Genomic DNA, 71,788 nt, shown 5'->3' on the forward strand with positions numbered 1-71,788 from the left:
AAGCAAACCTTTTCTCACTGAAGGTTGTTTATTTGCCTGGGTTTTTGTTATAGTTAACAAATTCATTTTGCATCTAATTACTAAGTTTACTTTAAAAATGATGCTGAAGAAAGCAAAGCAAAACAAATCGGAAACAAACTCATTTTAAAAGCTGTCTAGTTTCATGTTGTTGCTGGAACTAGCACCAGTTAGGGTAGGGAAGGGCTTGTCTGGCTTGAGTTTCCAGGTCACACTCCCTCACTGAAGAAACCAGAGAACTCAAGCAGGAACTTGAATGAGAAACCATACAGGAGCATTGCCTGCTGGTGCACACACAGGTTCATGCTCAGCAGCACTCTTATACACAGGCCCATCTGCCTAGGGATGGTGTGCCCACAGTGGGCTGGGCCCACCTACATCAATTGACAACCATTACATTTCCCTGTAGACACACCCACAGGCCACTCTGATCCTACAATCCCTTCCCTGGGAGTCCCTTTTCACGCTGACAGGAAAAGCAAACTAGGGTAAAAAACCATCCCCAAAATCAGATTTGCCCCAGATGTTGGAACTATATGATAGACTTTAAAATAACTATTATATATAGTATTATATGTGATAGACACATTAATGTGTGTAACATGTTTATTCTATGTTAAAATACCTGAGGGAAATGTAGCACACATGAACAGATGGAAAATTCAGGCTGAGGTAGAGATATCACACCACAAATAGACATGTGTATTAAAATGTGGTGCCAGAGAAAAAGAATTTGATTACTTTTTAGATGATAAACATGATTTATGAAAGAAGATATAAAGGTAATTGCCTTTATAATTCTGTCGTGGACTTTTGGTATTGGTGGTGAATACATACATAAAATATATTCAATACTGAAAGTGTAAAATTTAATATTTCTGTTCTGAATGTCAACTCTACCTGTACAGAAGTTCATTGAGTCGGATAGACTTTGAGTCTGGTTAACTTTGGTTTGCAATGTTTTTATTTGCAATGAATTTTTCATAATAAAGTTCATTAAAAAATAGATACAAAGAATTCCTTGGCACACTAACAAGTGGATCACATCTTCCCTGAATATAAATTTGAAGGCTGGTCAACAAGCCATATAAAGTGAACGAGAGTGAGGGAACCTTCCTTCCACAGTGGAGGATTGAAGGGCTGTGGCAAGGATCAAATCTACCCACGGTTAGAGCCCAGAGGAGGAAAAAGAACAGGGCAGAAGAAATGTTGAGAGAGACTAAGACGGTTACAGTAGAATACAAGGCATTCCACTGTGGTCAACACTCCATGTGTATTGGGTCCCTCACCCAAACAAACCCAGCTGCTGCATCCCATTTTAGGGCTCCTTTTTGCCTCTGCTTCTTCGGGTTGCGCCCAGGATGAATTTGGAATCACCTAGGAGACACACTGCTGCATATCAGAGTGTTTCCGGAAGGCTTAACTGAGTTCAGAAGACCATTAACTCTGAATGTCAGTGACTCCATCCATGGGCTGGGGCCCGAGGCCAAATAAAAAGAGAAAAATGAGAGTTCCCTTCACCCCACAACCTCTCCAGCATAAGCTGTCATCGGTGTTTTTTTTTTATCTTGGCCATTCTTACAGGTGTTAGATGGAATCTCAGAGTTGTTTTGATTTGCATTTCTCTGATGACTAGGATGTTGAACATTTCTTTAAGTGTCTTTCAGTCATTTTAGATTCATTTGTTAAGAGTTCTCTGTTTAGGTCTGTACTCCATTTATTATTGGATTATTTGGGGTTTTTTGATGGCCAATTTCTTGAGTTCTTTGTATATTTTGGAGACCAGCCCTCTGTCTGATGTGGGGTTGGTGAAGATCTTTTCCCATTCTGTAGGCTGCCATTTTGTTGCTGGTGGAAGTGCAAACTGATACAGCCACTTTGGATATCAGTGTGGTGATTTCTCAGAAAATTAGGAAACAACCTTCCTCAAGACCCAGCAATACCACTTTTGGGTATATATCCAAAGGATGCTCAATCATACCACAAGGACATGTGCTCAACTATGTTTATAGCAGCATTATTTGTCATAGTCAGAACCTGGAAACAACCTAAATGCCCCTTGACCGAAGATGGATAAGGAAAATGTGGTACATTTACGCAATAAAGTACTACACAGTAGAAAAACTAATGACATCTTGAAATTTGCAGACGAATGGATGGATCTAGAAAACATCATATTGAGTGAGGTAACCCAGACCCAGAAAGACAAATATAATATGTACTCACTCATAAGTGGATTTTAGACATAAATAAAAAAAACCAGCCTATAATTCACAACTCCAGAGAACCTAGACAACAAAGAGGACCCTAAGAGAGACATACATGGATCTAATCTACATGGGAAGTAGAAAAAGACAAATTCTCCTGAGTAAATTGGGAGCATGGGGATCATGGGAGAGGGTAGAAGGGGACGGGAAAGGAAGGGAAGGAAGTGGAGAAAAATATATAGCTCAATAAAATCAATTTACAAAGGAGAGAAAAATGAGATAGAAAAGCAAACAACAGGTCTGGCCGTTCTGCTTCTGGACTTGAGATGAACAAGGTCCCACTGCCACAGCTGTGGCCACTCCTGTCCTTACATCTTCCCTTCTACAATGAGCTACACCTTCTGTCCATCACTCCAAATAAGCCCTTCCCCTCTAAATTGCTTCTTATCAGAAATTAGAAAAGTAACTAATTTGGTACCCCATAGTAGCATAGTAAGGGAGGGATGTCCACTTTGACAGGAAATTGTGAAGTGATATAGTCCAGGACATGACTCAGTAATATTCCCAGCTATATCTAAGGGCTGGATGGCCTTGTGGATTTTGCCACGCTTAGAAGCTGTGTTTAGCAAGATGTTTGCCCTGTCTCCATGGTCCTTAGCACGGTGGCAAAGGGGCTGGATCTCCAGCAAGGAGAAGTTGGAAAGGAAGTTGCTTCCATTCGGAAATGCCAGTGCTTCTGCGTAAAGACCATGTACGACTTTTCTTTTTCAAGTCAAAACCTCTTCCCTTTTGAGGATGACAAATCACAAAGTTGGCTTGCCCCAGATTGTCGCTGCCTTGTCTATCTCCTCATCGGCTCAAGGTTGACACAAGATCGGGTCTACAGATTGTTGCAGAAATGAGATAAGCGATATGAAAACCCACATTAGCTTTTCACGTCAACCACTATTTCGCTTGCTCTTTCAGTCCCAACAGATCAGTTAGTGCCTGTTGCTTGCATGATCCTGCCCCAAACAAGAACGAGACAGCAGGGAACAAAATAGGCTTTGGTCCTTCTAGGCTGGACCTCAACCAATCAGACAGCTATAAGGTGGGAACAAAAGCTACAGAAGAATTTCTAGGAACAAAAGCTCTTACTCTTAGGAGCAGGGCAGTCAGAAACAGCCAAGGGAAGGGAGGCGCCAGTTGCCTATCTAGGGGTGCTAAGCACATCCAAGGGAACAGCTTAGTTGCTATGGCAACTGGTATAAACTATAGGGAGGGAAGAAACCTCAGGGAAGTGGAGTTTTGAGCATGGTGGCTCCCAATGAGCCCTGTGAATCCTAGTGACCATGCAGGGTTCCATTCCGAGGCATCTGGGTGGCCCCAGGGGGTCTAAGACAGAATATCGATATGATCCAAATATCACTAGAATTGTCTGCCTTCTCTGAGGAGTATAGACTGGCTATGGAGACAGGGATTGGAGCTGGGTGTGCACTTGGCAGACGAGGACCATGTCCAGATGGTTGGTATAGAAGGGACAGAGAAGGTGCCGGGCTTGGGTGGGGTGGAAGCTCGGAGGACTTGCTGCTGCAACTGATGTAAAGATAAGACTTCAAGGGTGACTCCGAAATGTCTGTCTAGTCAGTCAGCTAGAGCCAGGTACCCCTCGCCTTTCAGGAACTCACCTGGGGAGGGAAGGAGAGTTTGGTTTTAGGCATTGGGGATTCTTGTTAGTGCTCAGGGTAGGTCATAGGTACACAGAGTACCAGAGAGGATCTAGACTGTACATGAAGCTGGGTGATGCCATTAGATGGTGGCATCTCCCCATTATACACAGCCACCTGAACTTTGGAATGGATAGTTAGCTACGGGTTCAAGTTGAGGCCATCTCAGAGGCATGGCGGCCTTTTTGAAACATAGAGCAGCAGTCGAGGTTGGCCATGGTGTTTTCTTAGGTACTCAAACAGAGTTGACATCCTCATCCTCTGATTTCCAACTTCTGCCCTCCTTAGCTGTGAGAGCTTCCTCCCGTGTGTGAGCCCTAGTGTGGACAAATCTTTGTGGGAATCCGACAGGTCCTCGGGATTTTCTGACAAAGCGCTGCCAGCCTGAGCCCTGAGTGATGGTGTTTAGGGCTGGAAGGTAAGAAGACCGTCTCGTGGAGCCGCTTCACCAGACTCTTCTCTCCCGTGAGAAGACACAGGGCAAACTCCCAGCTGCTCTGACACCTCTGCAGCCTTCCTGATGGAGGCCTCACAGTCAATCTATAGAACAAGCTCTCATCCCTCCCCAGCCTCAGAACCAAATCAGCCTCACCGTCTTCACTGGCAAGGCCTGGGAAGGGGAGTCTCAGATTCCAACATCAGATTTCCTGATACAGTTTACACACAGCTAAATGCATTCACTTCAGAGCTGTCTCAGTCAGCTTTAACAAGCCCATGCCAAGAGAGCCAAAACAATCAAGACAGAGAGTATCTACATCCTGGCCCCAACCTCCCCCTACCATCCTCACAGACCATGAGCATCCTGTCTCCAGGTCCTACATCTCACAGATCCTGCACCTCCTGGTCCCAACCCCCACCTACCATCTCACAGTCCCTGCATCCTCCTGTCTCCCTCCCACTCTGAGTCATAGCTGATCTATTGGCAGTCTCTGATGTCCAGAGTATCATGTGGTAATCTAAAGAGAGCATTCTCTGCACATTGATTCTTCCACATGTGGGTCTGCAGTTTCTATGCTGTGGTCTTGTATCCAGCCAGCACATGACAAGTCCCATCACAGTGATGTTGTGCTGAGTGCCCAAGATTGTCCTTAATGGGGTCCTTACCCTACGAAAATAGGCAGGTGATGTTGTTCAATGTTTTTTCTCCTGAAGAACCAGTAGGCTTTACATGTTGTCTGCCCTGGTGTACCTTCTCATTCAGAGTGGTTTCCTGGTCATTCCTCTGCCCAAGCTGGCAAACCATCACTGTTCCTGCCCTGCCCTGCCCCACCCACTCTTCCACACTCCCCCAGATCCCTAGGACTGTGACCCAGGAGCCTGTCCTGCCAACAAGGGCATAGATATGGAGACATGGAGACACCAGTCCATCCCCTGGTAGGAGGTAGGGATGAATGTCACTGCTTCTGCGTCACAGAGAACAGGCACTGGAGAGGGACCACTAGTGGTACCCAGAGGGGCTTTCCACAGGCGTCCTCTTCTACAGCTCTTTCCACCTGTGCCCGGTAGGCATGCATGCTCAGCATTAGACTGCTCCCAAGGGGCTCCAGCTGGTGGCAGGAGTCCCCTGACCAGTGTCTGCAGGGCACCTGAGGCTCACCTAACTTCCACAAGGTCCCTGGGTCCTCGAAGACAGGCAAAAGTCAGTTCTGGAGGCAGGGTGGGGGCAACTGGGTGAACAACTTTTGTCTTTCTGCTGACAGCCACTGTCTGCTCTAAGCCTTCTGCTAATTAGTGAGGTGCCACTCAGCATGTGAGGATGGCTTCTGTGTTGCAGTGCCCTCCCGTGTGCTATCTGTCCATCACGCTGAGTCCGGGGAATTCTGGGAAACTGGTGGGCGCCTTGATGTGTGAGAAAACAGGCGTAATTCAGTGGTGTCCTTTCCACACAAACCCAACATCCTGTGGGCTGACTTTGCAATCCTGGTTCATGGTAAAGGAAACCCTTCGTGGCACATGCACACCTGCACCACATGTGCACTTAGCACGGGAACACTTAGCAACACACGCGACAGTGGATCTGTGGGAAGCGAGGGCACTCTGCAGTCTCGGAGCTTGTGGTCAGACAGCATGGAGTGGCACCCCTCAGCCTGTTTCAGTTCCAGCCTGTGCCAGTGTCTCATGTGATCTTGGGCGATTTAGACGCTGTGTGACTTTTCACACTGCAACACACAGGACAATTTGCTAAGCACCTAGAAGCTTGAGGTTGGTTTTTGGATACGCTGCCGCCGTAGCTCTGACTCGGTGTGTGTGTGCTCCTGGGAATGGAACTGAAGGCCTTGCACACGCTAGTAAAACACTTCGTGATCCCTTCCAGTCAGAGACCTCTCATGAGACAGAGCCATCATGGGGAGGTGGGAGAGAACCAGGGACTCTTGTCTGTGTGTCCTGCTTAAGCACTGAGCCAGCTCCTGTGCCAGCTGGATCTGAGACACTGGTGACCATTTGTAGGACCCCTCTCCCTGTGTAAAGCCAAACCTGCTTTAAAAGACAAAACAACAACAAGCAAAACAAAATGAAAAAAAAAACCCACCCTTCTGCTGTGCTTGCCTCATGCCCAGCTTGGTTCCTGGCATACAACCCTCAGGCACACTAGGGGAAGTGAGAACAGGCTGTTTTCTTCACCACAACAGCTCCACACAACCTCACACAGTTACCACTATGCCCCCACCTTTCTAGCTTGGAGACTGAGCGTGCTCATTTCAGACCAAGCCCCAAACATTAAGACCAATCTCTGAGGCAACACACATCCGTGCTAGTCCATGGGCTGGGTCTGGCAGAAAAGGCCTGTTTATTGTCTGATCAGTAAAGAAATTTAAAGAAAACTTAAAGCACACACCTTTAATCCCAGCACTTGGCAGGCAGAGGCAGTCAGATCTCTGTGAGTTCAAAGCCAGCCTGGTCTACAGAGCAAGTTCCAGGACAGGCTCTAAAGTGACACAAAGAAACCCTGTGTCAAAAAATAAAAAGAAAAGAATTGGTGGACTCTTGCTCCCCACATCTGGTGTCCTTCCCCGTGGGTGGAAGGCCCTGGCGGCAGATGAACAGGGTCCAGCATTCCTGTGCCTTGGACGTGTGGCTTCAGGACTCTTCCTCTCATAGATTGCACGAGTCCAGCTTGGCCTGACATGAGTTCTGATTGAGCTGCAGGATAAGAGTTAGCTTTAGGACCCCAGCATGAGCACGGCGTGAACGAGAGTTTCTAACCCGCATAAGCAAATCCAAACAGCAGACTCTCTAATGAGAGCCACCATCCTGCCCAGGTAGTGCGTGTGAGAGAGTGTGCATGTATATGTGTGTTTGTATGAAAGTGTATGTGCACACATGTGTGCGTGTATGTGCACACGTGTGCATGCTGTATGAATGTGTGCATGAGTGTGTGTGCATGTATGAGTGTGTATGTGTGTACTTGTGTGTAATGTGCATGTGTGTGCCTGAGTGTGTGCACATGTATGTGTGCATGTGTGCGTGAGCATGTGTGTATGCATGTGTATATACACCACACATGCATGCATATGGAGGCCAGAGGTGGATAGCCAGTGTCTTTCTCAGTTGCTCCACCCTATTTTGTAGACAGTCTCTCATTGTCTTGGCTGGTTGGCCACTGCACTCCCAGGATTCGGCTGAGTCTGTGTTTTCTCCCCCAGTGCTGAGGTTACAGATGCAAGTCGCTGTGTCCAGCTTTTATGGGGGTTTCTGCCCAGCTTTAAATGGGTGTCAGGGACCCAAACTCAGGTACTAATGCTCACACGGGAGGCTCTTTACTGACGACATCTCCCTAGCCCTACCCCGAGGTTTAAAATGACCCTGAAGAGGCCCACCTAATAAAGATGTGCTTGTGGCAACTGAGGTCTACGCTGACCCGGGTCCCTCAGTTGCACCCAGGCTTGGAGGAGCCGCCCAGGAAGGAAGCAGGTTGCCTGGTGACTCACTAAGGTGAGTCCCTACCTTTTCTAGGAGCCCACAGAGTCTGCAGCACCTACTAAAACCTTTCCAGGCGCTGAGTCATAACCGCCCATGCATTTCCTCATCGTGTTCTGTTTGGAACCTGGGACCTTTGGGTCCAGCTCTGAGTCCCTCCCATCCCCAGTTGTCCTGTGTGTGTAATCTCCCTCATGAAACTCACCCCCGTGAGAAGCGTAGGAGATCCTCAAAGAAACGTGTGGTCCGGAGAACTCCACAGAGCCACCCTGACACAGATGTGAAGTCACACTTCTGGAAGCTTCTTTTTTTTTGGGGGGGGGAGGGTTTCGAGACAGGGTTTCTCTGTGGCTTTGGAGCCTGTCCTGGAACTAGCTCTTGTAGACAAGGCTGGCCTCCAACTCACAGAGATCCACCTGCCTCTGCCTCTGCCTCCCGAGTGCTGGGATTAAAGGCATGCACCACCACCACCCAGGTGGCATTCTTCTGGAAGCTTCTTGATTAGTCACTTCAAAAAAAAATCTGAGCTGGTACCACACGTCTATAATCTGAACACTTAGAGGATGCAGCAGGAGGATCAGGAGTTCAAGATCGTCCTCAGACACATACCAAGTTTGAGTTTGCCTTGGGCTACATTAAAAAAAAAATGAAACAAGAAAAGAAGTAAAGAAAGAAAAGAAAAAGGAGAAATGGAAGATTCAGTGGAAACTTCAGTGCGGCTTGGTACCTCTTTATCGTTCCTTCTGTTCTTTATAGGCAGATCTGCCTTTTCTTTTTCTCAGGCCTAATCCAGAAGGCTGACCTCCTGCTGGCTTGGCTATCCCTTTGGGAACCTAACACTTGCTTCTTGGATGGTGACATCAGCCCATCCAGATGTCCCTCCCGCAGGGCCCTGTGATTCCCTGCCATGCCTTGCCACAGAGAGCGTTCTCTTGGCTAGGGTTTTTACTGGGGAGGAAAGGGTTTATTCAGCTTACACTTCCATGCTGCTGTTCATCACAAAAGGAAGTCAGGACAGGAACTCAAGCAGGGCAGGAGCCTGGAGACCGGAGCTGATGCAGATGCCATGGAAGGGTGCTGCTTACTGCCTTGCTCCTCATGGCTTGCTCAGCCTGCTTTCTTATAGAACCGAGGACCACCAGTCCAGGGATGGCCTCCCACACAATGAGCTGAGCTAATCTGCTGATCGCTAATGAGAAAATGCCTTACATACAGCTGGATCTCCTGGAGGCATTTCCTCAGCTGAGGTTCCTTCCTCTCTGATGACCCTAGCTGTGTCAAGTCGACACACAAAACGAGCCAGGACAGGTGCTTGCTTCCTTTGAACTTGGAGTATTCTGTCAATGGGCTTTGATGTATGTTCCTGCTTCCCCTTAATGCTAAGCTCCCACATGACACTTGGAAACTTCTTGGTACCCAGCCCCGGCCCCAGGGAACCCTCAGAAGCTGTGAATTCCCTCTCTGTACCACTTTTTTCTCCATTTTGGCCAGCCAGTCTGCAGTTCCTCGGGCAGAACACCCGTGCCACCTGATGGGCGTTACTTGTGTGACACAGGCCAAGGCCCGCTGAGGTTCGACCCTCTAGTTCACAGTCCAGTGGTCAGCCTGCTAGCCCCTTCTGACCCAGGCATTTCTGTCATGTTTGTGGTTTGCTTCTTCCTTCTATGACCAGACCCTCCACACTTGTGCTGCCTTACAAGCCCATACCCTGGCTCGGCTGACCTCTGCCACTTTAAAAGACAGACATGACTGTAGCATGACAGCTCAGGCTGTGCCAGCCTTCTGGCTCCTGGAGTCCCCGGTGTCACCTTCATTGTTATGTTTGGGGATTTTGAAGGATGTATTTTGACATTCTATCTGGCCATATGACCTGAGGACGTTCTGACACAGCAAAGGTCCACAAAAATTTCACCTTCAAATATGCCGCTAGGAAGAGAGATGGTTCAATGGTTAAAAGCATTAACTGCTCTTTCTGAGAACCCCGGTTCTATTCCTAGCCCCCACATGGTGGCTCACAACTGTCCATAACTATACTTTCAGGGGATTAGACACCTTCTTCTGGCTTCCCAGGGCACCAGGCAAGCACATAGTACACAGACAAACATGTAGGTAATAATTTAAAAAATAAAAATAGGAAGGTGGTGAAGGTACATGGCTTTAATCCCAGCACTCAGAGGCAGGCAGATCTCTGTGAGATAGACGCCAACCTGGTCTACAGAGAGCTAGTTCCAGGTCAGTCAAAGTTGTACAAAGAAATTCTGTCTTGAAAAAACAAAATAAAGCCGGGCAGTGGTGGCGCATGCCTTTAATCCCAGCACCCGGGAGGCAGAGGCAGGCAGATCTCTGAGTTCGAGGCCAGCCTGGTCTACAAGAGCTAGTTCGAGGACAGGCTCTAGAAACTACAGGGAAACCCTGTCTAGAAAAACCAAAAAAAAAAAAAAAAAAAAGAAAGAAAGAAAGGAAAGAAAGAAAAAACAAAATAAATAAATAAATAAGATTTAAAATGGAAAATAAATAAATAAAAATAAATAGGCCAGGCATATTAACACATGTCTTTAATTCCAGCACTCAGAAGCAGAAGCAAGCAGATCTCTGAGTTTGAGACCAGCCTGGTCTACAGAGTGAGTCCCAGGCCAGCCACAGCTGCATAGTGAGACTCTTTCTCAAAAATAAATAAGTAAACAAACAAAAGACTGTACCCCAAAACACATCCTCCCTTTCCTGTTCAAAACCCCCTTCCTACTACTACAAAGCTAGTCCAGTTCAGGCAGAAAAAAAAAAAAGAGGAACAAAGAAGTCAGGGCATTTCCTTAAGTCTCCATGTTTCTTGCTGTGGTGGTATATGCTGTCCCCAGGGTGAAGCACCTACTTTAAAAAGCCATGTCTGCAAAGAATGAATGAAAACAAAAGCTTAACAGCCCCTGCCAGAGCAAGCAAGATGGCTCTGCGAGTAGGGAGCTTGCTGTGCGCAAGCTCCAGACTTGAGTTTGGTCTCTAGAAACCACTGTGGAGGAAAGAACAATTTCCAGAGTTGCCCACGTCACCAGGCAGTGGTGGTGCACATCTTTAATCCCAGCACATGGGAGGCAGAGGCAGGCAGACCTCTGTGAGTTCGAGGCCAGCCTGGTCTACAGATTGAATTCCAGGATTGCCAGGGATACACAGAGAAACTCTGTCTTGAAAACCAAAATCAAAACAAAAAAAGTTGTTCACACAAGTTCAAAGGTAAGCATATACCCATATACCATGCTTGCCTCTCCTTGTCTCCCTCCCTTCCTCCCTCCCTCCCTCCCTCCCTCTCTCTCTCTCTCTCTCTCTCTCTCTCTCTCTCTCTCTCTCTCTCTCTCTCACACACACACACACACACACACAATTAAATGTTCTGATCACTGAGATTCTCCCTTAGTTTTGCCCAAGATTGACACTGAGATGACTTTGAGCCATCCTTAGCCTTTTGTACCTGTGTCTGTTTGCACTGAGTGTCCCACAAATGACTTAAAGTGGCTAAGACAGATTCAATGAGCCCCTCTGAAAGATGCAGAAAAGAAAGTATTTGATGCAGAACGCAGAGCTCCCACATGGAAAGCTGGGGAGGGGAGACCCACTGTGCACAGCCGGCAAGATCAAGAATCTGGGGGTCTCTGTGGCCTTAATGGGCTGCAGAGAGACACATCATGGGTTAGTTCAGTGCAACTCAGTAGTAGCCAGTCTTGGTTCAAACTTTGGGAGTCTAACTCCGAATGCTTTATTTTAGGTTTATTTAAGCCCAATTTGGTGAAAACTATTCTAGTAATAATTGACTCAATTCTGCATGTACAACAAAGCATACATAAATCTCCTTGAGGACAATTCAGTCAAATGTAGATCAGACGTGACTATGCTGAAACTCTTTGTAAAGTCCATAAAGCAGCGTTCTGTAGACTGACTGAGAAAAACAAATTTATGATAAGGGTATGATGTTAAAAGCAGTTCCTGGCCACACAGATAGCGCAAGGTCTTCAGATTAGAAAATTCTTCTGCTCCAGCCTTCTGGGTGGAGACCAAGTATTGTATTTCTTCTCTTGAAGAAGTGATACTGCACGTAACATTCCAGGTTTCCCTAGTGCCTCTCTGTGAGCACAAAATCCTCTGTGCCTTCAACAGGAATTCAAGGACTATCTGAGTGTGCCTGGCACCATACATGGAAGTCTGAGGAGGAGGAGACGGTCTCACCATTTCAACTTTTCTCTGTAAAGTGTTTACTAATACTGTGAAGAATGACAGACCCTGAATGTTTATCGCGTGATCACATTCAACACAAGCCAGGGCACATCGCCTGTCAGAAGTAATGAGAGCAGCAACTCCCCCTGAAGAAGTGAAGATGCTGTGTGACATCATTAAGAACTATTCCTGCTTTATGATCTTCATGGGTATTAAGATCACAAGTCAGAATGAGACAAAAAATCAGAGAGATATGGAGTCACCTGCCCTGTGTGTGTCTGGCAGGTGCTGTCGTCTGTGAGGGATCCAATGGGACCTGATGGTCACTGGGATCAGGTTGCGGGTAGTGACAACACTCTCGGGACCTTAGCTGGGCAGTGAGTCTGACTCATGACCTTCTTCTGGCTAGAAAGTACTGGTTGCCCAAAGAGAGTTGGTTTTATATGTTCCACCTACTTGGGGTTTGTAAGAGATGATGGTGAGAAGAGACACTGGAAATATGTCTGTCGAGGAGCAGAAAGCAGACTTGTGGTAAATCATCATGTAGAAGAAAAGAAACAAGAGAACTATGTCTAGGGACTCAACAGCCTGAAGGGAGAGGCATCGCCAGGAATCACAATGTGTATGCTTCCACCTGTCAGATTCACATGGACCCAAATCTTTCACATGTAGTAAACCTTTCCAGTCTCCACGATTTGATGTCACCAGTAACAGATTGTTCTTAGCAAAAATTAATCCAGTCCCACAATGTCATTTCTTCAGACTCTAGAAGGAGAAACTGGAACCGCTTTGATCCTTCCAAATCTATGACTCTCCCTAGCAAGCAGGAAGAAATTAGACTCTCAAGTGCTGCTCATCCCAGCAAACCAAGGCAAACTTTTTATTTTAAATCCTTCTTGTATGGTGTGGGACAATTCTATATTCTGTCAATTATGTTTTAAATAAATGCTGATTGGCCAGTAACCAGGCAGAAAGTATAGGCAGGACAACCAGACAAGAAGTAGAGGCAGGTCAATGAGGACAGGAGAATTCTGGGAAGAAGGAAGCCCATTCCTCCCCAGGCCTGTCCAGGCACCGAAGAAGCAAGATGTGACTTGCCCCGCTGAATAAGGTACTGAGCCACATGGCTAAGACAGATAAGAATAATAGGCTAATAATAGGCTAATAATAGGCTATATAAGTTGTAAGAGTTAATAAGAAGCCTGAGCTAATGGACCAATCAGTTTATAACTTTGTAGACCTCTGTGTGATTTCTTTGGGACTTAACGACTGTGGGAACTGGGCAGGACAGAAAACATCAGTCAACAATTGGCGCAGGCTTTCATGTTACACTTGTGTGCATTTTAAATGTATGTATTCGAACAATGAAAAGGTATGCTGCCCCTGGATGAAAGTGTTCACGTCTCCCGAGTTTTGTTTTGATGTAAATGTTACCTGGAAGCAGCTCCTGGAAATGTAGAGGAAGAACCTTACTGGGCAGGGATGCAGAGATACAGGAGTACAGGGATGCAGAGATGCAGGGGTACAGGGATGCAGAGATGCAGGGGTACAGGGATGCAGAGATGCAGGGGTACAGAGATTCAGGAATACAGGGGTGCAGTATGGAGGGATGTAGAGGCGCAGGATACAGGGGTGCAGAGATTCAGGCTTGTAGGGGTGCAGAGATTTAGGGAGGCAGAGATTCATGGATGCAGGGATGCTGGGGTGCAGGGATGCAGGGATGATGCAGGCAGTCATGGAAGGGATTGGGGGAAGTCTAACTCTATATGGGAGTGCTACCCAGTAGACTCACTGGCTAGTCCAGGAAAGCTCAGCCTTGTTTTAGAACTGCAAAAAGAAAGAGTGGGGATTTATGCCAGTGCCCATTGGGCACCCAGAGGGGATGCTCTGTAGAGTGTGATCTCCAGCATCATCATAGCACATGGGAACAGGATCCTGTGCCATAGTCCTAGGAACCGGAGACAGGATGGCTGAGGCTGGAAGGCCAACTGCCTGGATGAGCATCTCAATGGCTTGTGGGGAATGAGGGACCATCTTCAGCATCTGCTGGAGAATCCATCCTCCTACATAGAAATGACAGCAGCTGTCATCAGGGCAGACCTGAGGACAGTCTGTGCATGGGGATGGCACCATTTTGCCTGGATTGTGTGACAGCAGGGAGGCCTTGGGAGACTGTGCGCAAGAGCTACATGTACCAGCAGGAGTAGCACAGGGCTGCTCAAGCCACCTTTCACCTTCTCTGCCCTGAATTATCCCTGCAGCAAAGGACAGCAGCCCCTGTCAGTTCTTCCATCGGGGGGCAGTACCTGAATAGCTAGCATACACACACATAGGCTGCTGGCTCCAAGCCAGGAAGGGCCGGGTGTCACCACAGTTCTGTAGCTGCCGACGAGTTTCTGTTCCTCTGGCCCTCAGTCAGCCTCTTAGGGAGGAGGTAGGTCAGGGGATTTTGCCTGTTGGGAAGCTAAACCTTGATTCAAATGCCCTATGAGACTGTCTGTACAAATGCTGCCATTGTAAAGTTTGTGTCCCCAGACTTGGGTATTGAGGTCCTCACCTCCAAGACTTAGGAAGTAATTCACAGGAGGCGATCAGAACAGTGGAACCCCGTGAATCGAAGGGGACCCAGAGAGCTCCTCCTAACCTCATGCTGTAGAAGGACATGGCCACATGGCACCATCTTTTTGTTTGTTTGGTTTTTGTTTGTATGTAAGTGACATGAGAGTGTTTTACCTCCATGTATGTCTCTGCACTGTGTGCTTACCTGCTGCCTGTGGAGGCCAGGAGAGGACACCTGTTCCCTTGAAAATGGAGTTACAGGTGGCTGTGAGCCACTACATGGGTGCTGGGACTCGAACCCGGGTCCTCTGGAAGAGCAGCCAGTGTTCTTAACCACTGAACTGCCTATACAGCCTCCACCTCCTCTTTGCTTTTCTTCCTTTAACATTTATTTATAGGGGAGGAGGGACACCCATGCCAGGGCATATTGTGGCAATCAGAAAAATTATAGGAACCATTTCTTTCCTTCTACCATTCGGGCTCTGAGTGTCAAATCTGATTGTCAGGTTTGTCAAGCAACTGCAGACACCAAGTCACGCTGGATCAGGGCCAGTACTGATGATTTAACTCAATTCCATCTCTAAAAAGACACTATTTGTCAGGTGTCAGCCCAGCTAATAAGGCTGAAGTTATCTCCCCAGTGCTGTGCCATGGTACCTCGCCTGGTTTCCACTCATGTTCGCAGAGCTGTTTGTGGAGAAGCCAGTCTCCTTCTTCACAGCAAAGAGCCGTTCCCGCAGCCCACAGTCAACCTGCTTTGCCTGTGTGTGGGCAGGGTGGGGTGCCTGCACGAGTCCGGCAGATGGAAGTCGACCTTTCCAACTAATGAAACCCCGGCCTCTCCCAGCCCTCTCTGCGGCCTCGCTGAAGCAACAGCTTCAGTCTGGTGTGGGATGAGACCAATGAATCCAGGCTGGGCTTGCTCTTTTCAGTGAGCTGGGATTTTCATTCTGTGAGCTAGGGTCAAGGTGGTGGAAATTCGGATGAAAGCACCGTGGATAAACAAGCAGAGACAACAGCCTGAAGTCCTAAAATCCTTCGAGTCTGAACACGGATCTAACTGCTCTGGGTCTGGGTAGCTGTCTGGAATTTCCCAAGCCACTGTACCGCATGGGGCTCGGGTTGGACAAACTGGGCGGAAATATTAACCAACCTCCATGATGAGATGTCTGTGTCATTGAGCCAAAGACTGTCTCATCCTGTGTCTTTCAGTGAGCCACTGGACTTGGTGGGACTGATGTGAGGGGCTGGCCATCCCTGGAGCAGGTGTCTCAGTCAGTCTTACCGACTGCTCTGGGGGTGCTTCCTAAATGGGGGCTAGTGAGTGTTAGGTTATACCCTGCACCCGTAGCCCACTCTTCTCTACGCTCCCCGAGGTCACCTTGCTCTGAGGTCACTTCCCTGGCAGGTGGAGCATGTCACCTTAGCTGATTCTGTCCCTGTGGACCTCGGATGCTCTGATGTGGACCACCATAGCTGCTTCCCGCTCCTGCCAGCGTGGCGCTACACCTGTGACGAGCAAAGCCTTTCCACTGGTGTCCGTGACCCCCGGAGCTTCTGGGACACTGTGGGCTGGGGCTTAGCTAGGGACAAGCACGCTGGAAATAAGAGCCACATCGTGGGCGGTTTACTGATTCTTCCAAGCCAGCCTGGACGGGCTGCTTTGAATGAATGAGGAAGTGGTGTCGGGTGTGGCAACCCTGAGACCCCATGATGATGTGGTAGCGAGGTGCTTTTAATCAGACTCACAGTTGCTGGTCGTCAGTGGAGGGGCTGTAAATAGCAGCAAGAGCTTGACCCCAACATCTGCAGACCGGGGCTGTGATGTCCCGACTGTGTCCTTTGAGACACAGCACATGGGACCCTGAAGTCCGAAGGGACCTGGTGTCCAGGGTAGCTTGCCATCGAGCTACAGAGCCAAGTCATGCGTGTAGAACCTAGAGGACTCCAGAGAGTTGTGCCTGTGCTCAGGCCACTCAAAGCCGACATTTTACCAGGTTCTCTCTGTAAGCCGGTGAGAGGAAGGCCACTAAATATGTTGTGTCAAAACCAGAGGGGGATAAGCTCAGCCTTCTTTGTGATACCAAATTAGTTCCAGAGGTGGGGTTTGGAATCATCTAGAACCGAGGCCCATCTCACGTTGCGTCATCTGTTCCCTCCTCTGAGCCATGGGGATCTTTGCAAGGCAGACATGACTTCTGTTCCACAGTAAAGACACTAGTTCTGACCAGTGTGATCCCTGGGAGGGGGTCACACTGCCTGGGAGTCACACCTTGGCCAGTTCAGTTCATATTCACGTACTCAGCTGACGATAGAAACCTAAGCAAGCTGAAATAATGAGAAGAACTGAATGCTTTCTCCAGCTGTGTGTGAATGTGGAGCGTGCTTCAAATGCAGTGTGAGCCCACCAGTCCCTTTCTAGGGAAGGGGAGTTCAGGCACCAGTGTCGAGGTGGGAGGGGTCCCAAGCCCTGTGCCTACTGCTTGCCTTGCTTCTGGCTCAGCTTTCTAATATTACTCTTAGCCAGGCTTCTCTTTCATTGTTAGATACCACATCCTGAAAACCACTTCTTTCTTCCTCCTCAGAGTCCCCTCTCACATACGGTTAATGTGTGTAACAGGCTCCATTAGCTAGCTACATCACAGTAAAGCCTGTCAGACTGCACACACTTGATTTCACAGTGTTTGCCGTCCCGTGACGAGCATGTAAATCCTTCAAGATCAAGGATTTCAGCCTGTTTGGTTTCCTGCTTTCTCTGTTCTTCCCAGAATGCAGTTTCCTCACAGAACCGGACTCAATGAGTGTTTGCTGATGAAATAGATTTATGTGAGTCAGTGTAAAGGGCCTCAGCACTCTGAGTCTTATGAACCGAATCCATGGCTCCAAACGATCCAACACCTTTGGAGCTGGTTTGTTCACACCTGGCAAGTGAGGGTTATAATATCCATTTTGCGAAAATCATTTGTCAGAAATAAATGAAAAGTACCCTTGCCTGGTGCCACACAAACATGGCCTTTAACAGTGTTTAAGACTCACGAAGACAGGAGAGGTATGAGTGCCCGAGCCCTGGGTTGTCACCCACCTCACCTACCAGAAATCACGGGTGTTTTCCACCAAGGGCCAAAGAAAGACTGTCCTGGGGAATGTGTAGCCTCGCAGACACTTGCTGAGGTTTTTAGACTTCCTTCCTTCAAAAGCAAAAATGTGGGTAGCTGACTGTAGTCCCTTGGGTGGACAGGACCCCTTTTCAGAGAACTTCACCTACCTGATATGTAATTTCCAAGAATCAAGAAGCATTCCACAGACTAATAATTCTGAAACAAAAAAAAATTTGCATCACACAGTGAAATCATTGACCTAGTTACATAAGGTGTCTTCCTGCCTCCACCTTTACTACCTTCATATGGTCTGCAGCGTGTTAAAGACAGACATTTGTGGTGAGGCAGCTCACCACCCACCCCATGAAGGTGAAGAACGAGCCACACGCTGCCTGGAGGAGCCGAGCCCTGAGCCCCGAGCAGGACAGCAAGGACAGACCCCGTTCTAGCCACCTGCGGCTTGAAGTCATCACTTTCAGTCCCCTGAGATCAGGACCTCCACACCTGGGAGAGGAAGCAAAGATCTCAAAACTCTGAAATTTAAGAGAAAAACTGCAGCTGCTGTTCTGTGGGTCAGAACATTGTCGGTAAGTTCTGCTTCATCCTGGACTTTGGGAAACGCTGTGTTTCTGATGTCATTGTGGATGTCAGGCATGGAGGGCAAAAACATACTACAGCGGTCACATTACTGAGTCCTGTGTTAATGGGATGCTTATGGACTTGGGTTCTTTTGGTTCTGTAGAGACGCAGGACAGATGCTCACTTTGGCAGTCTTTCAAGGACTGTGAATATTCTTAGGGGCTTAGTATCTATCACTTAATGTCACTCCAACCATGTGTAGGCTTGGGGAGGAGTCGTGCCCTAGGGTGCAGTAGGGAAGGAGTCTGAGTTCCAATTTGTCAAGTGTCAAGGTCTCTTCTCTTTCTATCTCCTAAGATGAAGATGATATTTTCTTGTCTGGGTGATTTTGAAACATGGTCTCATATGTCCCATGTTGGCCTTGATCTTGCTATGTAGTTGAGGATAGCCTTGGCAAAGAATCGTGGAAACGTTTGCAAAGGGCTCAGTTTGCAAGACCACCTCTGGAGAAGCATTCATCTGTAATGATATAACAAGGGAGAAAAAACACAGATTCCACAAACCCAAACTAGCTCCAGGGGTCTTTGTCACCTAGGGCTTCACTGGGCAGCAGCATCAGCTGCAGGGTGGTCCTACCTAAGGTGGGGGAGGCTCAGCGAAGAAAACGAACCCAGAAGGCAGGGAAGAGTTAAAGCAGAGGGACGAGCCAGTATGGAGAGAGGGGCCGCTGCCTCATGCTGACAGCTAAGAATGAAGAAGGACACAGCTGGTGAGCCTGGAGTCCACCAAGCAGAGTAGACAGACCCGTGGAGGACCACCCACCCTTGCCTCCGCTCAGGAGAATACGGGATGCTGCAATTGCTCGGAAGACAGTCTTCCGATAACATCAACTTCCAAGTGAAAGTGTCAACAGTGGGTTTCGCAGCGCTGTGTGTGGGTTAGTGAGTATCATTTAAAGATGCCGTTGTGTTGTGAACATGATAGCATTGGAGGGCTGTGCTTTCCCTGGCTGTCTTCCACTAAGTGCCTTAGGCCTCCTGAGCGCTGACTTACCTGGAGATCTCCTCTCTAATAATATCTTCTCAGTCAGTCCCCAAAAGAGGAAATGAGCAGAAAAAAGAGACCATGGCCAAAATAGATACCACAGCCCTTGTTCTCAGCCGGGGTGCTTCTCCCAGGGGAGGCTCTCAGGTGTGCCTTCAAATATACTGACTCTTATTTTAGGCACAGTTCTGATAAGAAGGACTGTGTGTTTCCCAGCCTGGAACTTCTAGAAACAGAGAGTTATTAGGAATACCAACCCAGTACGACATAGCATGATAGACCTTGAGTTACGGGCAAAGGCTGGTGGAAGTTACCAACAGTCACACCAACTCCGTACAGTTCACACGCGACCACCGAGTCAAATTCCTGGGCCCATGAGTGTGAAGGGTCTTCATTTGCCACAGAGGGGGATGCACCCCTGTGTTCAGCAGGAAGCCAAGGAAGGCCAGACAAGGTTAGAAGGCGTGATCTTAGCAGAACACGACCAGGAACTGCTTCAGGGGTCATGTTACAGCATGGGTTTCTCCTGTGGCGTCTCACCGAAAACGTGGGAGATGCTCAAGATGGGTAGGCTTCCTTGAAAACAATTAGGAATTGATGTCTCCAGCAGGAGAAACGGACAGTTACAGACACCGACAGTCACCACTGCAGCTGCCACATGTAACAGAGCAAGCTCCCCGTCAGTGGTTCAGAGCTCGGTAGAGACAATGGTAAGAAGCTGAATTCAGAACCTTGAATTCAGAACCTAACGGAGGGCTGGGCAGAGGCTCTGGACTGGAGCCCCACACACCTCTCATCCTGGCACTCGGGAGGTGGAAAAGGGTCAGAAAGTCATCCTCATTCACACAATGAGTGGGAGGTCAGCCTAGGCCCATGAGACCCTGCCTCAAAGAAAACAAACTGCAAAGACTAGACTTCACAGCAGGAATGACTAGACTTCACAGCAGGAAAAAGACTAAACTTCGTAGCAGTAATGGCTGCCGGCCAACCTCACAGTTCCTTCTACTTGTTACAATGTTTCTATTTGGCAAGGAGTAAAAAGACTACAAAAAGGTGACAAAGCAGAGAGGGGAGACCAAGGAAGGAAAAAAGGCAGGTGGAAGAAGAGGCTTTTATCTTAAAAACCAGAGATGTGCGTGGGTGGGGAGGAGAGCCCGCCAGGACCACAGGAGGCCTGGGCCTACTCAGCACACCAAACAGCCACTCTGCTAAGAGCATCTCCCCATAGCCCCTGGAACAAGAGAACCTAGGATTCCCAGAGGGTGGCCTCCATGGCCACTTCTGACCTCCTTCCAGCCCCTTTTTCCCATGGAGCTCAGGGACAGAGGACTCACGTTTGCTATCCTTCCCACCTGAGGTCCTAGGCCAGGAGCTCTGGCTGTAGGAGTTAGCAGACACCTGGATGTTTTTGTCACTTTGTGCTTTAAGCGTGGCCTGCCACTGGGTCACAGGGCTAGAAGGAGCAGGGATGGAGGAGCCGGCACGGAAGGTCCCTGCCCCTCTCCAGGCCTGTTAGCACCAAGGAAATGCATTCAGAGGCCCATCTGGGTAGCCTTCACTGGTAGAAAATTCTCAGCGAACGGGGTCTTTAATGTTTGGTAGCAGCCATGGCTGCTGCTGTTACATGTTTGCCCTCGCACACAGACATGAGCAAGGCCCATCTCTGTAAGTCAGGGTGGCCTTTCCCAGCAAGCAGCGTGGAGTTGAAGGGCCTAAATCTGGGTTAGTGAGTCCCGCAGAAAAGCAGTGCAGGCCCCAGGCCTTTCACCCACCTCAACTTTCCTCAGTGGGGCAGACGGGCGGCCAAGGACTGTGTCAAGCCGTAGGTGTTGGTGACCGCACAACTAGGCCGCTCACTGAAGCTTACCTCACTCCCTGTGTGGCTGACTCGTCTCATCCAGGGACACACAGGAAGTGGAGATGTAGACATGAAGCTGCCCCTAAGTTCCTAGACCGACCCTTCCATTGTAACCCTAAGGTTACAATGCCAGCCATCTTCCAGGTGTGGGTTGTCAGTCTCTATCTTTATTTTTTCTGGGAGGCCAGTTCCCAGAAAGAGCAGAGCCAGGAGAGCCAAGCGGCCAAGAAAAGTTGAACCATTCTTTTTGGTTTAGGGTTGATGCCTGTTGCATGAGAGAGGTCCATCATGGGTTAGTAAGTCCTTTGTCCTGTGGACCCTATGTGTCCATTCTCCATGGTCACTTCACCTCCTTCCCCCACAGCCTCTGTATCGGCATCTCCCACTGATCCCCAGCCCGCCATAGTCTCTGCATTTTTACAGCCTCTGTGCCCATCCCCAAGGACCAATGATCTCTGCATCTTTATCTCCCACAGTCTCTGAACGTCTAACCTCTGTAGTCTCTGCCGTCCCCATCCCCATGTTCTCTGAAGTCTCTGTCCTCCACAGTTTCCGTGTCCCTGTCCCCCAAGGTCTCATGAGCTCTGCTCCCCACGCCCCATGGTTTTTGCATCTTCGTCTGACTCTCTGGGACAGTCTCTACACCTCTGCTCTCTGCAGCTGTGGCTGAAGCAGGAGAGGAATCGGGAGACCATGTGAAGAGTGAGAGCTGACTTTGCTGCTGCCCCTGATGAGTGACTGGAACAAATCTCTTGTGCTTTCCGCCTCCGCCTCCAACTGCGACTCCGTCTCCCGCTTGAGGCTCTGCCAATCCTCAGATCTCTCCTCAGCTGTTGTAGGCACCTTCAGCATTTGCTCCCTCTTCCTCGCACCCACTCATAACGAGAGGTGCTTCTCAGGCTGCTGAGTCTGAGCTATTAGACACACAGTCTGCTTCTCTGAGTTTCCACGCGCAGATGTCTCTTTACCACTTTCTTCTCCCACCTTCCCCACTCGCCCTGCATTGGTTTTTTAGTGACTTGAACTTCTGGATACTAATGAGGCTTCTCTCCCTCACTTCGATTGGCACTTTAACTGTAGTTGGCACCTCTCTGGGCCTCATTGTCCCTGCATCTCTCTCTGAAGCCCCCAGCTCCCTGTAGTCCCCATGGGACTCAGTCATAACTGCAGACTGAGTCTGGGCACCCTAGTCCCTCTGATTCGGGCCCCTAGTCCCTCTGATTCTTTACGGCCTCTTACCCGTGTAGAGACAGACTTAAAACACCAGCAGTGTGTGGCTTTGTGAGCCTCATCTGTCAGGAGTGCTCTTCCGCCCAGGAACCTTACAGGACTCTCAAGTCCTCCCACTGCTTGCCAGAAAGTGGGAGCTCAAACCGGATGGCTGAGGCATCAACTCACCCAGCTGTCTCTGGATTTTGTTCTAAAGGGAAACTTCCATGTTGACTGTGTCATGTTCAGACTGGAAAGTGTTAATACAAACCCCACGCTGTCGCTGTCGGGGCAGGGGACTTACTTTCTGTGTGCCCCACAGTGTCCAGAGGCACACCATGCCATTTCACATTCGTGGGTGGAGTTTGGCATGGGGCCTTCCCAGATAAAAACAAATGCACTTGAGTGTTCTCAGGGTGATGTGTAACTTGGGTTTTGCTTTGAGATGTGGAAGGAATGTTAGGGCAGAGAGCACACAAGCACTGTAGAGTTTGGAAGAGCAGAGCCCTGTAACAACTACAAAGGCCAGGCAGCAGTGGCCACCTGAGTGGAAGCCATCTGGACTGGGAGCCCTGGAAGGCAGAGGGAGGGTATTCTGTGGTTCACTTTACTCCCTTGAGTGGAGAAGGGAGGTCAGAGCAGGCCCTGAGGACCTCTCCCCCCAGCCTCTGGGAAGTTCAGATCTGGATCCCTGTTTTCAGGGAAGGAAGATGGGTCCGCGCCTTCTGGGGCGGTTGTCCCACAGTGCTGTGGCCCAGCATGCTGGCTTTCTGTTTAATATTCTTTTCTTGTCCTTGACAAGGTTAAACCTGTTTTATTGATTTTTATTTCTTCCAAGTGAGTCATTTCTGGGACTAGTTCTCTGCAAGAGATCTGCTTTCTAGCTGGGTGTGCTAACACACACCCCTTTAATCCCAGCACTCAGGAGGCAGAGGCAGGGGGAATCCTGTAAGTTTGAGGCCAGTCTGGTCTATATAGTGAATTCCCAGGACAGTCAGGACTCCAGAGTGAGACCCTGTCTCCTTTTCATGACAAACAAGGTCATGAAAGGAGTGGGTAGCCCTGAGTGGAAAGGCCAGGCCAGCAGCATGTATCCCTAAGCATCCTAAGAGCCCAGCGTCTTCCTCTGGGTGAGGTCAGTGGACCCCCAGTGGGTGGCCATACCAGCTTCTACACAGAAAGAAGCAGAAGCTGAGGAACCCTGGAGGAGGGAGGAGAATGAGGGCCAGAAGGGGGCGTTTTCAGCTTTCCTTCCTGTCTGGGGTGATAGTTCTAGACATGGGAGGATACTGCCGCAGCACAGGCCTCCCACAGGCAAGAGGCCCAAGCCACTTGGAACAAAGGGAAATCCCAAATTCTGCCATAGAACAGGGTAGTGGGACGTGGGAAGATGGTGTCTGTCCAAAAAACAGGGACAGCTGCAGCCACAAGATCTGCAGACACTTCACCTCCCATGCAGGCCCAGAGGCAGGCAACCCGAGTCATGGCGTCTCTGGTGGGAAGTTGAACAGTGCTGGCAGTGGCTAGGACTCTGGAGGAACAAAGATCCTATTGTGACAGCCGGTTCCCTGGAAGAACCGAGCAAGGCAGGTTCCAGTTTTCCTGTCACACTCGAGCTTGGAGAGTTCAGGGTTCCGTGGATCAGAAAGGAATAAAACGCAGCGTATCCTGACTGGGCCGGTCAGGCCACAGGTTGCGAGACCACGTGGTCCACAGGTCTAGGAAGTGAGAGTGGGGATTAGTCAGCCCTGATGGGAGTCGACCGCTGTGTCTCCGCTGCGCTGCGTGGCATTCAGCATTTCCTGGGACTTGCCTCCTGGCCGCTGAAGTGTGAACGGCTTCACAATACTGTGAATTCTCTAGCACTAAGACCACTGGAGACTTGAAGACACATCTCTTTACCGCTATGGAGCCAGAGAGATGGCTCAGGGGTCAGGAACGCTTGTTCTCCCAGAGGACCAGCGCCTCGACTCCCAGCCTCCACAGGGCAGCTCACAAACATCCACGCCTCAGTTCCAGGGACTATGATGCCCTCTTCTGACCTCTTTGAGCACAGGCACCATGTACGTGTGGTATACAGACATCCATGCAAGCAAAACTCTCACACATGTAAAATTGTTGTTGTTGTTGTTGTTTTAAAGAGGCTGACTCAGAGGTAAGCTGCGTCCTGGAACTCCACCCTGGCATTGACCATAATGCATAATCACTGCATCCTTGAAGCTCCCAGCACAGCCTCCTCTCACCAGCAATTGCCGCTGCATGTATAACCTTGGAGAGGGTCCTTAGAAGTTTCCTCAACCTTGTGAATTTTGTTACTTTTGGACTCTTTTGAGCCTCCCTCTCTCCAGGAGGGAGGCACTAGCTACACAACAAACACTTGTACCTAAAAGTGAGATTTTAAAGCTAGTCCTCATCTGGCTAAGGAAGGACAGGGTATTCATGGTAACCCTCACCAGCCATCTCATGGAGATAAGGAATACTCCTTTAGGGAATCCCTGCTTTCAATCTCATTTCTCAGGAATGGAAGCTAGCATCGCTGAATCCCACTTCATCTGTGTGTCCTGTGTGCCCCCTCCACTGCATCACCCAAGCCTACTTCCCTCCATCTCTGTCCTGTGTATCCTCTCTCACCGAAGCCCATTTCCCTCCATCTCTGTCCAGTGTGCCTCCTCTCACTGCCCTCCCACTCTCTCCAGTGCTTGAGGTAGGGACGACCATGGAGCTGACTGTAGTCTGGGGCAGCATCCTTCCTGAGCCTGCAGGACTTCTGGGGGAAGAGCAGGGCAGAGTCAAAGCCCCTGACCCTACAGCCACTCTGTTGCAAATGCTCGCACGGCCTCCAGGGGGCTCCAGCACCCTCCCTCCCAGGAGACTTTGAGACGGAGCCCAACACTTCACATAGAAAACAGCACAGAGGCTCTCTTCCTTGAGAAACCACAAAGCCAAGTTCTTTCCACTTTGCACTGGTTTGACTCCAGTTCAGCTTAGGGGCTTAGGGTGATGGTGGTGGATGGTGGTGGTGGTGATGATGATGATGATGATTCGTAATTCTTTTACAACATACAGGCTGTACATGGTTAACCATTTGCATCCAGGCAGATAGGCGTTGCTTTTAAATAGGAAGTGACTTAGTGACTTTCTTGTGGCAACCCTAGCATCTCGCTACCCGTTTCTTAATGGTCACTTCTGGTCACATCTGTTGACAGAATGGTCCTCACACTCCTAGGGCTGGAGCTTGGACAACCACTGAGGCAGGGGTAGCTGGCCAGTCCACAGTGGATCTCAGCATTTCCTGGGGTAAGCATGTATCCCTTCCCAATTTTTTTCAGACATGTCTTAGTTTCTCGGACATTCTCACGCATGGTAGGGATGTCTGGCATCCTATGGGATGTGGCATGCCAGCCAAGCTTCCACACAGTAAGTCCGCACAATTTTGTTTCGTGCCAGTCCTTGTGGTTTTAGCAGAGAAGAGCATGTTTTCCCGAAGATAGTTCTTTCTGCAGGGCCCATCAAGGGTTTCATTCTCACCGCCTCACACCAGAGCTTTGGAGACGGGTGGTCACTGCTTCTTTCTTTGGGAAATATCTGAGAGACACCAGTCTAGAAAGGAAGTGTGTGTGTGTGTGTGTGTGTGTGTGCCTGTGTTTGTGTGTGTCTGTGTGTGTGTACATGCCTGTATCTGTCTTTCTGTGTGTATGTGTCTGTATGTGTATGTCTGTGTCTCTGTGTGTGTGTGTATCTGTGTGTATGTGTGTGTGCATTCCTGTGTCTGTGTGTGTATGTCTGTGTCTCTGTATATGTGTACATGTGTGTGTGCCTGTGTCTATGTGTGTGTGTTTGTGTGTGTCCCTGTCTGTGTGTCTGTGTCTTTGTGTGTGTCTGTGTATGTGTGTGTGTCTGTGTGTATATGTCTGTGTATGTGTGTGTGTCTGTGTATGTGTGTGTGTGTCTGTGTATGTATGTGTCTGTGTATGTGTGTGTGTCTGTGTATGTATGTTTGTGTATGTGTGTCTGTGTATGTATGTGCCTGTGTATGTATGTGCCTGTGTATGTGTTTGTGTCTGGGTATGTGTGTGTGTCTGTGTGTATGTGTGTATGTGATGTGTATGGATGTGTGTGTGACTGTGTATGTATGTGTGTGTCTATGTCTATGTGTCTGTGTATGTGGTTGTGTGTGTTAGTAGGAACTGAACCTAGGAGTTGTGCATGCCTGACAAACACTCCACCACTGAGCTTTATTCCAAGATACATTTTTACTTTTTACTTTGAGACAGGTCTCACTAGGGTGTGCAGCCTGACTTCAAATTCACAATGTGACCCAGGCATTGAACTTGCTACTCTTCTGCCTCACCTTCCTCAGTGCCGAGGATCACGGCCCTAGGTCACCAGGTCCAGCCTGCTGCTTTTGCAGTGCTGGGAGTGAGGCACAGACCTCATGAATGCTAGGGAACTGTTCGAGCCTGGCTACACCAAGTCCAGCAACGCAACGCTTTCCTGAATATTTTTTAAAGATTTCTTTATTTATTATGTATACAGTGTTCTGACTGCATGCCAAAAGAGGGCATCATATCTCATTACAGATGGTTGTGAGCCACCATGTGGTTGCTGGGAATTGAACTCGGGACCTCTGGCAGAACAGCCGGTGCTCTCAACCTCTGAGCCCTCTTAAGATTTATTATATACTTTTCATCATGCATACATATGTGTGTCTGGGAAGGGATATAAACACATCAGTGTGAGTGTCCAAGGAGACTAAAGGTGTCGGATCCCACAGAAGTCAGAGTTATAAGCAAACAGTCAGGAGCTGGCAAACGTGTGTGTTGGGAACAGACTCCAGTCCTGTGCAAGAGCGGAGCTTGCTCCTGATAACAGAGTCATCCCTCTGAACCCCAAAACTGCAGTTCTTTGTTTAACTCAGTACACAGAGGGATTCTGAGAAGCCAAGTGCTAAGGTAAGACAGAGGCAGTAAGAGATTTAGTCAATGCAAGACTGTGGGTGGGACATTCTGGAGAACAGCACCCTAAATATAAAAAAGGCACAACGCCTGCATTCCAGCTACCCTTGAAGTGGTTAAAGATTTGATTCCTGCAAATAAATAAAGGAAATACTAGCTGTGCATATAACACCAGCCTGTATTCCCAGAATTTAGTAGCTAAATGCAAAGGATTATGGGTAAAGCTCCACCGTGTGTCAAATAGTGAGACCTTGTCTCTAAAAACAATAACAACAAAAATACAGCACAGAAGTGAGCTGCCAAAAAAGAAAACAGATCACTGGAAAATACCTTCTGGGTTCTTCCTAACCACCAGCTCAAAAGCAGAAGGAAACAGAGTTGCCTTTCAGCTGCACTGAGGTTGACCGAGCAGAGAAGCCAGCATGCCTGTGATTCCAGTGAACTTAAAACACACACACACACACACACACACACACACACACCAGCAGTGTAGCAAGGAGACGCCCAATGGAAGGAGCTTTAACTAAGCCAATGTTGTTGAAGGTCTGTGGAAATGGCATAGCAAAGTGACCCAGCTGTTGGACGGCAGGCGATGGGGAAGTTATAGCACAGCTCATGGTCTCGGATAGGCTGTGGTCTGTCGGCTAGGACCCCGGCATGCTGTCTACCGGGAGGAGCTTTGTAAGGTGACAGCAGTAACAGATGGAAAGCAGTGATCTCAATGCCCAGCATGTGTCTGGAACTTGATTTACATCCTGCACACAGCTGTACACACACACACACACACACACACACACACACACACATACACCTTGTCTATGTATACTCCTCTGTACCCATCTGCACAGGCACTCACTCATACACACCTAGGCCAGTGTGTACTGTGCATGCTTATACGTGTATATACACACATATATTCACACATGAACACACCCATACATACCATCAGAAATGCTCACACATAGACAACACATGCAGGCCTATAGACATGTGCAATAGATTTGTGCATGCATACACAACTATTCATGCTTACATACCTACAAACATGACACCAATGCATCTATGTATATGTGCATACACACACATACATATATAGACATGCACACACATACACATCTGGGCACATGTATAAAATCTCTCTCCTTCTGGGCTGTCTCTCTCTCTCTCTTTCTCTCTCTCTGTCCTCTCTCTCAGCTGCCTTCTTTCTCCTTCCCCTCCCTCTGGGTGCCTCTCCCTCTTTCCCTCCCTCTCTGGGCTGCCTGTCTCTACCCCATCTCAAAGCCAGTTGCAGCCATCCCCCCCGGTTTATCCTTTCACTCTCTGGTACTAGCTAAGGCACTAACTGCCATGATAGTGAGATGTGTGTCACCTTCAGAATCTGCTTTCCTTGCACAGTGTACACAGCAAGAACGGCTCTAGGAAACCACACTACACAGTACACAAAAGATTTGTTTTCCACTGTGTTGAAAGTATTACTAGTATTAAATTTTCCCTAAGTAGTGGTTTCTTTTTCTACGTGATTGAAAGAATTGCCTCTGACATGTTAGAAGTCAGAGGGAGAAACGAGCTGGCCCAGGACATGAGCTCACACTCCATCTTGGTGACCAGCACTGCTCCGTTCATTGAAAGGGGGAAGTGGCAGTGTGCCTGTGTGTGTGGTTTCAGACCTTAAATGTGAAAGCCATGGAAGAGTTTAGCTTTTCATTTGGATGCTGGGAGAAGAAAGAGGGAGAGAAGAGAGAGCAGAAATGAGGGAGGGAGAGCAGAGGGGGGGAGACAGCGTCTCTGCCGTGACTAAGAGCTGGTTTCTGATCTAAAGCCAGTGAGGGGAGTGGGCACAGCTTGAGTAGCGATGTGTTTTCCCAGGTCCGAGAGACAGGATCTGCTTGGATGTGATGTCACTGGGGTCAGCACGCTACTGAAAGGTAGTCACTGTGACTTGTGACACCACCCCTTCCAAATCAGGCAGTGCAGCACTACAGAGACCGCAAGCCACTGTATCCAGCCTGGCGCTGCTCGGGGACAGGCTCCTGGGAGCCCCTTCGTGCCTGCTTTTTTTGGGGACAGCATTTTCCGAAGCCCTCTTCAGAGAACACGGGCTGAAAAAGTCCCATAAGCAGTAGGTTTGACCGTGGCGAAGGGAAAGGGACACAGATCCGTGTTGTTGCCCTCAGCACCCCAAGGATCACTCAGAATCTATCCCAGATATCCACCTACCCCCCTTCTTCTGTGATATGTGAGACTATGGGGTGACTGGAGATTCCTCCGATGGAGCTACCATCTGATGACGTTAAGCCAGGAGCCACTAGGGTGCACCAAGAGTTGAGAACACGACCTTCTTGTGTTAATGGGGTTTCCTGTGCGATTCCTTCAAAACTGAAGCTTTGCGGGTTGGAAGGGAGAAAGCACGCATCCAGTGGACCTCCAGGCCTCACCTGACAGCAGGTTTCCCAGAAACCCACAGCCAGCAGTGGCCTAGGAAGCAGTCCTTTCCCAGAGCAGGGCACCGTTGACTAGGTGCGCACGCTCATCTCAAGATCCCCATTATCCCTGCTCTGCACCAGAGAGTAGATCCTATGTAGCTCTCTCCTGTCTCCAAGAGACCTCGTTCAGATCCCAGAAACTCCAGGCACACAGGCTAACTGCAGTCTAGGCTAATGGGTGTACTCTGCTGATAGGATTCCTGGGTCCCCCATCTCATGCTCACCCATCCCTACAGTCTAGGGCTCCCCGTCCGAGAGGTCCAGCCCATCCTGGGTTCAACCCATTCACTCAAACTGGCAGTGGTCACCACATTCCAAGGGTGCCTGGGCTGTCGTTGAACTATCTGACATTCTTCCTAGCATTCATGCCATCTCTACTTCCAAGCAGAGTCCTACTTTAGGGCAGAGTCAAAGACCCTCTTTCAAGTCACAATCTCCCATGCCATGATGGATGCCCTTCCTAGCTGCCCCTCTGCTTCTGAAGCCAAACACAACTTCACTATGCTTGCCAATCACCAAGGACCCCCTCCCAGCTCCTAATCAGTGTGTAAATCTGGCCAGGGCCAGGTGCAGAGACTGGTGCTGACCTCATTCTGAGCCTGATGGTTTCAGTGGTTTTGGCCTAAAATTTAAACAAATGTTCGTTTTGCTGAGCTCTGTACGAGTCTGCTATCACTGCCACCAAGTTGACAGGCTAAGTTCATACAGCTAAGCTTCCTGGTTTTCAGTTCTGCAGCCAGGGACTTGGCACCAGCCTCAGCTGCAGGGCAGGTGGGCATAGTGCCATGGTCTCTTCTGGGCCTCTAAAGGAGGATCTGCTGTGGGCAGACCTCAGTTCCCGTGCCACGACCCAGATTCCTATTTCTACAACAGCTGTCAGAGAGGGCCCTTGCCAGCCTCCTCAAGAAACCCGCTTGGCTTGTGGCTCCTCAACCAGTTTCGATATGAGCAGCAAAGGATGCTTCCCTCCCAAGCCTCCATCTCTTCCCAGGTGGCTGCACCTCCAGACCTACTTATGTCTGCACAGCCCCTTTGGCCTGGTGAACTGACGTGCTCACAGGTTCCAACAATTAAGGAGTAGACATCTTTGGAGTGGCGAGCACCGTGTTGGTGGTGTGACAGACCGCTGGCTCTGAACAGCTGGTTTTAAGTCTGAAGGCTGAGTGACTGAAGTGGAGGGGAGACAGCGGGCAGCAGGTGTGCCTGTGCCTTGTGGGAGCGGCTCAGCAGGCTTGGTGAACTTCCTAGCAAAGAAATGCTTATGCTATGTTCTTGCAGAACTTGGAGTTTTCGTCTGAGCTGTCGACTATTTAAAGGCAGGCGTGGGGGCAGGGCTGGAGACGGCTCAGTTGTCAAGAGCACTTTCTGATCTTGCCGAGGACCTGGGCCATCCACATTACTGTCTTCTTCGATTCTTGGCATTTTCAAAGGCGGAGTGTTGCTTCCTCTCTGTTCTTTGACTTCATGTAAACAATGAGAAATGCTCAATGGGCCCTGTGTCAGTCAATGTCTGTCTCGGTGTGCCTGGGAACAGGTTCCACGTGGACTGTCAACACACCCAAAGAGTGCTAGTTCAAACCCTTGGCAGCCCAGCCACTGCCCAGCTGGAGGCCCATCCATCTCTCTGTGCCGGCACCCAGTACCCAGTTCCTTCTCTGGATTACTTTCAGATTTCAGATTTAATCACAGATTTGCAATGTCTGTCACACTTCCCTTATCTGTTGTCTGGTGACTGCGAGGGCTTAGGATCGGCCTGATGGCTAGATGTCAGCAAACACATGGTTACTCACTCACTGATTCGATGCCAGGTGCCTGAGATTCCATCATGATATTCTTTTTGTGGAGGGGGGTATTTTGAGACAGGGTTTCTCTGTGTAACAGCACTGGCTGTCCTGGAACTCACTCTGTAGACCACAGAGATCTGCCTGCCTCTGTGTCCCTAGTGTGGGGACTAAAGGCGTGCACCACCGTCTGTCCTTCATGATATTCTTGGATGCGTACTGACTCCATACCTCAGTGGTGACATTCACTTTTTCTGTTCTCCAGATAAATTGTGAAACCTTTACCCTGTTCTTTTTCATGTGTATGTATGTGGAAGATGCACATATGTGTGTTCACCTGTGTGGGCACCTGTGTGTAGGCCCAAGGTTGATGTCATAAATCTTCAGGGGCTCTTCCATCTTCCTCTTTGAGGCAGGGTCTGTCAATCATACCTGGAGCATGCTTAGTCTCACTAGCCAGCTTGCTCTGCGGATCCCATCTCCACTTTTGGAGTATGACATTGCAGGCAAGTTGCCACGCCTGTCACTTACATGGGTTCTGGGATCCAGACTCTGTTCTCTTGCTTCGCGGCCAGCCCTTCTAAGCCTCCCCTCCATTTGGAAGGTTCTGAAGCAGCTCTGCTTTCCTGGAATCACGGAGTAGGCAGCCTACCAACAACGTTCTCTGAGTAGTTGTGAAATGTCCGGAGCGGACAGGAAGAAACGGAGGCCGAGAAACGGCTTTCTCTCACATTCTGAAGGTGTAACGCACTTCACCGAGACACACTCGGTGATGAGGAAGAGCTTCGGGTGCTAAACACTTCGATGTTGTCCTGGCATGCACTGCAGTGCTGTACTGCCTCAGTGGCCTGGAAGGGGAACCGTCCAACCGAAGGCGGACGGAGGCTGTCAGAGTGACAGTCTACTAAGGCAGCTGAGAGCAGGCAAGGTGGTGTCCTCATATCCTTCCCCTCACAGGACCCCTGAAGGTTTCCTCCAAAGGATAATTTGGGGCAGATTTTCATAGATTCTCTTAATATCAGTTTGTTCTTTAGAATGTCTCTGGACATGCTTGTCTGAGAACTGCGGACCTGGGAACACTTAAACGTCAAAGATGACCATATTGCACACTGGGAATCAGTGGACATACATGGGTCTTGTGTGTGATTTAGTCGAGCAATAGTAAGACCCAGAGAGTGGGCATATGTGAGGGAGAATGCTGGGAGCCTGAAACCAAGACTGACGGTGGCTTGCTGGGGTGGCTTGACTGTTCCTTATCGGCCCACAGAAAAGTAGACTGCAGGCCCTATTCCCCCAGCAGCTCTCCTCCTGGTAGACTAACAGTCTATTTTGCTCTAAATTCTTTAAAGGACAGACAGAAACATTTAATTAGGAATTCACCAACAGGTGCTGGGTATAGTGGCGCATGCTTTTAATCCCAGCACTCGGGAGGCAGAGGCAGACAGATCTCTGAGTTCAAGGCCAGCCTGGTCTCCAGAGAGAATTCCAGGACAGCCAGGGCTACACAGAGAAATCCTATCTAACCCCACCACCGAAATTCACCAATGGGGACTGGAGAGATGGTTCAGTGGTTAAGAGGACTGGCTGATCTTCCAGAGGTTCTGGGTTCAATTCTCGGCACCCACAAGGCAGCTCACAACTGTCTGAATTACAGTTCCAGGGGATCTCTGACACCTTCACACAGACATACACACAGGCTGAACACAATGTAGATAAAATAAAAATAAATAAATCATTTCTTTAAAACCCTCCCCAAAAGAAACATAAAAAAAAAAAGAATTCGGCAACATCTTTATCATCAAACACAAATTCTAACAGAAAATGTATAGGTTGCATCTCCAGAGCGTTAACTCCGCTCAGATTGAGTGATGAGGTAGATTGTGTTCAGGACTCTATGTGCTGTGGCTGCCCAGATGCCAATCTGTGACCAGTGCGATTTCCTAGCAACAACGTGCACCATTCTTGTGGTGACAGCAGTGGTTTGGCGAGCTGATGTATTTCCAGGTACTGCGTCTGGCGTTCAAGTAAACGTGACATCTCACGGACAGCTCTGACTGCCAACCTCAGCAGTGCTGAGGTCATCGTTAGCTGAGTTTCTCACTGTTGGGCCCAGCATGCTCACAACATTCGCCCCTAGACGGGTACAATGAACAAATGTTGGGTCCTTGGGAAATGCTTCACGATCCCAATCAGTAAATGTAGTTTAAGATGCTATCTCTTGACTATGATAGGCATCTGAACAATTGTCCGCCCCTGCTAGCAGGGCCCTCCAACCTGGCTTGAGGACATTCCAGATTCTCCCGTCCGTGAGGAATTCCCACGGCTGGACAGCTTCAGCAGGAGTGGGCCTGGGTTTCTGCACACCTTGTCTGGATAACATTGTTTGGGGCTGGTGTGCTTGCCGCAAACCCTCCTGACCCTCGGGCTCACGCGAGTTCTATGTCGTAGGTCAGTGTCTAGCCTCGAGAGATGTTTTAAAACTTTCACAGAACTGACTTTACTCGAATGCAGAAAGCATGGCTTATCAAAGTGTAGGTAAATATTTTGCTTGTGTGGGAAGTCTAACTGGGCATTGATGTGCGGTACAGTTGGCTGACTCATAGGCTTTAATTACAGCATTTTCCCCGCCAGTGCAATGTGCCTGGGGAGAAAATACCATGTCCCATCTCTACCCAAGCCACTTTAGTTAAGGAGCCATACTCCCCTGCCTTGGTCTTCCCAACAGATATACCACTCTTTGCCAGGTGGTGGTGGCGCACACCTTTAATCCCAGCACTTGGGAGGCAGAAGCAGGTGGATCTCTGTGAGTTCGAGGCCAGCCTGGTCTACAAGAACTAATTCCAGGACAGGCTCCAAAGCTACAGAGAAACCCTGTCTCAACAAACCCAAAGCTTTACACATCCTTCTATGTCCCACCCCCCCAAGTCTGTTCCAGTACCACCCTTCAGGGTCACCTCAGTCCTGCTGGCCCATGCACTCTCTGTAACTGGTCTTTGCCCCCTATCACTGTGTGAGGGCAAGGATATTTACATACAAGAACACGCAACAATTTTAAAACTAGCTTTAGTAGGGCACAATTACACATAGTTATCTAAGCAGACAGCTCATTCTTTCTTGAATTCATTGCAGAATCAGAATCAGTTAGCCAGTCTCTCGATTTAGAAAACCTTCCGGAGTTCTGACTGAATAGAGACCCACTCAGCCTTATCTCTCTCCTAAATCTACACACTATTGCTTTTCTCTCAGCTACTGAGATGTTCAGCATATAAACCTTGTTCATAAATATTTTGTGGTTTCTTTTTTATAATCTCTCCTTCTCTCTCTTCCTCCCTCTTTCCATCCTCCCATCTCTCCTCCCCTCTCTCCCTCTCCCTCCTTTTCTCTTACTTTATCTTTTGCTACTTGTTTTGTTTGTCGTTGATTTTTGTTGTCTTTCAAAATAGTTTTGCTATGTATCCGAGATTGGCTTTGAACCCGCCATCCTCCTGCCTCAGCCTCCTGAGTGTTGAGGTTGCAGGCCATGCACCACCACTCTGGGCTCCCAGCTTTCTGTTTCTAAGTCTTCTTGTTAGGGTAGAATCATAATGGTGTTATCCATATGGACTGTGTCTATTCATGATGTTGATCCCGGTAAGCTTCTGCCACATGCACACAGCTGCCTTCAGGGGCCAGGAGAGGGCTTCACCTCCCTGGAACTGCTACAACTAACTATAAGCCACTTGACGTGGGTGGTGCTGGGAATCAAACCCAGGTCCTCAGAACAGCAGTGTGTGTTCCTAACCACTGAACTATCTCTTCAGCCCTCAAATCAATCACAAGTTTCTTCTTACCCACATCAAGATATTTATAGATTTTCATTCTGTGAGATTTTCTTGAATAGTCTTAACTGGATTTTTTTGGGTGAAGGTTCTCACACAATTCAAAACCTGTGGGTTTTTTTTTTTTTTCTGATATGGCTTTTCTGAAGCCAAAGATTAGAAATCAGAAAGTCACGGTCTATAGCTAACCAAGTCTGGCCTGGCCCATTCATTTCTGCACTCTTTATGACTGCGTCCAAGCCAGCAGCACGGACCTGCAACACTGCGACAAAGCCGCTGGGCCTGCAGAGCCTGCCTTGCTCACCGTGCTCACTCTCCGGAGGGCTCTGCAGAAAGCATCGGAAATCCTGTTCAGTGGGTGTTTTCACATCACGTAACAGGCAGCGCAGTATGTTCCGATGGGGCAGAATGTTCCAGAACACAGCGTAACTGAAGCCAGTTTTGCCTCCTCTCCTCCGTAGCTTTGCCTCAGCTCTCCGAAAGCCTGTGCTAGCGAGTGTGTGGCCGAAAACGCCCTTCCACTTTCTATACCACACCAGGTCTGGATTTCCCACCGACACCCAGGACCGCCATGCATGAAGTGAGGAGCTGCTTTATGTCGGCCGGGAGTGGGAGCGCCAATTAACACGGGCGCTTGAAAACATGCCTTGGCTGATTCTGTTTCCATTGTTTTCCAGGAGACAATGAACTCCACAGAGGGCTACGAGGAGTACTCTGACTCGATCTTATCTGTGTCTCCGGACGACTTGCCCTTATCGGTGTCTCCAGATGACGCGCCATGCTCCCTGAAGGAGGTCAGAGAGTTCACCAGGGTATTTGTGCCGATCGCCTACTCTTTAATATGTGTCTTTGGCCTCCTGGGCAACATTATGGTGGTTATGACCTTTGCCTTCTACAAGAAGGCCAGGTCCATGACTGACGTTTACCTGTTGAACATGGCCATCACAGACATACTGTTTGTCCTTACTCTGCCGTTCTGGGCAGTTACTCATGCCACCGGCACTTGGGTTTTCAGCAATTCCCTGTGTAAACTGATGAAAGGCATCTACGCGGTCAACTTTAACTGCGGGATGCTGCTCCTGGCCTGTATCAGCCTGGACCGGTACATTGCCATCGTCCAGGCAACCAAATCTTTCCGGGTACGGTCCAGAACGCTGGCACACAGTAAGATCATCTGTTTGGTGGTGTGGGCCATATCAGTCTTCATCTCAAGCCCCACATTTATCTTCAACAAGAAATACCCGTTCCAGGGTGGAATAGAGGTCTGTGAGCCCCAGTACAAGTCTGTCTCAGAGCCCATCACCTGGAAGCTGCTGGGCCTGGGGCTTGAGCTGCTCTTCGGCTTCTTCATTCCTCTGCTGTTCATGGTATTCTGCTATCTGTTCATCATCAAAACCTTGGTGCAGGCCCAGAATTCTAAAAGGCACAGAGCCATCCGCGTCGTCATCGCTGTGGTCCTTGTGTTCCTAGCTTGCCAGATCCCTCACAATGTGGTCCTGCTCATAACCGCAATAAACACGGGCAAAATGGACCGGCCCTGCAGCGGTGAGATACACCTCGCCTACGCCAGGAACGTGGCTGAGGTCCTGGCTTTCCTCCACTGCTGCCTCAACCCCGTGTTGTACGCATTCATTGGACAGAAATTCAGAAACTACTTCGTGAAGATCATGAAGGATGTGTGGTGTGCCAGGAGAAAGAACAAGGTGCCGGGCTTCCTTTGTGCGCGGGTGTACTCAGAAAGCTATGCTTCCCGGCAGACCAGTGAGGTCATGGACAACGACAATGCCTCTTCCTTTACCATGTAACGTGGGGGATGAAGCCAACACTCCAAACGCCTTTGTGAAACCTGCTATTGTGTGTGTGTGTGTGTGTGTGTGTGTGTGTGTGTGTGCCATGTAACGTGGGGGATGAAGCCAACACTCCAAACGCCTTTGTGAAACCTGCTATTACGTGTGTGTGTGTGTGAGAGAGAGAGAGAGAGAGAGAGAGAGAGAGAGAGAGAGAGAGAGAGAGAGAGAGAGAGAGAGAGAGAGATGCCCAAATAACTATGGAAATTAAGCAAAGTCTTCCAGCGGGCAGGTGGGCACCAATAACCAAGCTCTCCCCAGTGTGGTTGATAAGAAACTTTGGTGGCTCTTGCATTCTGGGATTGGCGGTCCACAAAAGAGGCTTTGGGGGTGCTGGATTAGAGTAAAGTATTATGAACGTAAACGTATTCAGAAATGTTCGCGAAGGGGTCGCAGACCCAGTGACGGCCCAAAACAAGGACACAGCTTGGGAAAGCAACGGAAGCCCTCCTGGCACTCGCGTGATGCTAAGGGGATGTTTAACATCTCTGGTGGCAAATCGCAAAGATCTTGTACCCAGTTCCTTCTTCTCCTCTCAGCCAGGCTGTGGGACAGCAACCTGGGAGGCAGGAACCAAGTAGGAAGTGGGATCCATGGTCTTGGTGCCAGCCTGTGAGCTTGCTTCTGCTTCAGGAAGTGGTTTCCTATGGCTCCCCTCCCCTCTGAGGTGGAGTCTGAGCGGGCAAGCTGGGGTTGTGTTCCAGGCAGGGTGAAGGGCTTGGCAGCTTCTAGCATAGTTCAACATTCATCCCATGGCGGGTAAACTTGGCTGGTTTGTAGTTGAAAGTGCTTTCCTTCCAGTTCTGAAATGGAGCTGGAGATTGTGGTCACCCCGGGCTTCAGGTTAGCCCCTGGACAGTCTCCAGGACCAAGTGGATTTGTTGTTGATTTAAATCAGGACTTGAACCTGGGGTCTCACACAAGGCTCTGCAAGTGAGCTGCCACTGTGCTATAGTCTAAGACCTTTCTGACTTGGAAATCCTCCTGCTTCAGCTCTACAAAGATCCGGGATTACAGGCCGGTGCCACTGTGCCTGGAGCCGAGACTGATCTTTAGGCAGCTTTACCTAAAGTCATGGTTAGCAGTAGTAAGTCTCTCCTGCCTCATCAGAAGCTCATGGGACTCTAGTCCTTGAAGTGCCGCGGAGGCAGATGGCGAACCTGATCTGGGGATGCAGAGACACAAAGCTCGTGCCAAAAGTTGCTGACGCGAGTGTCGGAGTCCTGACGTGCTCAGTTCTGACACATGGTTTGGAAGGTGAATGGTTAGTGAGTTGTAGCAATGCCCAACGTGTGTGTGTGTGTGTGTGTGTGTGTGTGTGTGGCCAGAGGATTACTTCAGGTGTGTGTATTCCTCAGGCGCTGACTTCTTTCTTGTTTAAGACAGTCTCTCAGCACCTCAGAACTCAGTAAGTAGGTTTGACTGGCTGGTCAGAGGAGCCCCGGATTCACCCGCCTCTGCCCCCCAGCATCCACCACCACAGCTCTTTGTTTTCTTTCTTTCAAAGGTTCTGGGCATTGAACTGGTCTTTGCACCTGCAAGGCAACTGCTTTTACTGTCTGAAACCTGTCTCCAGGCCAGTGTTTGGAACAGAACTCCTTAGTTTATTCTCACTGTTCCACACATTAAACTATAATCTTATCCACAGCCTTTGTTTGCTTTGTTCTAAGAACCACTGAAAAAGAAAGCAGGGGTGGGGAGGAGAAGCAGACTGTGCACCTGCTTTCATCCAGCCCTGGTTTAATTTCTGTGGCTCTGATAAAATACTCATCCTGACCGGAAGCAGCTTTAGGAAGAACGGGTGTCTATTTCAGTTTGTAGTTCCAGGACACAGACCACTGCTGTGGGCAAGTCAAGGAAGGAAAACCACAGCCACAGTCAAGAGCAGAGAAAGGATGAATGAATGGATCTCTGTGGACTTAGTGCTCTAATGACCAGCTAGCCTCCTTACTGTTCTAAAATACAGTGCAGGGCCCCATCCATGAAATGCTACCACCCACATTCTGGAAGGGTCGTCACACCCAACTAACAAGACAACCCCTACACACCACATACACACATACACACATACACACATACACACACACATACATACACATACACACACATACACAACACACACATACACACACATATACACATACATACACACACATACACACATACACAACACACATACACACATACACAACACACACATACACACACATACACACACATACACACATACATATACACATACACACACATATACATACACACATATACACACATACACACACATACACACATACACACACATACATATACAAATACACATACACACACATACACACACATACACACATACACACACATACACATACACACACACATATACACACACATACACACACACACACACACACACACACACACACACCAATGTCATCTAGATAATGCCGTACCAACACTCCTTCCGGATGACTCTAGGTGGGATCAAGATTGCAGTTCAAATTAACGGGCACACACAGTGTCCCGGGAGCAATTTTAGTATTTTCTCAATGGAAAATGCTTTGTTCCAAGGTTGAAATAATTTTGAAATCATTTTGATGTCTTTAGGTATGAATTATTTCATTTCTCATTATATAACTAGAAAAGAAAGTGGCTCGCCCTTAGGTGACAGATCCCATCGTCCTATAAATGAGTAGAGACCCTTAAATCCCAGGTCCCCCAGGCATGGATCCCCATCAGCTGCCCACAGCCTTCAGCCTGGATTTTTGACTTCGAGTCTAAGTTTTGATGAAGAGACCGAAACCCAGAATGCATTGCTGAGGACATGGACACCTGTTGGCACGCAGAGGAAGAAACAACAGCCCGCAAGGTGCAGAGCGTGCCGAGGTGGCCAGCCTGCAGGGGAGGGACGGAGAGCAGAGGAGGCTGCTGGGTACTGGGGCAGCTAGGGAACCAACGCACAAACCAGGCCCCGGCCCTGCTCCTTCTACAGCCACCTCCTCACCGTTACCCTTTTACCTGCCTGACCCCTTCATGGCCAGACACCAGGACCTAAGACAGTGGCACTCGCCTGTGGTCCCAGCAACTTGTGAGCCTGAGGCAGGGGGATTATCTGAGTTCAGTAGTTCAAAGTCAGCCTGAGCAGCATAGTAAGACTATCTCAAAATATAACATCAAAATAATAATAAAATAATAATAATAATAATAATAATAATAATAATAATGCCTACTCATTGTTCTGCACAGATCCCATCCTTCAGCCTTAAGGGGCTATGATAGGGTCAATGATGCATTGCTGAGTGTCCCCATGAAGGCTGCCTAGAGCTGCTGCCACGCCGAGCCACACCTCCTAGGGATTGGTGCTGTGCTGTGGGGAACCTCTGCTTCCCAAACCAGCATCCTGACTGTCTTCACATGTTGCAGGGCTGGGTATCAAACCCCAGGCCATGTGTGCATGGGGCCCAGCCTCTGACTCCATGGGAGAGACTGCCCGCTCTGAGGAGCTGCTGAGGTTCTTTAGCGTCCACGACGTCAGTCTCTGACTAAATCTCAAACTTGTTACTCACGAGCCGTCAAAGAGGCTCTCTGTAAAATCACACCGAGAGTTTCAGCCTTGCCTGTGGCGTGAGAATTTCTGTGCTGGGAGTCCCTGGAGTCTCAAGTGTCTCACTTCCAGTTTCTTATTCTGCTCACAAACAGCCATTCCCACAGGCTTGCTGCCCCTTAGCTCCGTCCACCTGCTGCTGAGGAGGCCCCTCCTCCATGTCCTGACAACACTTAATGTCTTCATGCCACAGGGACCAGGGTAGCTAACTCACAGCAGATCCTTAGAGTTTTACTGCAGATCAAGGACCAATGCCACCTCTCCCCTGGACTGCCAGCTCTCACCCTGTGCCAAGAGCTGCAAGCGGGCAACATGTACTCTTTGTTCTGGCACCTGTGTATTTCAGTGAGTGACAGGCAAGGCAGCTATGGGACAGGACACACTGCCTGACAGAGTTGGCAGAGAGTGGAGGAGGGGCCACCTTAGCAACAGATGGAGGAAGCTAAGGGGCAGCAAGCCTGTGGGAATGGCTGCTTGTGAGAATGAGAAACTCTGGACTCCAAGCACAGACAGGGGCCTGGTTAGCCTTTAGGCTGGGACAGAGAACATCAGAGACTTTGGACAAGGGCTTAAGTCCTGCCCCTCCTGTTAACTCAAGGTCCCTCTAGCTTAGCTCCCTAGCTCAAACCACACAACTCTTGCAGTCCCCTCAAATTCTCTCTTTCGTCTTTGGCAGTAGACTTGCCTCCCTCCGCACTGCCCAAACACAAGTCAGTCTGGAGTCACGTCCAGTCCTTACCGTGGCTCCCTGACTTCTAGCGTGTAGGTATAGAGCAACCCTCTGCAACGAAACATATTCTGTAACAGCAAGCAAACCTCTTAGTTCCCCAGTGCCTTTAGGACCCAGTTGCACCGTCTGTCATATGATCCAGAGACTCTCCTGATGTCCCAGCACTGAGGGGATTTGAAGGCTCTTCCCCTTCAGGACCTCCTTCGTGCTTCAGTGTCTGTTCCTCCTGATGCTGTCCGACTGCACAGTCTCCTTGCCTATAGCAATGAGCCTAAAACCCCCTTAATAAAGTTCCTGAAAGGCAATTCATTTCCGTTTCCTTTTCTATGATCTTGCTCTGTTGCTCAAAACACCTGGTTCCTAACACCTGGTTTGCAGAATGACTCAGACATATGTCACAGTCGTACCAACAGCAAATGAGATGGTGGAGAGATGCCTCCACCGGACTGCGGGGCAGTGCTTCCAAGAGGATGATGGGAAATGCTGCCGAGGCCCACTGGGACCTGAACCCAGGACAACGAATAATTTGGAGACTTGAGCTGCTCGGTGAGGTCTTCACACAGCTGCGTCACCATGAACCACAGGTGAAGCAGCCAGAGACTGTCGGGCAGAGCATGTGTCTTAGCACCTCCCATGTGTCCCCACTCTGCCTTCAGACAGGGCCACCTTGCAACCAGAGGCCGGAGAATGCGTTCTCTCTTCTGTTTTAGCACAACAGGATTGCTAATTCAGGGCCACGCCTGATCTCCTCTGCTTCCACAGTCCATGAAGAAAACCAAAGCCACGCCAGCAGCTGTTCTGTATATCCAAGTAGTGAGCTGCCGTAGGCATGCTCTTCTGAATGAGTGAACATTATTATATAATATAATTTATATATATATTATATAATATATTTTTAATATATATATAAATTATATATAAAATATATATTATAATTTATATAATATATATAGTATATATTATATAAAATTGTTACATTTTACATACATGCTGTGTATTATATATGATCGTTCGTTACTATGTAGAGAGAGAGAGAGCAAGAAAAATAAAAGAATAAACATCCAATTGAGAGAAGCAATAAACAGAAAAACATCATCAAATTGGGTGCTAATAACACCCAACAGAATTGACTGGAGTACAGAAACTAAGAGAGAAAACAAAGGTGACATCATCCAGTCAGAAACTCAGAGGCAGTCCGCAGAAATCACCTGAGGCAGAGGCAGCTGGCTGTGGCTCCCACGTGAGGGCCTTCTCTTGATGGCTGAGCACCCTGTCTCTTATTTCCTCTGCAGGTGCTTTGCACCACGGCAAACCTTCCTGGAAATGGTCCAGCTATTCTCAGAGACTCAGTGTTTTCAATGCCCTTGCTGCTTGCTGATTTTCCCTCTCCTGGACAGCCTGGACAGGACTTAGAGGATCCAAGAGTTCATTTTCAATCAGTTTTAATAGCGTGTGACAGTTTACCAATGTAATTTACGTTACAGTAGCAAGTCTGACCCTGTGGCAAGGCAACCAACCGGTGGTCTCTGAGTGAGTGTTCTCAGTCCTAGGAACACAAATGTTCATATTTCCTTCAGAAAGGTTTACTCACGGGTGTATAAAGTTCAGTCCCAAACAAGACAGGTCCAAGAGTATGCCCATATGCCTGCGCTCTTTACCTTCATGACACCCAGGATGTCCTGCCTTCTGGAATGCAGAGATCCAATAGGCTCTACAACGGTACGTTACTGCTATTACCTCCACGGTGTACGGTCTCCCCCACCCCCCTCATTACTTCATTATTTCAGTAGGAGGAACCTGGGGTTGGAAGCTTCCTGGCCATGGGGATGGTAATTGTCTCTCTACCTGCTGCAGCCTGCAGGTGGAGAGACAAGGAACAGGATGTCCCAGAACCATGTTCTTCTATCACTGGTCTGTGCCTATACAAGTTCTAAGTGGGGCCTTGATGTTCCCGGAGGATGAAGTTCCCTTGGACTTTGTCTGGAATCTCTTTCTGGAATTTGACCATACCTCACAGCAAATTCTGTGTGTTTGCAATTTTATAATCGGCCACGAGAGGGCGGTAAGCCCACATCCACAGAAGCGGCGCTTGTCTGCTCAGACTAGTTTCCTTAAGGGCAGGCACCTCACCAGACAGTAAAGCCAGAGGACGCTGATGGCCGGGTTTGTTTCTGGTTCCTTCTACAGCCTGGACTGGCGACTGCTGGCCCTGAGTTCTGAGCAGAACACGGAGTCTGTGTTCTGATGGTCTGTACTGGGAGACGCTGAGAATCCTAAATCCGCCCTAGACCCGCCCAGGTGAAGGTGTTAATCAGAGTGTGGCAGGCCTTCATAGGGACCCAGGTGTGAACATGGGTTGTTCTTCACGTAGGGAGTTTAGATAAACGCCTGCTTGGCGCTCGCTTTGGCAGCACACAAACTAAAATTGGAACGATACAGAGAAGATTAACTTGGCCCTTCCACAAGGGTGAAACACAAATTTGTGAAGCGTTCCATGTTTTTCCAGTGACTGCTTATGCTGGAGAGGATGTGGGGTAAAGGGAACACTCCTCCATTGCTGGTGGGAGTGCAAACTTGTACAGCTGCTTTGGAAATCAGTGTGGCAATTTCTCAGAAAATTAGGAAACAACCTTCCTCAAGACCGAGCAATACCACTTTTGGGTATATACCCAAAGGATGCTCAATCATACCACAAGGGTATGTGCTCAGCTATGTTTATAGCAGCACTGTTTGCCATAGCCAGAACCTGGAAACAACCTAGGTGTCCCTCAATGTAAGAATGGATAAGGAAAATGTGGTACATTTACACAATGGAGTGCTACACCACAGAAAAAATAATGGCATCTTGATGTTTGTAGGCAGATGAATGGATCTAGGAAACGTCATATTGAGTGAGGTAACCCAGACCCAGAAAGACAAATATCACACATGCTCACTCATAAGTGGGTTTTAGACATAAAGCAAAGAAAAACCAGCCTACAAATTCACAATCCCAGAGAACCTAGACAACAAAGAGGACCCTAAGAGAGACATACAAGGATCTAATCTACATGGGAAGTATAAAAAGACAAGATCTCCTGAGTAAATTGGGAGCATGGGGACCACGAGAGAGGGTAGGGAGAAGGAAGGGAGGGGAGTGAAGAAAAATATATAACTCAATAAAAAAAATTAAAAATTAAAATAAAATGCCTGCTTAATAAATACTTGAGGGTTAGGAGGAGAGTTGTTTCATTTTGTTTTGTTTCTTTTTTTCTAAAATTTTATTCATCTTACATACCAACCACTGTTCCTTCCCCTCTTCCTGCTCTGCTCCACCTCACCTTGTTTTGTTTCTTGTTTTTTGTTCAGATAGGGTCTCTTTAGCCAGGTAGCACAAGCTAGCCTTGAACTTCTAATCTTCCTGTCTCAGCCTCCCGAAAACTGGATTAGAGGCATTTCCCAAGCCCTGTAATAAATGCTTTTACCTTTTAAAAAAGAAGCATTTTTTTTGAAAATGTGTGTGTGTTGATATTATTTAACAAATAAAGCTTGCCTGGAGATCAGAGTGTAGAGCTAAGTCACTAGACAGCCACAGAGGCCTGACAGTCGTGGCACACACCTGCATTCCCACCACTCAGGAGGCAGAGGCAGGAGGATCTCTGTGAGTTCAAGGTTGCCCTGGGCTATACAAGACTGATTCCATCTAAAAGAGAAACAGAACCAGGCAGTGGTGGCTCACACCTGTAATCCCAGCACTAGGGAGGTGGAGACAGGAAGGGATATGGATGGACAGAGAGAGGAATATAAGGCGGGATGAGACGTGAGCTCACTGCATTCAGTCTGAGGCTCTGTAGAGACAGGATTCAGTCTGAGGAGTTTGAAAGAACTGTTTCTCTGATCTTTCAGCTTTTACCCACTAATATCTGACTCCAGGTTTTTATTATTAAGATTAATTAGAAATCCCATTATGTATGTGTGTGTGCAAATGAGCCCACAAGCATGTGCATGCCAGAGCACACATACAAAGTCAGTTGCTTCTCCCTCTTCTGCTGTGGGATTCCCCTCTGTATGCTGTGAACATGTTTTATTACCATTGACTAATAAAGAAACTACTTTGACCTGTGGTAGGGCAGAATAAATCAGGTGGGAAATCCGAACAGAGAAATAGAGAGAGAGAGTAGGTGGAGTCAGGGAGACTTCAGGTAGCTGCCAAAGGAGACAGTCATCAGAACCTTACCAGTAAGCCACAGCATTGTGGCAATACACAAATTAACAGAAATGGGTTAATTTAAGATATAAGAACTAGCTAGGAAAACACCTGAGTCATTGGCCAAACAGTGTTGTAATTAATATAGTTTCTGTGTGATTATTTGGGTCTGGGTGGTAGGGAAATGAATGAGTATTCTCCTTTTTAAAAATAAAAAAATAAATTTATTTATTATGGATACAGTGTTCTGCCTGCGTGTATGCCTGCAGGCCAGAAGAGGGCATCAGATCTCGTTACAGGTGGTTATGAGTCACCATGTGGTTGCTGGGAATTGAACTCAGGACCCCTGGAAGAACAGTCAGAGGTCTTAACCATTGAGTCATCTCTTCAGTCCTGTTTTATGTTTGTTTGTTTGGTTTTGGTATTTTTTGAGACAGAGTTTTTCTCTGTAGCCCTGGCTATCCTGGAACTCACTCTATAGACCTGGCTGGCCTCAAACTCAGGGACCTGCCTGCCTCTGCCTCCTGAGTGCTGAGATTATATGCGTGCACCACCACCTCCCAGCTTTTTGTTACTCTTAAAGTCCTGTCTTAGACTGGACTCAGAAGTGGAAGATCTCAACGAAGATAGCCTATGACACTTAGCTATCTGTTCCTGACATTTTCTTTGGTTTCCCTTATTCTCTTGGCCAAAGTTTAGTGTATTATACACTCTCTTTGTGCATGCTTCTGCAGAACAATGCTGGCAGTGGTGTTAGTGTGTTATACATCTTCTTAGTGCATGCTTCTTCAGAATAATGTGTTGCAGTGATGGTGCAGGACTAATAAAATGCTGAATCTTGGGCATTTTTGGTCCTGAGCTTCATGTCCTCTTGGCTTAAGGGCTTTCTGACAACATATTGGCAGAAATCTCTTGCTTAGAGAGACTGAAAAGTTTTTGGATTCTGATAGCCTTTTTTAATATTTAATATTTATTTATTTATTATGTATACAATATTCTGTCTGTGTTGTACAGCTGCAGGCCAGAATAGGGCACCAGACCCCATTACAGATGGTTGTGAGCCACCATCTGGTTGCTGGGAATTGAACTCAGGACCTTTGGAAGAGCAGGCAATGCTCTTAACCTCTGAGCCATCTCTCCAGCCCTCTGCTAGCCTTTTTGGACCTCAACAGCCAAGGCACAGTTGGTGTGAGATGCCCCTCTGAAATGCTGTGAATATGTTTTATTGCCATTGGTTAATCAAGAAGCTGATTTGGCCAATAGCCAAGCAGACTATAGCTAGGTGGGAAAGCCAAGCAAAACTATAAGGAGAAGAAGAGCAGAGTCAGGGAGATGCCAGCAGTCGCTGGAGAATCAAGATGTGAGGTAACAAGCATGAGCCTCATGATAAAATATAGAATAATAGAAATGGGTTAGATTAAGTTGTAAGAGCTAGTTAATAATAAGCCTGAGCTAATAAACAAAGCAGTTTATAATTGATATTAAGCCTCAGAGTGGTTATTTGGGAACTGGTGGGTGGGAGAGAAACCTCCAGTTACACACAGTAATATCTGTCAGTCCAGGGACAGTAATATCAGTGACAGATGTTCCCTAAAAGGCTCTACCAAATCCTCTGGTTCAGGTTTACAGATGAGGGGATGGCTTCAGCAAGTTCCAGAAGAGGAATGGTGGAAGGGTACAGGTAGTTTGTAAAACTTCCAGAGAGCAAGAGATCGGGCCTGGGGGCCATGTGGCTGTGAAGAACCAAGGCCACTTGAGGCTCAGCCTTTAGGACTCTGCATTTTGTGAACCATGCAGGCCCATCAGCAGAGCTTCTGTGGTCATGTCTGCTATAACCCTCTGACAGCCATCATCTCTATCCAATGCAAGCAGACAGCATCCCCAAGTGTGGCTGCTGTCCCCTATTGATTTTAACAAAATCTCAACCATTTGTTTTTTCAATAAAGACTTGAGAGCCAGATGCTGGGACCAAAGCCTGTTAGCTCGGAGAGCAGAGAGAGCACCTAGCTGACCTTCTTCCTCAGCTGCTGTCCCACAACTTCCTTCTCCCACACAGTCTCAAACAAGCTTCTTGCTGCTCAATGTCCCTCCATTCTACTTCCTGTGAGCCTCTCTATCTGTCCTCCTGACTCCCTCTTACTCTATGTTTTTTTTTCTTGATCATCCTATGTTCACTTCCTGCCAACTGGCTGCTCGTTCTGCCTCTTGACCTATGGTTGACTTTATTTAATTCTGTTTACAATATTCAAGCAGAAAGCTCTTGGATTGAAGGTGTGAGCTAGGGCTGAGCCACACCACAGCTAGAAAACTCTTGGATTAAAGGTATAAAAGACTACTGGTCGAGGTGGCGCGGGCCTTTAATCCCAGCACTCGTAAGGCAGAGGCAGGCGGGTCTCTGTGAGTTCAAGGCCAGCCTGGTCTACAAAGCAACTTCCAGGACAGCTATGGAACCCTGTCTCAAAAAACAAACAAACAAACAAAAAAAGTGTACGACCTGTTGGTCACAGCCACTAAGTCTGTCTTGTAGCCTCTGGACATCCTCATAATTTCCCCTCCCTCCTCTCCCACTTACCACCACAGCCCTAATGACAGAAGCAAGACAGGGCTCCCTAGCACAGCACAGTCCCTCCACACAAAGTTCCAAGTGCGCATCATTCCCAGCAGGAACGACATGCTCAGCAGCCTCTCCGAATGGTGCTGGTGAGTTCCAGCTTCTAATGTAGTCTAATGTGCGGTGCTGGTGAGTTCCAGCTTCTAATGTAGTCACATGAAGACTGTGCCCGGGGAAAGCTGGTGATGGTCAGTGCATGCTGGACGACTGGGGGGGGGGTGAGGTGGGAGGAAGACTGATGAGCAAACCCAGGAGGAAAGTCTAGATAGCTACTGGTGATGTGATCGTGTCCCTATGGAAGTCCTGACCCCCAGGACCTAAGAGTGTGACTGTATTTGGAGATGGGGCCTTCACAGAGGCCATCAAGCCAAGATGAGGTCATATGGAGGTGGCCCTAATCAAGCATAACCAGTGTCCTTATTTAAAGGGGAGGCTTGGGGGCACTTGCTGGCAGTAAGGATGGACTTGGATCCCAGCACACATGTACCAAGCTGGGTATTAGGTGCACATTTGCACCCCCAGCTCTGCAGGGGAGCAGAAAGGAGAATTACAGGGGCTTGCTATCCACGCCTCGCTGAGCATAACAAGAAACCCACACCTATGTTCAGGGAGAGCCCCTGCCTCCTGGGAGTAAGCAGAGTGAGAGGAGGCTGCTCTGGGCCCTCGTCTGGCTTCCACTCATGTGCATAGGCACCCAGACCTGCACATGCACACATATGCATAAATGTTTAAATCATTTCAGAGGAGGTTTGGACACAGCGCTGCTCTACAAAGGGAGATGCTGTGTGGACTGCAAAGACGGACACCACCTGGAATCTAAAGAAAGGGGGTCTCCGAGGAACCGGCCCTGCTGCTGTGAATGTCCCCTCACAGTTTCATGTTTTGTTCCCTGTGGTAGTCCCGGAAGCCTTTAGGAGGTGGGGCCTGCCTGGCTAAAGTTGGTCAGGAAAGGCAGGTCTTTGAAAGTGACACCTCGCCCTGGATCTGGGCGGGGTCCCTGTCAGCTGTGATCACCCTGCTCCACGCTCTTGTCTCTATGATGAGCCTCTACTTCACCTTCCCCGCCAAGATGGACTCAACCATGAGCTGAGAGGCATCGTTCTCCTTTGTTCCCTTTAGGTATTATGAACAGGTTGACAGAAAAGTAACTATACTTCCACTGACACCTCAGTCACAGACACGCAACCCCCACGACTGTGACAACTGTGTCTGTCTAAGCCATTCACTGGGAGGAGTTGGTTGTAGCAGCCCTAGGAAGCTCGAACATAGATAGTTCTTATGCCCCAAGTAGGACCTACTGGTTTTCCCACACGATCTAGTGCGCCATGTTCCTTTTCCCAGATATCACTTGTTTGTATTAGGTTTCTGTTACTGAGAGAAAGTAACAAATTGCTGTGTTAAAGACAGTAGAGGTCTATGACGGTCCCGCCGCTCTGTGGCAGCATAGCCCTGACAGTGAGTTCCTGTGACACGGACAGTTCACAGTTAGAACGTGAGGGAAAGAAAGGCTGAGTCTCGTCACCCTATTTCAAGGCGTGCCTCCAACAACCCCTCTACCCCACCCTATCTCCTAAAGCTTCTAGTTCCCCCACAGCTCCAAGATAAGAACTAAAGGCCTTTAGAACTTCAGCCCGTGGGGAATTCCAGATCCAAAGGACAGCAGAAACTTTCCTTGTGATTTCCCATTTTCTAGCCGTGCTCGCCCATGCCCTGGGCAGTTACCTGTGCCCTGTGCTGTGGATGCCACTGATAATAACTTACTATGAGGCCAGGCAGTTCAGGGAGGGACCTCTCCCTATCCCCACCATGGAGAGCCCAGGGTGTAGCTCAGCACCTTCAGGTGCTCACTGTGCAGAGCTGGCCTGTATCAGACTCGTTAGTCAGAGAGCACCCTCCTCTCCCGAGGCCTTGGGCAGGCAAGGTTCCCAAGCCCAGGCTGTTTCTCACATCAGGTAACTGCGCTTGAGGACCTGGCCAGCCAGATAACAAGATACCCATGCCCAAGTCGTGACCAGGTTTTTAGAGTCTACTGGGACCTGGGGGAAAACCCAGAAGCTAATTTTCAAAAAGAGAACAGGAAGAGAGTAGGGGCTGTGAAATCTGTGAAATCTGCCTGGTATACAATAGAGACCTGTATGAAAATGTTATCTTTTTAGTGCACTCCCAGCACTGGGAGAGAGAGGCAGGTGGATCTCAGTGAGCTCGAGGCCAGCCTGGTCTACAGAGCAAGTTCCAGAGGAACTCTGTCTTGAAAGACCAAAAACATGAGAGAGAGAGAGAGAGAGAGAGAGAGAGAGAGAGAGAGAGAGAGAGAGAGAGAGAGAGAGAGAGAGAGAGGGAGGGAGGGAGGGAGGGAGAGAGAGAGAGAGAGAGAGGCGATTTACTTTTGTAATAGCATCCTGTACAATAGACATACACCATAAATCTTATTTTATTTTATTTTTTTAAAGAAAACAGTTACTTGCTGAAGGAAACATGGTGTTTTCTGTAGCCTCAGGGGTTGAGTGTGGCCTCTAGGACCGGACCCATGGGGATGCTTGTAGCACCGTTGTCCTGTGGGTGCCAGGGTCCCTGCCGGCTCATTCTGTGCTTGCTTGCCCTGCACCCCTGAACCCCCCTCCTGATACTGGGATGCCTGGTCCTGTGGTCCAGGGGTCTGCCATCTATTTAGCTGACCTTCCCGTCTCTGAGTGCAGCATCCCTTAGGGTTTGAGCCTCACCTTCTCAATTGTCCCGTCTACCTCCCAGGAATCTATTCAGTTACCCCCTCCTGGCATGCAGCAGAGCCTGGGACAGAGAGAGGCACCACTTCAGTTTCTGCATTTCTGTGGGAGTGGGCACTGGGGAATCCTCATCTGTTGCCGGGCACCGCCAACTGACACCAGTCTTTATTGTTTGATGATACCTGTGGGCAAAGAACTAAAGATGAATGAGATAGATAAGAAAAATCAGATGAGGACCTAAGTCATCCACAGGTCTGATCTGAAGTTAGTGTGCTGAAGCAAACTCCCTTACTGTCTTCAGCTCCTGTCTCATGCCCCAGAGTCCCTGGGAAATCTAATACCATGTTGAGAGAGATGTGTGTGCTAGGGCAGGTATCTCAGGCTAAAGCCTTAAGGTTTGAGGATGAAATCTTGCCTTAGGTGCTTTGGGGAGGTGGGCTGTGGCATGCAGTCACATGGCTTTCTCAAAGCTTTGGGGACCAGGGGACAAGGGAAAGGCATGGGCAGTCCTGGGACACAGCTATCTCCACTCCTTTCTCTGCTGCTGGAATGTTGGAATGTGGGGGCTGTCTGTTGGCTTCCCCTTGGACAGATGATGAGCACACAACAAATATTGGCTTTCAGATAAGCTGCTCCGGTCATCAGGGCTGGTTGCTGTGGTCCAGCCACATGGCGGTGTCTCTGAGGTTAAGTAAGCAAATCTAACCCAGTTGGACTTGGATCTGCTTTCTGAGTGAGAAGAACAGGCTAAGACTGCCACGTTCTCGTGTGGGTCACCAGTGCGGACGGTGCTGCAATAGTCCAGCCTTAACTTCCAGGCACCGGGTCAGCTGGCCAAGCCAGTCACCCTCCTGCATCAGAGAGTTCCTCTGGCAAATGTCAACTGCCTTGATTTTGTCACCTTCAGAAAATAGTTCCACTGAGGCTGGCTCTGTTGCTTCCTGCCACAGGCTTGAACTACGGCAAATCTCTGCAAAAGGAAGAAGACAAAGTCTTTGTGATAAAGAGGTAGTCCTGGAAAAGCCCAGGTGTGGCGGTGCAGTAACAGTCCCTGCACTTGGGAAGAGGGGTCAGAAGGGTGGGAGCTGGGGCCAGCTGTGCTGTATAACACCGGTTTCAAACAGAACAAAATCTGAGAACACAAACTTAGGGAGCACTGTAGAGAGACCAGCACACAGGTTGGTGCATGGCAGGGCAGGGCAGGGGCTGAAGCCTCGGTCTAAGGAGACAGCAGGGCAGGGGATGAGTCAAGCCTCCATGCCTTTGGAGTATGGACGGTTCCCTTGTGTCTGCTTGGGGCATCATGCAGATGCAAAGATCTCAAGCACACCTAAGCTACAGCACTTAATTAGATGTGAAGTGGATAAAGGAAACTCAGGCTAGACACACCCAGGGCATATGCTGGGTCTCAGTCATGGAGAGAAACCTTGCAATGACAGCCTAACACATGGAGAGGTGGCACAGGCCACTCAAGGACATTTCAGTGTGTCAGCTGCAAGGGGACAGACAGCTTCCACCCCAAAAGAGACACTCTGGACTTGCCTGAAACAGGACCATGAGGACACACACTAAAGGGTCAGGGTCTCTGAGGCCAGTGCTGACTGCCGACTGTGCTGGGAGCCATGGGGAAATGTGGCCATTGTGCTAGCTAATGAGTGCTGTGGGGCATTCCCTGGAGAAGACTGTTAAGCCAACAGAAAGTCCTTTATTAGCATAGTTTAGAACTGAGAGAGGAACCAAGAGGGACACTGCTTAGACACAGGACACACCAAGCTCTATTGGCACAGGGATTTCATCAGACGTAGAAATTATTACAAAGTCATGTTTGGTTTGGGGGGGTGCTTGCTTGGGGCCCAGTTTTACTAACAGTGTGGGGGATGGACCCCAGGGCGCTCTCCTCTCTCTCTCTCTCTCTCTCTCTCTCTCTCTCTCTCTCTCACACACACACACACACACACACACACACACACACACATGTGCATGCGCGTGTGGCAATATGTGCACATTTTGACGGTGCACCCCGGTTTAGGGTTTAGGAGTCAACATGTTCATTTTCTACATTCTTTCTATTACAAATCAATGAGACTGACTTGTGCTGCATCACCAGGGCCTGCAGGGGTGGGTACTGAGCCCAAAGAACAGCTCACACCTAGACCAAACCAGCACCTGTATATTTAGAAAGTGACCTCACTGTCAGGAGTTGGGAAACTGCCTCTTTTACATTACCTCAGGACTCAGAGCTGAGAGCTGGGGCTGAGATGGGTGATAGGGATTTGTTTATACTTTGGGTCAGAACCGGATACAGAAGCTCTCTGCCCGCACGTTGCCACAGCAGTGTAGTGACCTACGCTAGAGATGACGCAGAAGCTATGTGTAGATGAACTGGGGTCCTAGCTACCAGCCTAGGAGAGGTTTCTTCCGGTAGATAACTCTTTCTCCTGGGCCAGGGCTCTAGGGTGGCCATTTTCATGCCTAGCACGGTAGTCCTGAAAGATCTGAATTCCTAGTTCTCAGACACAGTGTAACAACACTGCTAGGAGACAGCCGACCTCCACCATCCCTGGGTCCACACAACACTTGAATAAGAGCCGAGCTGGAGAGTGAAGGATCTCAGCTCAGACGCAGAACTCCTCGGCCTCACCCCTTCCCCCATTGACTGATAGGACAGAAAACGCACAGGGTATGGTTGCTCAGGTCTGTGACCCCAGCACTCAGAGCCTGAAGCACGATTGCGGGTCTCTAGCTGGCTGATCAAGAACCAGTCTCAAGAATCAAAACCTGAAAATAAAAAGATGAAGGGGAAGGGAAATGGCGGTACACATGGTTGAAGGGTGGGGACACAAAGCAACATGATGCAGAAATTAGCAAGACCATTATGAATATGCTGTGTAGACAAAGGAAAATCCACACCCACGGGGCTGCAGGCAAGCCATCAGAGATGTCCCTGCTTCATTCGGGACAGGGTTTTGCTGTAATGACTGAGCTGAGCTGGAACTCCTCTGTAACTTGACACTGACCTCAAACTTGGCATCTTTCACTGTCCGCACCCCATGTGCTGCAGTAACAGGCCTGTGGCTGTGCCTGGCAGGTTGTTTTTATTTTTATTTTTTCAGTTCAACATTCTTTCTGTGCTGTGGGACAATGGTTTGTACCATGTCAATTGTATTTTAATAAAATGCTGATTGGCCAGTAGTCAGGTAGGAAGTAGAGGAGGGGCGACAAGAATTCTGGGAAGACGGAAGTTTCACTCTGCAGTTGTCACCCAGACACAGAGCAAGCAAGATGTGACTGCCTCGCCAGTAAAGGTACCAAACCACGTGGCTAACACTGACAAGAATTATGGGCTAATATAAGTTATAAGAGTTAATAAGAAGCCTGAGCTAATGGGCCAATTAGTTTATAATTAATGTAGACCTCTGTGTGTTTATTTGGGACTAAACAGCTATGGGACCTGGTGAGACAGAGACCTCAAGTCAACATTTCTGTGTGTGCTAGAGATCAAAGCCAGAGCTTGCACACGAGCTTTATGATTTGAATGGAAAATGTTCAAATGTCTCCCACAGGATCATGAGCTCAAAGCTTTATCTCCAGGGCTGGTGATGGGGATGTGTTGTGCCATTTATAAAATGACCAGGAGGCAGGGCCTGGGCACCACAGATGAGTCTTTGCTTGGAAGCCTTTGACTTACAGCCTGGTCCTGGTTCCAGTTCCTCTCTCTGCATCCCAGTCCACAGCCATGTGGGGAGCTCCTGCTCCAGGCCTCCCCGGCTATGCACGCACTGTGCCGTCTATGCTGAGATGGAATGAAATCTCCCAAGATCGCGAGCCAAAACACGTGCAACGTGTTATCACAGCAACGGCAGAAGTCATCCACTAGGCTCCAAGCTACAGCTCAGCACCATGAACACTTTATTTCCTGCCACATTGGCTGGTCCAAAGCTCGCTGTAAAGACCAGACTGACCTCAGTTTTACAGAGTTCTGATTCTGCCTTCCCAGTGCTGGGATGCACCGTGACACCTGTTTTCAGGGCCCAGAACAAAGTGCTAAGGAGTGTTTGAGTGATGGACATGCCAGCGATCTGATCACTAAACATCGGATACATATACGGAGATGTTGAAGATGGCATGTAACTTACTGAAACAGTATATATTTAGTATGCACAAGGTCCTGGGCTCAATTCCAACTACAAAAAAAAAAAAAAAAACCCAAAAGGTTTCAACTCATTAAAATGTTCAATTATATACTGATTAAAAATAAAAATATCAAAACATTATTTCAGTTTTATCAAATTGGCCGTGAAATCACAAATTCCGCCATGAAAAATCAAGATCGGCCAAGTCAGTTAATATAGAATATGGGAAAGGAAAAGAATTGTCTTAAACATCCATTTCCTTAACTGATGAAAGAAGCAACGGCTCTGCAAGAAACAGGAAGCTGCTTGTGCTGGAGCGGTGGTGGGTTAGGCGGTGTTTGTGATGGTGGTGGAGGTGATGGGTGTTGGTGGAAGGTGGTGTTGGTGGCGTTGGTGGTGGGTGTTGGTGGGAGGTGGTAGTGGTGGCAGTGGCAGACACATAGCTGCTTGCATTTCAGAAAAAGGCATTAGGGATTGGGAAGGAGCTGTGCTCTCAGCATCCCTACTGAAATGCAGTAGGTGCTGAAGCTCTGAGCATAGGACTCAGATGCCCCTGCACTGGGGACAGAGCCTCAGACGCACCGCAGGTCTAAGTCACCTGCTGCCTGTAGGTGCTGGCCTGAGGGGCTGCTGCACAAGGAAGGCTTCTAGCCTTAGACACGTGTCCCACGCCACAGACGCTGAGCCTTAGACACGTGTCCCATGCCACAGACGCTGAGCCTTAGACACGTGTCCCACGCCACAGATGCTGAGCCTTAGACACGTGTCCCACATCACAGATGCTGAGCCTTAGATACATGTCCTATGCCACAGATGCTGAGCCTTAGACACGTGTCCCACGCCACAGATGCTGAGACTTAGATACGTGTTCCATGCCAGCAGCCCTCCCGGCTTTTAGCCTTAAACATGTATCCCACGTCACAGATGCTAAGCCTTAGACATGTGTCCCACGCCACAGATGCTGAGGCTCCCAGTGGGCAGGAAGCTGGCTGTAGACCATCCTGTGGCTGTCCTTCAGGGTGTCCACGGGCTCGGGAGGTGGGCTGCCTTCTGACTCTTCACACTCGCCCTGCAGAGTGAACTCAAAGTAGCCAGTTCCACACATTGTCCAAACATGCATGAGAATTAGAATTGGCCTTCTAAACTTCCAGGAAATCATCAGCCCAGTGTGCCTGCTGTCACAGCCCAAATCCTCCTTCAGGCAGATGCAGGTCAACATCTTAGTCAGTGTTCCTTCAAATTCTCTGCAGGGCAGGAGCTAGGCGCTGTGGGGTCCACACCAGCTCTCCAATTTGGCTCTCTGTAGAGGGCCAGCGTAGGCAGACTTTTCTGTCCCACCAGCCAGTTCCCCCAATTCCCAAATAACCACACAGAGACTTAATTATAAATGCTCTCCTGATCACTTATGCTTGTTTCTAGATAGCTCTTACAACTTAAATTAACCCATATTTCTACCCTCTGCCACACAGTGGCACCTTCTTTCAGCAAGGCCTGATCTTTTTCGTCTCCTGGTGTCTCCTCAGACTCCTGTGCCTCTGCCCCTTTTCCTCCCAGCATTCTCTCTGCCATGAAAATCCTGCCTAGCTATCAGCTAGTCAGCTCTTTATTAGCCAGTGAGAGTAATACATATTTAGTGTATAGAAACATTGTTCCACAGCAGGCTTTTCCCACAGCTCACTCAGAAGCCCTGCTCACGAGCAAAAGAAAACCAGAGAAGATAAGGCTGAGCAGCTCTCGGTCCAAGAGCCCTCACAGAGAAGACTCTGCACTGGTCCTCACAGAAGTTCAGTTTCACTGAAGAAGCCATGACTTTTGCTCTCGGCCATCTTTGAGATGTCATGATGGGGAGAAACAATATATACCTGGTGCTGGGGGGCACCCAGAGCTATTTAAATGTTATTGGTGATGGAAGCCTAACTGGGGTGTCTCAGTGGTAGCATGCTCGCTAGACATGAACAAAATCCTACGTTAATCCTCAGCTTTGTGTCATCTGGGCGTGGCAGTAAATACCTGTAGTGCAAATGAAGACAGAAGCTCCAGGTTGTCCTGGTTACAGTGAGCTGGATGTCAGCCCGAGACCCTGTCTCAAAAATACTACTACTAATCAAGAACCCTTGTTTCATAGTTTGTATATTCCTGCTCTCCCCACACCACGAGTTTGCTATACTGTGTGTCCACATACGGTCACAGGTTAAAGTCATCTCCTGGTCTTTAATGGTAATTGGTGCTATAGCATGGATCAGGAATGTCCCAGAGGTCCATATGCTGACAGCTTGAACCCCAACTTTCTGTGTATGTGTGTGGAGGGGGGGAGTAGACTCTTTAGGGGTGAGACCCAGTTAGAAGAAAATTATGTCAGTGCCCATGTTTTGAAAATCTCTTCCCTGGTGAAAGCCCTGAGACAATCCAAAGGATAATCCCTCTGAAATTCAACCTGGTGAATCAAGGAGTTTGTTGGGCTTATTTACAAAGCATGGGTGAAGGGTGGCTTACAGCAGTGTGGGAGACCTCAAAGCAATGGCAGGGATGATGGCTTTCCCACAGTGGCAGAGACGAAGCTCCTCCTTCAATCACCTTTCTCCAGCCTGTATAGTCTAGCATCTCTGAGACCTGGAGAGCAAGTCCAGTGAAGGCAGGACTGCACACAAATGGCCGCAAGGAAGGAAGGAGCAGATGGGATCTCGGGTGAGGGTCCAATGACCCTCTTGACCCCACCCTCCTCTGAGGAAGTGTCCACAGTCAGCAGGCCCACTGGTGATGTTGCCTTGCAAGCAGGCACAGCTGGTCAGATAAAAACGGTGGCTGTTTTGTTCGGAGGATAGTACCCCACAACACCCACCTCTTCCTTCGGTTCTTATATTCTTTCTGACCCCCCTCCCCTGATGTTCCCTGAGCTTCGGAAGGGTACACAGATGCTGGACTAGTCTCCTGTATTTCCAACAGGGTATGTACCCTTGGCCCTCTCCATGATCCCTCAGTGATCTCTGGTGGTTCTAGAGGTAGTCTAATTATAAAAAGGAGTAGGGGCAGGGGTGGAAAACATCCAAATGGAACTGGCTGTAGTAACTTGTAGCCATAAATACAAGTGTTTGGAACCTGGCAGATCACACTCCTGTGATAAAAGAAGACTCTCCGCCATTTCCCCCATGAATCCTCTGTCTGTTAGAATTTCTGTTGCTGTGATGAAACACCGTGACCTGTGATATAAACACACTGGGGGGAAAGGGTTTACTTGGCTTACACTTACACACCACTGCTCAGCATTGAAGGAAGTCAGGGCAGGAACCTGGAGGCAGGAGCTGACTCAGAAGCCATGGAAGGTTGCTGCTTACTGGCTTGTTCCTCAAGGCTTGCTTAGCCTGCCTTCTTATAGAACCCAGGGCCACAGGCCAGGGGAAGGTGGCACCACCCACAATCAGTTGGGCCTTCCCCCACCAATCACAAATTAAGAAAATGTCCTACAGGCTTGCCTACAGCCCAGGCTAGAGAGGGAACATCAGTTGAGAAAGTATCTCCGTAAGACTGGTTTCAACCCAGTTCTCTACCCAGAGAACCCAGGCAGCGGTGACCTTGAATTTCTGATTATACTGCTTCCACCTTCCTAATTCACCACCCCGTCTGGTTTATCTTCAGTGCAGGAGACGGAACCCAGTCAAGGTTTCCAACGGGTACCAGATAAGAACGCGTAGCCCCAGCCCACTTTAGAGAAGACGAAAAGGTCGTCTTCAGAATGCTTTTGGTAAACAAACACTGACACATGTATGAACCTGGGTGACAGGCTGGCTGGAAAGGGAGGTCTACTCGGTGTGGCTGGGAGCGGTCCTACCACCTGAGGTAATGAGATTGTCGGGCGAGATTTGAAGGCAGTTGTGTTCTTTGTGCGACCCGGTTTAAACCACAGAAGATTCGAGCGCCTTTCCTGTCGTTAGGAAGGGTGGGAGAGTCGGGAGCAAACGTCCCTAGGCCTTTCCTTTTGCTTCAGCCTAATTGGCTCTGCACTCCGGCGCTCGCCACGACTAGGGCGTGGCCCTGAGCCCCAAGCCTGGCTTAGGTGGGTGTCCCAGCCAACGCTCCTCCAGTGTGTACACGGAGGGGACTTACGTAACCTTCCCTTTTGCACACGTGGGCAGCCACCCAGCTGGAGACCGAGGCTCCGTGCTATTTTTAACTGCCTTCCTCCTCTGCTCTCGGTGACTCCAGCCCGAGCCGGTCGCCGCCGCCTTGCAGGATCTCGGCTGTCGCCGGCTGGGCAGAGGGACAGGAGCAGGAGGACAGGGACCCGACCTACCCGCCATGCCCCCAAAGCCCACGCAGAGCGGCTCAGGCAGGCGGGCAGAGAGATGTCATTCACGGTCCCTAGCAACCGGCAGCCGGCCCCCGCCGCCGGGCCCTTTTACGACCGCAGCCTCAGGCGCGCGCCGCCCTTGGGGGCAGGCAGGAGGTGTGTGGGCCGCGCCAGCCAATCCGGGACGCGCGCTCCAGCGTAGCGCGTCCTGATTGGCGGAGCGCCGGGCGGCCGTAAGGCGTCCCCGGGTGTCGTGAGGCGGGCGCAGGGTGAGAACGCCGAGGGCCGCGCCGGGTCGACGCCAGTGTCATCCGTGTGGATAGCGGCTTCACCGCCGACCGCAGGGCCATGGCTGGGACGCTGGTGCGCAAAGCGGCCGACTATGTGCGGAGCAAGGACTTCCGGGACTATCTCATGAGGTGAGCCTCGGGGTAGGGTAGGCCGTGGGGGAGCTGCCCGCCACGGGACAACCCTGCGGCGCGCTGCCGAGGTGGGCGAGCCGCGCGCGGGCGGACCGTGCGCCCACCCGTGACCAGGGGGACGACTGCAGGTGACCGAGGGGGCGCCGCTCCCACCCGTGACCAGGGGACAGGTGACTGAGGGGATGCTGCTCCCACCCGTGACCGAGGGAAAGGAAGGGACTCTGCTCCCAGCCATGACCAAGGGGACGCCGCTCCCACCCGTGACCAAGGGAAAGGGACACTGCTCTTTCCCTTGACCAAGGGACGACTGCAGGTGACCGGGGGGACGCTGCTCCCACCCGTGACCAGGGGGACGACTGCAGGTGACCGAGAGGACGCCGCTCCCACCCGTGACCAGGGGGACGACTGCAGGTGACCGGGGGACGCCGCTCCCACCCGTGACCAGGGGGACGACTGCAGGTGACCGAGAGGACGCCGCTCCGGGGCAGGGCGACCTAGGGTCTGGCAGGTGCCGGACAGCAGACTGACGTAGGGTGACTGCAGGGACGCCGCTCCCGCTCGTGACCGGGCGGGCGAACGCCGCCCCTGGGCAGGCAGTCGAGGTGCCCTTGCGTGCGTTGACGTGGGGACACTGGGTGCCACCACCCCCTTCCTCGTGTCCCCATCGTCACGGGCCTGGGACTTGGCGGGAGTGGTGCTGGAATGTTCCCGGACGCACCGAGCTGGGTGATGGGAGCTAGAATTCGCCGTATCCAGGTCGTTTTTCCTTCCGACCAGTGTGTGTGAACTGCAGCCAAGCAGCCTGAGAGCCGCGGGCTTTTCCTGGTGTGTCAGGTGGGGGTCGGGGGGATTGACATTGAGCGATTGAAGAGGGCACTTTCTACAATTCATTTTCACGTAAAATCTTCCGCTGCCTGCTTCTATTTATAACTATTTCATAAGATTTAGAAACAGTTTAAAATATTTCCAAGCATAATTTTATTTTCTCGTGATTTTTAAACCTCCATAAGTGGAAGGCTGCTTTTTAACTTTTAGCTCTTTCTTCCCTAGGAAAATACTTTTCTTTCTAGAACTTAACCCTGGTGATATATAGTCTCAGTTATTTCTTCTAGACGCCACCCTCTCAACGACTTTGCTTGACTTTAGGAAGGGAGAATACATTATAAATAGAGAATTCTGACTCTGTGCTGTGTGGAGATGCGGCTCTAGTCCTTTGTGTTCTGTGAATGACTTCATTGCGGCCATCGCCAACTGTAGCTCCGGCGAGTTTGCAGCCTGCCGACGGTTCACATTGTTGGACTGAAACCCTTCTAGAATTCGAAAAACTTTTTTTCTTCTTTCTTTCTTTCTTTCTTTCTTTCTTTCTTTCTTTCTTTCTTTCTTTCTTTCTTTCTTTCTTTCTTTCTTTCTTTCTTTCCTTCCTTCCTTCCTTCCTTCCTTCCTTTCTTTTTCTTTTTCTTTTTCTTTTTTTTTTTTTTGAGACAGGTCTCATTTAATGCAGGCTGGCCTCCCAGCTCACTATATAGCTCGGGATGATCTTGAATTTGTGATCTTTTCGCCTCCCTCTCCTGCGTGCTGGGGTGACAGGCATGTGTCAGCACACCTAGTTGACGTGGTGCTGGGCTCCTTGTACCCTGCTAGGCCAGCCTGTCCTGGCACCTCCTCACTTTGTGAAGTTGAGTGCATGTGCATTAGTGGCTGCAATGCAGGACAAACATGATTTTATTTATGAGACAAATTTCTATGGTAGCCCTTGCCAGCCTGGAACTCACAGAGATCCTCCTGCCCCCGCCTCCTGGGTCCTGGGATGAAAGGTGTGGGCCCCACCACCCAGCCTGTGTGTGCCCACCACCCGGCCTATAAGAACAGCTATACTCCAAACTGCTGAGTCACCTCCCCACCCCTTTTTATTTTTATTTTTAGTTCTGTTTTTTGTTTGTTTTTGAGACAGGGTTTCTACATATCTCTGACTGTCCCGGAATTCACTATGTAGACTGGGCCGAGATTTATTTGCTTCTTCCTCCTGAGTGCTGGGATTAAAGGTGTGTGCCACCACCATACCTGGCTTCAAAGTCTTCTTCTTAAGCAACTATTTCCTTATGTACCTTACTGACAATAAAACAGCCCTTTTTTCTCTTTCAGTCTTCTTAGAATTTTTTGGTTAAATTAGAATGAGTGAGGTAAGACTTGTAGTTTAAGGACTATGTGTACAGATTTGTTTTAGAGGTTTATTTTTAAGTTTATATATTAGAGCAGAGGTGACTGTATGCATGTGTATACGCGTGCAAACACACACACACACACACACACACACACACACAGAGCCACTCACAGGCTCACAACTCTGAGGTTAATAAGCTCTTGGCAGTGAATATTCTCAAGTTAATAAGATGTGCTATTCTAAGTTGTCTTTAACTTCTGAGTTCCATAGAAAGCTTTATATTATCAGCTGGGCGGTGGTGGCACACGCCTTTAATCCCAGCACTTAGGAGGCAGAGGCAGGTAGATCTCTGAGTTCGAGGCCAGCCTGGTCTACAAGAGCTGGTTCCAGGACAGGCACCAAAGCTACAGAGAAACCATGTCTCGGGGAAAGGGGGGAGGCAACTTGAGGTCCTCTGAACACCCAGCTTGTGAAGCCAAAACAGAAGGAAGAATGGGGCATAGAAATGGCTGTGGAAGAGATCAGGGTTTGGGTTCTTTAAGGGGAGGAGGGGACTAGGGGCTGAGGCAAACTTTTGTTGTGTGCCCATGGCTAGCCTAGAACTCTGTAGCCCTGGCAGATCGTGAACTCACAGAGACCTGCCTGCCTCTGCCTCCCAAGTGCTGGAAGTAAAGGTGTGTGCCACCATACCCAGCCTGATGCCTTCTGCCCATGCCACCCTTCTCTCTGCAATACTGTTTGTCACCTTCGGCCTTTGGACTCTCAGCACTTTCTTGTTCTATTATTGACCTTCAGAATTAATGACAATGAAAATGTTGGCCTAGCCATAGTGAGTCTCTAGATAGCTGGAAAGTCCAGTTTATCCAGTTTACAGAGTTCTTTGCCATTAACACAGGTTCTAATTGTTAAATTACAACTAAAATATTTTAAAAATTGAAATATAGATGAGCATGTTTAGCAAAATACAGAATTATAATCCAAACAACCTTAAAATCTCATCTCGTGGTCAGGATATAAAATAAATGAATATAAATAATATAAAATAAAATAAATGAATAAATAATATAAAATAAATAAACTTTATTTAAAAAAATTATCCCATTTAAATAGTGTTATAAATAAGACTTTTTAGGCTGCTGGTTGGATCCTCTTCATATGATAAAAGTATTTAAGTTATAAATGAGTTTACAGTTAACTTTGTTCCCTAAAATAGCCATATATACTGGGAAGAATGGAACAGAACGTAAAGATGATATAATTGTCTATATAGACAATCCCAAAAAACCAAGAATCTTATGGCACTGACAAGTGATAATAGCAAGGTAATATAATAACTAGGGTACAATGTTAATATCTAAAGGTCTGTTGCTTTCCTATATACTTTCAACTAATAAATGCAACTTGAAATTAAAATGTACTGTCATTTACATCATCACACTCAAATGCTGAAGCCTCATTGGTGTTGGGTGCTGGGATTGGATCCAGGGCCTGTGCGTGTTAAACAGTCTACCACTAAGCCATATTCCTAGCCCTAAATTAAATAGATGCAGATAAAAAAAATCTAGCAAAATTATACATGAGAGCGGTCTAAGAAAACAGCTGTGAAAGATGACCGGAGAGCCAAGTAACGGAGCGGAGCTACTCCAGTCCACAGAGGGGAGGCTAGGTGTCCAAGATTCCGTGCTTCCCAGCTCTATTGACAGAATCAGTGCACTGCCAGTCACAGTACCAGCAAGCGGGTTCTGGACTTCCCATAGAGTTTGGTGCCCAGCAACACCAAGAGATGATAACAGTAAATTAGCAGATAAATAGCTAATATGAAGAGGCAGAAGCCCCGGTGTAACCAATACGTACTGAGGAAGAACAGTGGGGAGGCTGACACTGCCCAGTTTTACAGTTTGGTATGAAACTGCAGTCATCAAACCTGTGCTACTAACACAGGGCTAAACAAACAGATCAGTGGCACAGCCTAGACAGACCATAAGTAAATACACATAGTACAGCCAACTGAACTTTGGCCAAGGAGCAAAGGCAAAATTATGTAGCAAAGACAGTCTTCAACAAATGATGCCAACAACTGGCCATCTACATTTTAAAAAAATTAGACACATCCTATGTCTTTAACAAAATGTTTTCTCAATTTACATTTATAGATCTAAACATAGAGTGCAAACTATAGACTATGGGAGAAAAATTAAATTATCTGGGGTTGGCAATGACTTTTTAGATACAATACCAAAGGCATGATCCATCAAAGAAAGAATGGGTGAACTAACCATTAAGACTAAAATTTTCAGCTGAGCATGGTGGTTCATGCCTGTGAATGCCGTACGCAGGATGTGGAGGCATGAGGATTGTGAATTCCAAACCAGCCTGGGCTACACAAGGAGACCCTATCTCAGAAAACAATGTTAAAATGTCTGCTGTGTGAAACAGAAAATAGACCTAAAGGCATTTGAACACTGTTACCTGAAATATACCAAGTTCCTAAGATAACTAAACTGCAGCTGGCTGAGCGTCATAACAGAGCCAATGAAGACACCTACAGCAAGTCAGCCTGTGGAAGTTGTTCCCAGAAACTTGTCACCCAAACATGCATCTCTGACAGTTCCGGAGCTGCTTTGGAGCTATGGGAACTCTTCACTGTTGGTGGGAATACAAATGGACCCACTCTGGAGTACAGTTTAACCTTTCTTATAAAACTTGGCCTGCTTCTGCTATATATCAGAAATCATGCCCTGATAGAAACAGAGAACTTGAAAATTTATTTTCACACAAGGTCCTACATATGGCTATTTATAACAGCTCTATGTATAATTGTCCAAACTTGGCATCAAACAAGTTGTCTTTCAGTGAATGAGTGGTTAATGGAATATCCAGACAGTAGAATATTATTCAGGGCCAAAAGGAAATCAGTTACGAAATCATAAAAAGTTATAAAGGAAACTTAAGTTCACATCACTAAATGAAATAAGTCAACTTGAAAATAACATATAGTTCAAGATGCTGTAATCAGGATTCAGGCTTTTGTCAAAAGCTCTGAGCCTGCAAAAAGATCTCTGGTGGGAACCAAAAGCAGAATTAGAGCATTTGCCTGGAGTGAGTATTCGGTTTTGTGCTGGCTTCTGAGAGGAGGGAACCTTTATTGAGAAAATGTCTCCATAAAATTGGACTGTGGGCGGTCCTGTACAACAGCTTCCTAATTAGTGATAATGCGGGAGGCCCAGCTCATTGGTGGTCCTGGATTCTAATGGGGAAGCAGGCTGAGCAAACCAGGATATAAGCTAATGCACAGCCTGGTTCTTCCCTTGTCTAAAGATTCACGCGGCCCTTGAGTTCCTGTCCTGATGACCTCAGATGCTGGGCCATTACCTGGAAGTGTACTCCAAATAAATCCTTTCCTTCCCAAGTTGCTTTTTGGTCATGGTGTTTTATCACTTAATACAGAAATAGAACTGCTAACTAAGACAGATTTGCTGTCTAGAACGTGTTTAAAAGAGCTGACATGAAGCCGAGTGTGGAGGTATATTCCCTTAAACCCAGCACTTGGGAGACAGAGGCAGGTGGGTCTCTTCAAGTTCAGAGCTAGCCTGGTCTACATAGCAACTGTGAATTTTAACTAGACAGGAATACACAATGAGACTCTGTCTCACAAAGGGGGATGAGACTGGGTATGGTGGCACACCTGTAAGCCCAGCATCGGATTCCTGGTGTTTGCTGGTCTGTATGCCTAATCTACTTTGCAAACTCCAGAACAATACAAACAAAAACTAAAATGGGTAGCTCCTGAAAAGAGTAACAGCTGAGGTTGTCTTCTGGCCTGTATGTATGTGCACATCAATATGGACACACAGAAAAGCATCTTTGCCTTCATTCTGCATCTGTCTTCTCTGCTACCTTAAACTTGAGGTCATATTCCTACCCAGCTCTGCAAGTAAACATGTTAATTATTTAAGGAGCGTTAGTCTAAAACTGGTAATGCAAAGCTGCTCCATCCTCAAGTGGCCTAGTCTTCTTCCCTCTGAGGTCCGAGGACACCACCATCAGGGTAGCTAAGGTATTTTCAAGATCTAGGAACAATGAGACTTGGAGGCAGATCGCCCAATGATGGGACTGAGACTCCCCTCAAGTGGGTAAAATTATTTCACGGCAGTTGAGCACCCCCATCCACCCACCCACCCACAATCACACACACAGTAATTTTCCACAGCAAGACTACACAGAACCAGACCTGAGAAATGACCAACCAGAACACAACTGACCACCACTGCTTACTATGCATACTTCTTGTCTCTGCTTTTATTCCTTCCCCACTGTAATCTTCGAGCTATTGCCAGTACCTTAAAGGTAGCTCTTAGAATATTAAACCCCTGTTCCCATTGTGTGACCATATTGAACAAACTACTTCACGGCTATGTCTTTGATTGGACTCTTGGAGCTCTGCCTTAGTTAGGATTTCTATTGCTGTGAAGAGAAGAGACACCGTGACCATGGCAGCTCTTATAAAGGAAAATCATTTCATTGAGGTGGCAGCTTACAGTTCGAAAGTTCTGTCCATTATCAACATGGCAGGAAACATGGCGGCATGCAGGCTGTCATGGTGCTGGCTACATTTTAATCAGAAGGCAACAGGAAGTGACCTGAATATTACACTGAGTGAAGCTTGAGCAAAAGAGACCTCAAAGCCCACCCCCACAGTGACATACTTCCTCCAACAAGACTACACCTACTCCACATTGCCATACCTCCTAATAGAACCATGAGTAGCCAAATTTGGTCTCTTGGGACCCTGAGTGAGGCCTAACTTGACACAAACTAGGGTCATCTGGGAAAAGAGAATATTATTTGAAGAGTTCCTTCATCAGACTGGCCTGATCTTCTTATTACTGACTGATAATACAGTAGGCTCAGCCCACTGTGGGCAGTGCTACCCCTGGCACATAGTCCTAGCCTGAGCAAACCATGGAGGGTTAGCCAGTAACCAGTGTTCCAGTGGTTCTGCCTCAGTTCCTGCCTTGAGTTTTTGCTCTGACTTCCCTTCATGATGGTCTCTAGGCCATAAGATAAAATAAACCCTTTCGTCTTCAAGTTGCTTTTGGCTGTGGTCTTTATCACAGCAACAGAAACAAACGGAGACAAATTCTAACTATGTGACATTCTGGAACAAATTCTAACTATGTGACATTCTGGAAAAGACAAAGAGCAAGAGAAGGATGAAAAGGCAGAGTGCAAGGGTTTTAGGGTGGCAGGACTGCGGTGGCCTTGTCTGGTATGTCTCTATGTGGCATGTGTCATCCAGCCCAATGCGACAGCTGGAGTCCCGTGTCAACCCAAATGTAATGTTTTCATAGTCAACTGGAATACAGCAGGTGACCATATAAAGAGAAAATCAAACATTACATTACTGCCCCACGTTACAGTTGAAAATAGCCACACTTGCCACTATACCATCGATGTCAAGCTGTAACTTGTATGTTGCTTGTAAATTTACCTTTGTTTGGAGCATGTACTGTTACATAATGGGGAACACAGTTTTCTCTAGTGTGGCTCTGCACAAGTGTGCTTTTCATATATTTTAAACACATAAAATGCATGTGCCCAAGGCACGAAACACTGCTTTTTACATTGTTTTATTACATATGGGTCTGTATGGGTGTGTACTAAATGTGTGGGTGCTTGTGCAGGCCAGAAGAGGGTGTTAGATCCCCTGGAACTAGAATTAGCAGTTATGAGCTGCCCAACCCAAGAGAGCTCAAGTTCTCTAGAAGAATAGCTGATCTATCTCTCTAGCCCTCACTTTGCAGACTTTTGTGTTTTTGAAAGATTTTTTATGTGTATGTTTGTGAACCTGCATATCTGCACCACCTGCATGCAGTTGCCCACGGAGGCAGAGAGAAGGCATAGCAGCCTGTGGAACTGGACGTATAGATAGTTGTAAGCCGCCATGTGTGCTGGGAGTAGAGCCTAGGTCCTCTGCAAGACAGAGCTCTGATAGATGCTCCTAACTAAACCATCTCTGTTCCAGCCCCACAGAGCTTTTATTTTAAAAGTCTTTTTTGTTTCATGGGTTTTTTTTGTGTGTGTGTGTGAGGGGTGGTTTCGAGACAGGGTTTCTCTATAGTTTTGGAGCCTGTCCTGGAACTAGCTTTTGTAGATCAGACTGGCCTCAAACTCACAGAGATTCACCTGCCTCTGCCTCCCGAGTGCTGGGGTTAACAGCTGCGTCACCACTGCCCAGCATTCACATTGTATTTCTAGGCAGCTCAACGCTAAAGATGAAGCTTACTTTCATAGGGCGAAGATTTTATTTTACTTGTTATTACATATGATTCCTTAAAAAGTTGTTTTTCACTTTATGTGAGGATGTTCGTATGTCATAGCTCACTTGTGAAGGTCAGAGAACAACTCACTCCATCCTTACAATGTAGGTCCCGAGAATCAAGCTCAGTTGTTAGACTTGGTGACAGGCACCTCTCCTGGGCCATCTGGCCAGCCCTCACTTACACTGTGTTGCTAGCATGTGACTAAAACTTAAATGCATGTGAGTTGGAAATGGGCTAGAACTGTTTGAAGTATCTGATTCTTTTTCTCTTTGTTTTGTTCCCTCCATGTCTTCTGTCTGAACCTTGGTGACTCCACAAAATAGTACGGTAAGAAAATTGTATCCATTCTGGGCACTTGTGGACTTTCTGCTTTAATAGAGTTACAGACACCAGGCATGTGGGGTGGCCTGACTCCCACGCTCGATGGTAAGCTGTAGTGAAGCATTCTGCTGGGCCCGGCCTCTGTAGAGCACAGCCTGCAATGCTTCAGTACCTAGAGTCCCTTTAGAACTGGCAGCTGGTGAGAGGGGTGGGGAGGCAGACTGAGGTGGTCTCCATGGCTTGCTTTCCATGTGACAGATCCCACACCACAAGCTTGTTCCTTGTTTGAACATTTTATAGCTACAATAAAAATAGCAAAGTAACATTTTTGCATATAATTGATAAATGTTAATCACAAGATTCCTTGTTTTTCTATAAATTAACTGCAATTTCTGGCAACCTAGACCAGACACACATTTCAGAGCAGGGAAGAGAGAATTACAGTTTCATACCAGATAAAGAATATGCATTGAAAGCTTTCTTTGTTGAAATGATTTCTGCTGTATGTGTGTTTGTCTGTCTGTTGGTAACAGAGACTCGCCTTATAGACCAGGCTAACTTACCATTCATTCATTCATTCATTCATCCTTTGTCCCTGAGACAGGGTCTCTCCAAGTAGCCTTGGCTGGTCTGGAGCTTGATATGTTAAACCAGGCTAACCTCAAACTGGCAGAGACTCCCCTGCCTCTATCTCCCAAAGCTGGAACTAAATGTGTGTACTGCCATACCTGGCTAGGTTGAATTGAACTCAGCATCTTCCTGCCATAGATGCCAGAGTGTTGAGACTTAGGCATGAACCATCTCATCCAGCACCCTGTGTGTTAAGGAATATATTAAATGTAGCTCAGTGCTATAGTTCAGAATTCCATGTCATGTGATCTAAGCGTGTTCTTCTTAGAGCTGTCATCATTTAACTAGGAATCCTTCAGGCGCCTGGGCAGCTGTGGATCTGTCCCACTGTCTGTCCCCCTCGGGCAGAAGGCAGGTTATATCTGGTAGAAAGGGCTGTAAGTCCCTCATAGAGTAACGAACGCTTCAGGCTTTGTTAAGGACGTAACAATCTGTGCGTCATGATGTCTTGATATCAAATCAAGACAACCATCCAGTGCAAAGCAGTGGGAAGAGATTAACGGGAAAGAGATGGAAATAGACCAAGTGGAGAAAGAGAAAAAGAAAAGCAACATTATTGTGGAGCAAGAGAGTTGAGGATTAAGCAACATCTAATAAGGAGACAGGTAGGAGAGAAGTCCAAAGGCTAATAAAGGAGTAAGTACTTACCCTTACGAAGGTCTGGGGATACAGGGAAAATGAAAGTTAGTGTCTCATTGAAATACAGGAATGAAGACATGAGCAGTGAACAGCTTAGGTGGGTATAGGAGTTTGACTGCATGAAGACTAGTTGTTCAACACAGACATCCAGAGATTCACCCAGAGAAACCAACAAGGCCTGACCATAGAGATTATAACTCACATTAAATTGGGCAGTCCTTATCATGCTGGTTGAATAGAAATGTTCTCATAATTATGAAAGCATGAGCCTCAGAACTTAGACTTAAGCTTATTGGGTTAGCATTCCAGCATATTCTCCTAGCACGCCAAATGTAGTCCTAGATTATTTTTCTTGTGTTGCCCTTGTTTTCCTGGAGGATTTTAAGATTGTAATGACCTCTTCTCAAAGCAGTCTAGAAATGTATTTCAGTCTCTGTTCCTCACCATGGCCGTGTCGGCTGGGGTCCAGTGAGTGCCACTCTCACCAGTTAGTGCTTCAGACTTTATGCAAACACTTTTAATTCGGGTGAAAAAAACATTGGGCTTAGTGCATTTTTTTTTGCCTCAGAAATTAAAATAAATTAGACAGGGCTGCTATTGAACACTTTAATTTTGGTTACTTTAGATATAGTTTTAGAATGAAAAATTATCAAATTACTTTTTTAAAAATTCAAAATTATTTTCAAACAGTTGTCATTTCCTAAGGTGGGAGACCCTGTCTGTAGATTTTCAAGTTCTTTGATCTTAGTATTATTCATGTACAGGCTGAAGAACATGTTTTTACTAGAGCTGAGGAGATAGCTCAGCAGTTAAGTATAAGTACTGCTCTTGCAAATAATCTGAGCTCTGTTCCCAATACCCACGTTGGATGGTCCACAACCACTTGTAACTAGTTCCCAGGGTATCTGGTGCCCTCTTCTGAACTCCAGGGTCACCTATACTTAGACCCGTAGATACCCCCACACACACACAAACATACAAACACTAACACATATACACATAATTTTAAAAATCTTTTAAGCCAGGCATGGTAGTACATGCTTTTAACCCCAGCAGAAGTAGACAGATCTCTGTGAGTTGTCTGTTGTGCTACATAGTGAGACTGTATCTCAGAAAACCTGTAATCCAGCACTCAGGAGGCAGACTCGGGCAGATCTTTGAGTTCAAGGCCAGCCTGGTCTATAGAGTGAGTTCCAGGACAACCAGGGCCACACAGAGAAACTCTGTCTTAAAAAACAAAAACAAAAAAGTCAATCTTTTAAAAAAGTATTCTTTCCTTCGTACTATGAACCTTTCTTTAGAAAAAGTGTCCAGTTTATGCTCTGTGTTTTATTAATAGATAATGAAAACTTGAGGGGAAACATTTTGATAAACAGTGGTTGTAACAAGGGTTAAGTTCTGTAAGGATAGACTCTGTCAGAAGTATCATCTCCCTTTTCTAGCTGGGTATTCAGAGATCACTGACTTGTAGTGTGGAAATTGGGGAGGAGCTTGAATAAGCAGCCGGGCCCTTCTTAGTTGTGGGCTCACCTTGAAGAACTGACCAGGGAAACAGTGAACAGTCACACGGTCGTGGACTGTGACTGGTCAGAGGTGGTGGGAAGGCGGGGTTCACGGCTTCACTCTGACTGTTCCTTTCCCCTCTCCTTTATTGCAGCACTTCTGGGGCCCAGTTGCCAATTGGGGTCTCCCCATTGCTGCTATCAATGACATGAAGAAGTCTCCAGAGATCATCAGTGGGCGGAT

General features: G+C 48.2%; 2 protein-coding genes and 1 non-coding gene across 3 annotated transcripts in view; all 3 read left to right on the plus strand.

Annotated features, from left to right (window-relative positions):
* The first annotated feature begins 25,572 nt into the window (after positions 1-25,572).
* On the plus strand, positions 25,573-37,238 carry Ccr6 (C-C motif chemokine receptor 6). Its single transcript, XM_038338373.1, is given in 2 exon segments — positions 25,573-25,701; positions 36,114-37,238. Coding segments are annotated over 2 exon segments (1,254 nt in total).
* A 6,765-nt stretch (positions 37,239-44,003) lies between these two features.
* LOC119822034 lies at positions 44,004-44,110 on the plus strand. The gene has a single exon (XR_005286649.1). It is a non-coding gene; the product is annotated as a U6 spliceosomal RNA (small nuclear RNA).
* Positions 44,111-59,801: 15,691 nt separating this feature from the next.
* Positions 59,802-71,788, plus strand: part of Mpc1 (mitochondrial pyruvate carrier 1) — a 13,273-nt gene continuing 1,286 nt past the window's right edge. Inside the window, exons 1-3 of the mRNA XM_038339181.1 lie at positions 59,802-59,965; positions 68,776-68,779; positions 71,700-71,788. The exon at positions 71,700-71,788 is cut by the window's right edge and continues 8 nt beyond it. Of these exons, the coding sequence (XP_038195109.1) occupies positions 59,895-59,965; positions 68,776-68,779; positions 71,700-71,788 (164 nt within the window). The 5' untranslated portion in view covers positions 59,802-59,894. The remainder of the gene's footprint in view (positions 59,966-68,775; positions 68,780-71,699) is intronic.

This window comes from Arvicola amphibius, chromosome 8 (assembly GCF_903992535.2).
Source record: "Arvicola amphibius chromosome 8, mArvAmp1.2, whole genome shotgun sequence".
In the NCBI taxonomy this organism is placed as follows: Eukaryota; Metazoa; Chordata; class Mammalia; order Rodentia; family Cricetidae; genus Arvicola; species Arvicola amphibius.